This window comes from Arachis duranensis, chromosome 8 (assembly GCF_000817695.3).
Source record: "Arachis duranensis cultivar V14167 chromosome 8, aradu.V14167.gnm2.J7QH, whole genome shotgun sequence".
NCBI classification, from domain to species: Eukaryota; Viridiplantae; Streptophyta; class Magnoliopsida; order Fabales; family Fabaceae; genus Arachis; species Arachis duranensis.
The window spans coordinates 5,716,306-5,787,399 of record NC_029779.3 but is presented as its reverse complement, the minus strand read 5'-3'; the positions used below and the strand labels follow the sequence as shown (position 1 = coordinate 5,787,399).

The 71,094-nt window shown below is 33.9% G+C and overlaps 8 protein-coding genes across 10 annotated transcripts; 3 read left to right on the top strand and 5 right to left on the bottom strand.

The window, feature by feature from the left end:
* Positions 1 to 1,405: 1,405 nt before the first annotated feature.
* On the bottom strand, positions 1,406 to 2,297 carry LOC107460348 (uncharacterized). The gene has a single exon (XM_021128354.2). It carries the CDS (start codon positions 1,932 to 1,934, stop codon positions 1,554 to 1,556), a length of 381 nt encoding a protein of 126 aa, XP_020984013.1. The 5' UTR covers positions 1,935 to 2,297; the 3' UTR covers positions 1,406 to 1,553.
* Positions 2,298 to 11,802: 9,505 nt separating this feature from the next.
* Positions 11,803 to 13,241, top strand: LOC110274450 (F-box protein At4g09920-like). Its single transcript, XM_052253212.1, has 2 exons — positions 11,803 to 12,874; positions 12,966 to 13,241. The coding sequence occupies exons 1-2, from the start codon at positions 11,822 to 11,824 to the stop codon at positions 13,239 to 13,241; spliced, it is 1,329 nt and encodes a 442-aa protein (XP_052109172.1). The 5' UTR covers positions 11,803 to 11,821.
* Positions 13,242 to 26,730: 13,489 nt separating this feature from the next.
* Positions 26,731 to 28,819, top strand: LOC107460434 (ubiquitin-NEDD8-like protein RUB2). Its single transcript, XM_016078800.3, has 3 exons — positions 26,731 to 26,946; positions 27,733 to 27,992; positions 28,478 to 28,819. Exons 1-3 carry the CDS (start codon positions 26,854 to 26,856, stop codon positions 28,587 to 28,589), a joined length of 465 nt encoding a protein of 154 aa, XP_015934286.1. The 5' UTR covers positions 26,731 to 26,853; the 3' UTR covers positions 28,590 to 28,819.
* A 2,450-nt stretch (positions 28,820 to 31,269) lies between these two features.
* On the bottom strand, positions 31,270 to 35,872 carry LOC107460410 (mitogen-activated protein kinase kinase kinase 5). Of its 3 annotated transcripts, none has more exons than XM_016078777.3 (12): positions 35,347 to 35,872; positions 34,743 to 34,882; positions 34,153 to 34,657; positions 33,981 to 34,068; positions 33,751 to 33,813; positions 33,476 to 33,639; positions 33,141 to 33,216; positions 32,926 to 32,985; positions 32,707 to 32,832; positions 32,395 to 32,616; positions 32,221 to 32,321; positions 31,270 to 32,108 (listed from the first exon to the last, which is right to left on the bottom strand). In XM_016078777.3, the coding sequence occupies exons 1-12, from the start codon at positions 35,739 to 35,741 to the stop codon at positions 31,946 to 31,948; spliced, it is 2,103 nt and encodes a 700-aa protein (XP_015934263.1). In that variant the 5' UTR covers positions 35,742 to 35,872; the 3' UTR covers positions 31,270 to 31,945. The 3 variants fall into 3 exon arrangements, with proteins under 3 accessions (XP_015934263.1, XP_015934265.1, XP_015934264.1); XM_016078779.3 differs by having other exon boundaries at positions 31,270 to 32,037; XM_016078778.3 differs by having other exon boundaries at positions 34,743 to 34,876.
* Positions 35,873 to 53,330: 17,458 nt separating this feature from the next.
* On the bottom strand, positions 53,331 to 56,996 carry LOC107460430 (nucleobase-ascorbate transporter 3). Its single transcript, XM_016078796.3, has 14 exons — positions 56,617 to 56,996; positions 56,400 to 56,497; positions 56,143 to 56,319; positions 55,918 to 56,018; positions 55,756 to 55,831; positions 55,610 to 55,669; positions 55,331 to 55,515; positions 54,791 to 54,887; positions 54,618 to 54,704; positions 54,451 to 54,509; positions 54,274 to 54,365; positions 54,111 to 54,188; positions 53,860 to 54,020; positions 53,331 to 53,756 (listed from the first exon to the last, which is right to left on the bottom strand). Exons 1-14 carry the CDS (start codon positions 56,768 to 56,770, stop codon positions 53,538 to 53,540), a joined length of 1,644 nt encoding a protein of 547 aa, XP_015934282.1. The 5' UTR covers positions 56,771 to 56,996; the 3' UTR covers positions 53,331 to 53,537.
* A 1,666-nt stretch (positions 56,997 to 58,662) lies between these two features.
* LOC107460419 (serpin-ZX) lies at positions 58,663 to 60,547 on the bottom strand. Its single transcript, XM_016078785.3, has 2 exons — positions 60,082 to 60,547; positions 58,663 to 59,626 (listed from the first exon to the last, which is right to left on the bottom strand). The coding sequence occupies exons 1-2, from the start codon at positions 60,469 to 60,471 to the stop codon at positions 58,847 to 58,849; spliced, it is 1,170 nt and encodes a 389-aa protein (XP_015934271.1). The 5' UTR covers positions 60,472 to 60,547; the 3' UTR covers positions 58,663 to 58,846.
* Positions 60,548 to 67,347: 6,800 nt separating this feature from the next.
* On the top strand, positions 67,348 to 68,037 carry LOC107460350 (uncharacterized mitochondrial protein AtMg00810-like). Its single transcript, XM_016078707.1, has 2 exons — positions 67,348 to 67,734; positions 67,819 to 68,037. Exons 1-2 carry the CDS (start codon positions 67,348 to 67,350, stop codon positions 68,035 to 68,037), a joined length of 606 nt encoding a protein of 201 aa, XP_015934193.1.
* Positions 68,038 to 68,953: 916 nt separating this feature from the next.
* On the bottom strand, positions 68,954 to 69,388 carry LOC107460351 (secreted RxLR effector protein 161-like). The gene has a single exon (XM_016078708.1). The coding sequence runs from the start codon at positions 69,386 to 69,388 to the stop codon at positions 68,954 to 68,956; it is 435 nt and encodes a 144-aa protein (XP_015934194.1).
* Between the last annotated feature and the right edge of the window lie 1,706 nt (positions 69,389 to 71,094).

Sequence of the window (71,094 nt, the reverse complement as noted above, 5' to 3'; positions counted from 1 at the left end):
AGTCTTCACTGATCACTTTTTTTAATCTAACTCTCAGAAATATGGATTGGTGAATTTGACAACTTTCAACGCTCTGGTTAATGGTCAAACGATCCAGAGGTTTTGTTCAAAACTGGGCTGAAAGGCCCACGCCAAATCATTAGGCCCACCATACAAATTTCCAACAGACGATAGGAAAAGGAGAAAATGATCCATGAGAATCGAATAAAACTATAAAATTAGTATAGGAATTCATTTTTAATTAGTTAATATTAATTAACTTTTTTAATTTAAGAAATTCTTATTTTTTAGAGAATTTAGTGTTTATGGTTTATAATTTAGAATCCTAAAAAAAAAAAAATTTGATTCCTTAGTCCTTACTCCCTAGTATTACTGAATGGAAAGCAACGCGAGCAGTTTTCAATTGTGATGGTGACAAGTGAAGAGCAGAAGAATAGAATGACTTCATGAGCAAGCAGCATAGCACTCCCTTCCGTTGAAGCAGTGATTTCCGGACATTCTGAATAACTGTGGCTATGTTGCTGACTGCTCATGAATTGTTAAACGTAACACACATACATGCAGAGTGAATGAGACAAGCTAAGGAGAGGTAAGAGTAATCTGCATCCATTCATTCATCCTGTGCTTGTGATTTGTGAATGTTCAAACTTCAAACTCAAAAGTCTCAAACCCTTCTTCCAGGTCACACACTCACCTATAGGACAGGACAACCATCATGACGTCATATTATTAGACAAATCACAAGTGAAGGACAAGGACTACTGCTGTCTACCAAACACAACACAACACAGTTGCTGTTCTTCTTTCTTAGCTTAGGTGGTCCTCTCCTGCCCTACCTTCATTTGTTTCACACATAAGACTTGTGGCCCCCTAACACTAACACTACCATTCCACAACATACAACATTTTTGGCTCTTCTTACTTAAAGCGGGAAAAACAAAAACAAACTTGAATTTCATTCAATCATTATTCCATTCAAAATGTAGTGAAAGTGTAGTACAAGAGAACTTATTGCTGAATAATTAACAAACATACTTGATGCAATAATCATGATTGTTGCAGATGATTAGTAAATCATTGGTTAAATTAAATCAATCAAATAGCATGTTACAAGTAACTAATCATCACAAATAAAATAAGAAAAAGCTCTTTAAGAGTTTTCATCAGACTATTACAACTGGCTTCGAAACCAATGATATATGATATTCTAGTGACATTGCAATTATGGAACTACATAGAGGGATCAATCATCATAAGAACATGTGCCAAACTTCAATAGTCCAACCTAATCTGAAAACTGAAAACGAATACAATGATAGAATCGCCCAGATACTGTATGCACGAGTAATCTAGCCTTATATATTACAGAGATTAATAATTAAGATTTGATAACTTAAACCTGACCAGAATAATTGGTACAATATAAGAAGGAAAAGAAGAGAAAAGAGAAAGACAACGAACTAAAACTAAATAACACAACAAACAAGACACTAAACTGAACCATAGCAGGAATTTGGACATTTTAACAATCTAAAAGAGATTATAGAAATCAATCAATGAGTATTAGGAGGTGATGATGATGATGAGTTGTGAGAAGATTGCTCTGGTTGCTTGGTTTCTTGAGGAGCATGAATTGGTGTTTCAGGAACCGATGAAGTGGTGGATTCGCTGGTCCTTGTTGGCAGTGATAGATTGATTCTGCCATCAATGCAAGTTGAGCACTTTCTCTCTGCCCAGCTTTCAATATCATATTGGCCATACCCCATGATTCTTCTTCCAGAACACAGCCTTCCAATCATAACTGCTATCACTCCCAACACAATCACCACAACTAGAACACCAACCACAGGACCTACCGAATCATGTTCTGACATTCCATCATCATAGGATTGCTGTGGAGGAGGTTGTTGTTGATACATTGGCATTGACGACATTTTTGACCTTCTTGTGGAGATTCAGTAACTCTTTTTTCTCTTGCTGTCTCAAAATGTGAAAGTTTAAGAAAATATAATGTTTGGAAAGTGGAAACAAAGATGAATAATAAGAGAGAGATTACTTTTTTTTAAGATTCTAAGATGATGAAATTCTGTTTGCAAAGGATGAGCAGAGAAGAGTTATAATGCAGATGAAGAGAGGCCTCATGCTCATTCTTGCTTCTGTTCTTTTGGAAAGAGAAACACATGTTCTGCTATTCTTCATTATTTTAATTATTTTCTGTTCTCCCTGTCCCTGGTGCCTGGCTATGGTGTGAGGGAATTCAAATGGCAGGATATGAAAATTCTCATTGAACAAAAATGCTTTCCACAGATATTAAGTGTGAGAGAGATCATATAATAGAGTATAGTATTATTTAATAAGCTAAGACAATATTTGAAAGAGAACCAAGAGTGTAGTGTATATGTTAGTATTATTCGAGTTGGGGAACCCCGAGGGACAGTTAAAGGACGAAAGGAAAGGCGAAAGAAAACAGAAAAGGTGGGAATCTTTTGGAGAGTAAAGTGCATAGCCTTTTTCTCGAAAAGCCCTTTTCAAAAACAACATCAACGAGCTTTTTCAGGAGTCTAGGTACTGCATGAAGCCACGAGTGAACAACCTTAACAATAAGGTAGAAACTAGAAAACTCCTTTTCTTTTTTATTAGCTTTTAATTCCAACAAGTGTCAAGTGTGAATCCTGAATTTGAACACCTTATTCCAGAATATTTTGATATGGCAATGATGTAGTCCACATCCAAAACCATTCCCTTGTGAGTACTGGTAATTATTAGTCTCATTTATTTTCTGCTCATTATTCAGTCATTACTCATTAGTGAACATTCATAAAAATCCACAACCAAGCATCTATATACAGCTTTTCAGGCCTTGTCTAGTTTATTACTTCTACTATTATAATTAACAAGAAAAACGATTTTTAACTTGAAAGTATTGCAGCAATGTCTGTGCAACAATGATTAGTGAAGAATGCAGAGATATCTATAGAACAGTAACAATATAGGGGTCATTAGAAATTTGCTATGGACAAAATAAGTTGTTTTAGTGACACCAATTCTTCTTTAAACAAGTTGAAGGCAAAGCTTGCAAGTGAGGCTGATTTTTTTTATATGATTTAGCAATGTGAGTTATGCCCGGATATGATGATTAGGGGTGTATTATACTGTTATGACAGTGTTAGTTTTAGGAATCTTTGGGAAAAGAAATCGGACCGTCTAATTTCATGATGAGAGAGAAAGGAGCACAAATCGGACAGTCCGATTTGTGTGAGGCAGAATTTTGCTATGCATGAAATCGGACCCACCGATTTCAGGATGACCAAATTTTTAAAACCAAAAGTGCTGTAATCGGACTCACCAATTTCTGGTGGCAAATTTTATTTGAATCCGGGAGGGCAGCAATCGGACCCACCGATTTGTGATGCCAAAAAAATAATTGAAATAATAGGATGCGGTTGGTCCGTCCGATTTGATTATAACTGCATATATAAACCCAGAAATAAATCACAGAAACCCCATCCTTCCCTGCTCATGTTCTTCGTATGCTCTCATTCTTCTTCTTCATTCTTGCAGGATAGATTTTTGTGAGATTGAAAGTAGTTAAGTACGTATAGTGTTATGGATAATAGAGTTGTGTTAAAAATTTATTGTTACGGGTAGATTTTATTACAAACATATGAGGGAGTTCAATTTGTGTGTGAAAATCCATTAGATATTGTTATTCCGTTCACATTGTCATTTGAAGAATTGAAAGATGTGATTTGTGAGAAGATAGATTCTCAAATATCTAGGAGAGTATCGTGTATTTTGTATAGGTATCCTTTATCTATGTTTAGTGGGTTCGTTCAATTTCAAACCAAATACGTGACGGATGAAGCGAGAATGCATGAGATGTTCTCAATGTATATGAAAAAATCGCCACCGAATGTCGTGCATCAAGTTGTATATTGAGTTCGAGCAATCTGAAGCGGACCGTAATATTGAATTGGAAGATTATAATAGTGAAAGCAAGGAGGAGTTTGAAAGTAACTATGATATCATTGGTCCAGGTGAAGACGAAGATGAAGCTGACGGTGCCATGAACGCAGATGTGGCGGCAGTTGCAAATGCACTAGCAAACCCACATCCGTTTCAGGAGCCTTCTTTCATGAGGTCGTTGGATTTGGAGGCTATGCATCCACCGGAATTTCCCCAATATATAAATGCAGGTACGTAAAGAAAGATAGCTTTGTGATATTCTGAATTAGGAAAAGAGTAAGGTTAGATTAGTAGTATATGTGATATGTGGATATTAATTTGTGACCATTGAATTTGATTACTTTATTAGTTAATAGTTTTTTATTATAAATTATATTTAGTTGTTCCTTACGTAGATAGAATAGCGGAAAAAATGACTATTATGATCATATATGGTAATGAATGATTTATTACTGATTACATAATAAAGGATTTATTACTTATGATGTATGCAGTGCTTCTTGTTGTGGCGGATGGTGAGTTCACGGCGGGAATAGAATTCAGTTCAAGGGAGACAGTAATCAAGGCAATGAAAGATTATACCATCCGTAGAGGTGTAGACTATCGGGTATATGAGTCGGAACCGGCGATATTCTATGCCAAGTGTACACAATATGGAAATGGTTGTGATTGGGTGATCAGGGTTACCAAAATGCAGAAGAAGTACTGTTGGGAGATAAGGAGGTACAATGGAAGTCACACTTGTACCAGGTCTACTATTTCTCAAGACCATTCGAAGCTGGATTTCAAGATAGTTGCAGAAGCAATTAAGCCGTTAGTAGAGGTTGACCCGTCTATAAAGGTGAAATCAGTCATTCCTGAAGTCCAGTCAAAATTTAACTACACCATCAGTTATCGCAAGGCTTGGTTAGCAAAGCAGCAGGCGGTGGAATCAATTTTTGGAGGTTGGGAAGCATCATATGAAGCTTTGCGCACATGGTTTGAGGCCATGTGTCACAAGGAGCCATCAGCAGTGGTTCACTTTGAAACAATGCCTGCTTACCAGGGGGATGATTTGGTTCCTGATATACGTGACTACATAGAGTCTTCTGGAGTTATTATCCTGTTAAAAGCGGATGGTGTATACCGATTCGCACTCCGACGTGGAGGATCAGCTTTAAGGTTGTATAACCTTTACCTTTTCCACTTGTGGCCGTACCTATCAAAACACAACAAATATTGGATGCTATTAATCAAATGGCACTTCAATAAATAATACAAATAGAAGTTCATCATGAAGTTACTAAAAGAAATTCATAATCAAACCCTAAATCATTACCAACAGTTTATTTTACCTGCACTAGGTGCCGGATCCTCATCAACAGCATCGTCATCATCCTCATCCTCACCCTCATCCTCATCCTCACCCTCATCTGCATCCTCTGGATGGTCTACTAGGTAGTTATCAGTCTCATTATCAGCTGTCCTATTACTCTCATGAATCAGACGCATCGGAATACGTCTAGAGTTTCCACTCTGTATAATCTCTCCCGCCCCTTCAGCACTTCTGCTCGAGTCAACAGACATTCTGGTACCAGAATTATCAGAGGAAGTGCGAACCCGAGGTCTCGAATCTAATGACCTCCTAACTGGAGTAATACCACCCAGATGTGCTTGATGGTCTGTGAGAATGTCAACATAATTACCTGAATGTGAGTGGTGCGGCTCCGGTGCCATGAAACCAAGCAGCTGACTGAATGAAGCTCGCTCTCCTGGCTCAAACTGTGGACCACCCCAATACTATTGATGTACTGGGACTGACGCTGAAAAATAATCAGACGGATGTGTATCAGGAACATATGGTGCAAAATACTCAACCCCCTATTCTGGCAGTCCCGGTGGCGGTCGTGGTGGAGGTGCCAGTGCTGGTGGAGGTGCCTGACGATCGAATTTTCTATCGGTAAAGAAATTCACAAGAATATAATCGCATTGTAAGTATAGTTTCTAAACCAACAGAAAATTCTTTCGTACAAAAGTTTTGGTTATCACTTAAGCAAACCCAATAAAATTTATAACCGAAGTATTTAAACCTCGGGTCGTCTTCTCAAGAAATTGCAGGGAAGTGTTCTTATTATTGGTTATGGGTTTTTCCAAGAATTTTTAGAGTGAGGAATGATAAAATAATTAACTATAAATTAAAGCGATAAAAATTAACAAGAGCCTCTATGTAATTAAAATAGAAAGCCTTGACCCAGAGAAGATTAATCTGAAGTTCTATCCTTGTTGGATTTCCCAAGATTAATTAGTAATAGGTTGTTGTTCCAATTGGTTATCCTTCATTGAATAAAGGAAAGTCAAGTTGAGAGCCAACTTCTATTCACAAGAAAATAATCCTTTCCCTTGAGAAGGGTTAGTGTTAGTAACTAGAAAACTGGCCAACAACTTACAATTACCAATAACTCTTGAGTATTCCAACTCAAGGGTCTCAAACATTAATCAACTCTGAAGTCACGTTGGGATCTACTTGGTTAACATAAATGCCATTTTCATAAATCATAAAAGAAGTAAAAAGAGAACATGGTAATTGAAATTAATGGAAGTAATTAAACAAATAATAAAATTAAATGGAAAAATACTCTTTACATCAATAAATTTAAAGGAACATTGAACCTGTAATGAAGAAGAAATAATCCTAAATCCTAAAACTAAAAGAAATCCTAATTCCTAAAACCTAAGAGAGAGGAGAGAACCTCTCTCTAAAAACTACATATAAATTATGAAAAGTGAATTATGAGTCATCCTCCCTTCATTTCTCCACTTTGCAGCCTTTAATCTATATTTTCTGGGCTTGAAACTGGGTTGGAAATAGCCCAGAAATCGCTAGGAGCGAAATTTGCCACGCTGATTTTCGTCACTGCGACGCGTCTGCGTCGCCTAGCTGTACGGCAACTATGGCAAATTATATATCAAATCGAGGCCCCGGACATTAGTTTTCCAACGCAATTGGAACCGCATCATTTGGATATCTATAGCTCAAGTTATGACTGTTTGAGTGCGAAGAGGTCAGGCTAGACAGCTTAGCAATTTCTTCAATTTCTTGTATTCCTTCCACTTTTGCATGCTTCCTTTCTATCCTCCAAGCCATTCCTGCCCTATAATCCCTGTAATCACTTAACACACATATCTTGGCATCTAATGGTAATAAGAGAGGATTAATATTAGCAAATATAAGGCCAAAGAAGCATATTTTCAATCATAGCACAAAATCAGGAAGGAGAATGTAAAGCCATGCATTTTGTATGCACAAGTGTATGAAAGATTGATAAAATCTACTCAATTGAGCACAAGATAAACCGTAAAATAGCGATTTATCAGTACTGGTGGCGGTTCCAGTCCCGGACCCGGTCCCGGTGGTGGTGGAGGACCTTCTAGATTCTCTTGGAATACAAGGTTCGACAATTGCAAGTGGTCACCAAATGCTTCTCGGTACCAATGCATGTAAATTTCCAATGGATAATGTAAAGGCACCAAGTCATCAGAGAGAACGTGACTATACCGATTGGTCCACTGCATCACCCAAAAAGAGTGGGTATTAGCCCCATCTTGATTCTTAGGCCTAGTTAGAACTTCGCCGTGTGATGCACCTAGATCCCGCTCTTGATTAGGAACACCCTGTCTCAATCCAAATTACCTTCTGACTCTATCAGATGAATGCCACTCGATGAATTCAAAAGATATAAGTGGTACTGTGACACTCCAGATAACCGAATTATGACGGATGTCTAAAGGAATCACGTCTGGGTCAATGTTTTCAATGCCATAAGCCTGCCAAACAAACTGGACACATCAAACCAATCAGATGATTACACAACAATTAATCCACTGGAGAAGCTACATTCGGTACTTGTATTTGACAACATACCTATCTTTCTTGTAGATCATCCAACAACCTTCTGTAGTGCGCAAGCGAATTATATCGGTAGGCATAGTTAACACGGTCCCAGTTACGCCACCTGCCGTCAGACAATCCATTATTAACTTATTCCGTGGAAAATAAAATACAATTTCTAGAAGTTCTTTCAATGCATACTTTAATCAAAATTACCTGTTTGCAATTGGAAACACTCGGAAATTGCCGAGAATCGGCGCTAGAAATGGTAGCCGGATCCAAGCCCAAGTAAGCAACAGTGTCAGCGGACCATCCATCTCCTTGCAGTCGACGCGAGTTGCCCTACACAAATGATCTATATAAGTGTGCCAGGCATGCCGAACCCCGACTAAACTGTATGATGCCACCGAAGTTACGGAGCAAAGGTAAAAATTTCCAATGCATCGCTGCACCCGACTTATCCCCAAACAAAATTGTCCTGAATAACAACATTATGTGACACTTTACATACATCTGAATGTGAACATCATCATTCAAAACTATACGATCTTTCAAACCCCTAAACCACGTTAATTTTATAAAGCTCCCCCTATAGTCCGTCTTTCTCGGTGCAACTTCAAATTGGTGCAAGCACTCGGCCTCCAATGCCTCAAAACTACTCATGGTCAGTCATGTAACCGGAAGACCATTTGTCCACAGACCGAGAATTATCGCCACATCCTCCAAGGTCACGGCACACTCACCAACCGAAAAATGAAATGTGTGAGTCTTAGGCCGCCGTCTCTCAATCAGAACATTAATCATTACTGACTGACATTGGATAACTCCAATCTGGGAAACATAATAAAATCCAGTCTCGCGTAAGTGTGACTCAATAATTTGGTTGTATGGATCCGGCGGCTTTAAATGATCACATATCAACATCCGTGAACCCTACAATATCACATTTCCGTTATAAGTACCAGTATAATATAATTATATTATCAGAAACACAATTATCCTTACATGTCCATTATAACTAATTCTCAGCATAATTGCATTTCAAACAAACACAGTTAATCTGTTATACAAAAATCCTTCAATCATACTCATTACTTTATAACAAAAGTTAATTAACCTTAACTAACTAACCGGACTAGTTTTACGACTGATAAATTATTTATTCATAGAACAAATATTTTTTTCTTTCAACCTCTATTATTATTATTATTATTATTATTATTATTATTATTATTATTATTATTATTATTATTATTATTATCAAAACAACATACTAATTTTTTCATTTTAGGTTTAGTGTTTACTAATTTATTGTCTAAATTTTACTAAATTATGTTAAATTCAACTATTAATGATCATAAATAATTTATTACATTTATATTATTAATCATAATAATTTATTAAACTCAATTACTAACTAGTACTAAAACTAAAACTAATACCAATCACAATATGTATAGATCTCATTATTAACTATCATAAATAATTTATTAAATCTATATTATTAATCATAATAATTTATTAAACTCAATTACTACTGACTAATACTAAAACTAATACGAATCATATGTACATATCTCATTTCTTTCATCTTTCATTCATTCATTCATTCATTCTTTCTTTCTTTCTTTCTTTCTTTCTTTCTATTTTATTTCATTAACCAATAATCATAAAAAAAATCCAAATCAACGGCACCCTATCATACATACATACATATATACATAGTTAATTCATTCTTTAATCTTTATTTCTAACCACCTAACAGTAAAATCATATACACATATATCATTAATCTCTACTTAGTGCCATTATAATATATATTACTATTATTATTATTAAATAAAATTATTAAAAAATAAAAACTTTTATAAATTAAAAACTTACATAAACAGAATGTCTAAAATAATTAACAATATGAAATTCTGGTTAATTTACTTCTTTAATTTTTAGTCTTTTTGATATTATTTTTTAATTTTTACCGAGGCTGGTTATGGTCCAACAATGGTGGATGCTGAGCAGAGTTGTGGGGGATGAAGAGAGAGTATGAGATTGAAAGAGATGTATGTTGAAAAAGAGGAAACACTCATTTTTGCTGAGACCAACATCTCCACCTGCATGCGCGCCACGTGGGAGAAGTGTACTAATCGAACCCACTGATTTGTGAAATCGGACTGTCCGATTTTTGTGCTACCAATCGATTCGTTCGATTTCTTCTGCGTAATCATCACTGATCCGTGATACACCCTAAATCCTCATATCCAAGTTATACACCATCAAAGCCTCCATATCAAAATTAAAAACTCTTCGGGTGATAAGGAAATTATGTAATGTGATTTTTTGAAGTGTGCCCTCTAAATAAAATAAAATAAAATAAAATAAAATTACAATATTTTATGGTTGTGGAACAAAGGAAAGAAAGAAAAATGGTTATATATATTAAAAAAATAAATCAATTTTACATGGAAGAAGTACTGGTAATTATTAGTCTCATTTAATTTTATAATTTTCTTTTATTAATTCAAAATTATATGCTCTTCCAATTTTTTTGATAATTAAAATATTATAAAAAAATAAAGTATTATTTTTATCGTTAATATTTAAGTAAATCTTATTTATATCTCTAATATTGAAATCGTCATATTTATATGTAAATATTCTAAAAAAAAATAACTACATAATAAAAATAATAAAACGTTAAAAAGGATGAAAAATCCTTAATTGCTAAACCAGTAAACCTTCCCCGGCTTCTATCTCTTTTCTGCATCTTCTCCTCTTTTCTTTTGGTTATCGATTCCATGGCCTTGCAGGGCTCCCAAGGCACGTGTAGCAGTAGCGCCGCAGGTGGAAGCAGCAGCCAAGTCCGCCCATCAAAGAAGAACAACATGTTATTGTGGTGAGAGGCCCGTGCTACTTCGTCCACGCACAGAATCCTGGATGCAGGTTTTGAAGCTGTGTTAACTATAAGATAAGTACAAAATATTGTGTTTCTATTGATAGTTATAGTTTGAAGTTATTTGAAGATATTTGTTTATGTGACTGCTTTGTGTTAATTTTTTTTTTTTTGGATTAGACTGGGGGAAGAGTGATATTTTGTGCGGACAGAGTCCGAAGATGACTCAGGAGTTGCAAATTTGAGAAGATGAGTCACGACATTGAAGGGTAAATTGGCAATTGTTCGATCAAGGTTTATAATTGCAGCATCAGCTGCTCTGGTTGGATGGACAACTACATTAATGTTACTGTGTGAAAGGATGACTTTCACAACTAAGGGTGGCAACGGGGCGGGTAGGGGCGGGTTTTTGCTCTACCCGACCCCGCCCCGTTCAACAAAAATTCGCATTGAATCCGCCCCGCTTCTACCTGCAGGTAGTCAAATGTTAAACCCGACCCGCTCCTGCGGGTACCCACCCCGCTCCTACCCGCTCCAATAATTATTAAATCTAAAAAATAAAATAAAATTTAAAAAATTATATAACCATTATTTACATTCATAACATAAATTAAAGTAAAAATTTAAATATGATACAATATTATTAATCATTTCATTAATTATTTTATATATATATGGCCAGGTATTATGTAAATCCGATCCCGATTAATTATAACATTCTTAAAAGATATTATTCAACCATATATAACACAAAAAATTAGTAAAAATTAAAAAGACGAAAACAAAATTATTTTATTTATTCTAATTATATTAAATAATTATGTAATTAATTAATTATAATTAATATGATTAAAAATATTAAATAATTTGATATTTATTTTAATTCAATGAAATTAATAATTAATAAATTAACATATTTAAATAAATTGGAAAAATATTTTAAAAACATATCGCATTAATTATGTTATTAATTGAAAAATTTTGATGTGAATAATATATAGCAGGTAATAGATAGGAATGAGAGAAAACCCGAAAAAGCGGGAACTGGGAAGTAGGAAGTTAGAAGAGAACGCAGAAACAGAGAAACCCTAATCGCCATGGACAGGATCAGCGACCTGCCGGATTGCATACTGTTACACATCCTCTCCTTCCTCCCTACCAAAACCGCCTTTCTCACTACCGTCCTCTCTCGCCGCTGGACTCACCTCTGCCACCACCTCCAACACCTCCACTTCGACCAAAACCAATTTCGAAACCACAATACTTGGTCAGATTCCAGTGCAAAAAAGCGATTTCTCGCCATTGTTAATTGGATTCTCTCCCGCCACAATGCGCCGCCAATTCGAACCTTTCGTCTCACCTGTGACCTAAATCCATCCGATGAATCCACTCTGGAGTGGTTCATTATAAAGGTTTTAGGGCCAAACCTCGAGGAATTGAACCTGCAACTCTCCTCCATCCTTTGCTCCGTTTCCAGAGTCGCTATTCCCAACGGCATTTTCAGCTGCACTTCCCTCGTGACTCTCCGTTTAAACGGCGTCCACGTAAGAATCCCTTCGCCTTCTGCCCCGTCGTGCCGTTATCACTTGCCATCACTCAAGACACTGGAATTGTATAATGTCGAAATCTCTGTTGGTATCTTGGAGGAGATTCTCTCTCACTGCACTGCTCTTGAGACTCTTATTCTTGGCTATGTCCGTCAATCCTCCGTGAAGGTCCAATTGAGTATTTGTTTTCCTTCTTTGAAGAGTTTGCACTTCAAATCTTATTTCGGTGAGACTCTTAGATTGCTTGTTATAGACACACCATCTCTTAAACGTCTTGATATCCAAGTTGAGTTGTGGTTTCACGAGATCCGTGTTCGCAACTTGCACAATGTGGAGGACGCCCGTATCAACATTTCTAAGCAATCCTTTGTGCTTGAGTTTCTTGTGGAGCTTTGCAGGATAAGGATTTTGGAGCTGGGTTTATCAGTGTTTGATTGTTTGCCTGAGGTTCCTCCGCATCGTATTCCAGAGTTTACCTGTTTACATACGCTAGAGCTTACTGTTATGTGGTGTTTGGACACCAGATACATAATGAATATGCTTCAGAAATGTCCCATGCTTAAACTTCTTGCTATTGTTTTTAGCATTAGTCTTCCTATAATGGTATTTCATGTTCTCATGTTCAAGCTATCATTTATGTAAGTTTGTTGTTTTGCTGGCAATTCTTTTAAGTGTATTTGTTGTTTGTTGCTAGGATCCACATCCGTCACGAAAATGGGACCACTCAGTGAAGGTTCCTACTTGTCTTGCATCACATCTGAAAGTGTTAAAATCAAGAGATATGTTGAATCCAGAGATGATAGAGATTTTTTCGCCTATGTTCTTCAACATGGACTTGTTTTGGAGTCACTTGATCTTCAGGTGGATCATACGAGATCTAAAAGATTTCCAGAAGAATTATCCCTTTTGCCAAGGAGCTCCAAGGCGTGCCAAATTAACTTTTGCTGGATATCCTACTAATTATGGCTGATTTTTTCATATCTGAAACAAGTTAGTTGTACTAGTTTGAGTAGATTCCCCTGAGTGATAAAGTAAACTTAAATTTTGATGATTTTTTCTTTTTATATTTCAACACATATGTCTCTTCAGATATTTATCATATATATACTTGTATATTACATATATTATATATTAAAAATATATATATTTATATATCTATTATATATATCGGGACGGAAAGGAGCGGATTTAACCTAAACCCGACCCCGTCCCGCCCCGCCCAAAAATCCGCCCCGTTAAAATCCGTCCCGGTACGGGTGCGGGTAATTACCCGCCCCGAACGGGTAGGGGTAGGGTGGGTATCCACGGGTTCGGATAGTGTTGCCACTCCTATTCACAACTAATGGAAGGTTTTTATTACAATGAAACTGGGAGAGTTTATGGTAGAAGAATGTGGTTGTATGAATCTTTTGTTAATCATTGTTTGGATTCAGCTTGGTTTATTTTAGTTTCTTATATGATCTGATTGTGACAGAAATGCAATGTTAAATGCAATTTGTGCCTTCAATTTACATCTTTGCAATACTATAATTTCACAATTATTTTGACCTGTAGATAAATGACAATGTTTCTGTAACAGAAGATAAATAATACTTTTTTCATTAAGCATAATGTTGCAACAATTCAAAAACAATCACAATAGAAAATAAACTAATAATATGCATAATATTGTATCCGATTAGGATTGTGGTATTAAAGGTCTTAACCAAATATACTAATATGCAGAATATTGTATCTGAAATAGTAGCTTCAAAAAAAGTACTTAAATCAAGAAACATAATTTGTGATTCAAAACAAAAGACAAAAGGCATCCCAATCTAGAGCATACTATAGGTGAACTAGTAGTTTGACACCATTTTTTTCAGTGTCTTCACAGGATTTTTGTAGCACCCTAAGCATAGTTGCAACTAGTGCAGTAGTGGTGTTGGATGGGGTCAGCCTGATCTTTTTTGAAGCAGTTTGTATAAGTTTTTTCATACAACCAAAGAAAAGGGAAGAACCAGAATGACAATAAAAAAGAAACAAAAAACAGAAAAGTAAAAAACAGATATAGTGCAGGAGTAGAAATTAGAACTATTATTAGAAGAAAAATAAAGGTCACCTAACATTTACATAAACTATTTAAGTATTTATAGCCTAAGAAAAACAGCTAATAGTCAGCCAGAGACTTTTAGAAATTAATTATAGAAAACAAACTATTTAATACTTAAGCCTTGAATTTCTTGGTCTGTGTTGCTATTTAACTCAACTAACAATGTTTGTGACTTGAATTATAGATATCTTTTTTCACAGTTTGTGACTGCTGTGTACCCACAGGAGACTTTCTCTTTGGATATGCAGTTAGCCTTTTATTTATTCCCCACCTTCTTGCTGTTGCCTTGTTGAAACTCTTTACTTTATTTATTCTTATATTTTTTAAAATCAATGTTTGTATTATTTTTTTATATTTTTTTATAAAATATAAAGATATTTTTTATCTTTACTTATCTCTTATTAATCATTTTTAATAGAATTAAAAAATATATTAATGACAGATTATAAAATTATTAATTTTAGAATTGAAAAGATAAGATTAAATTTAAACTCAAAATAAAATTAGATAGGATATTGAAAATAGATACTCATAAAACATCAAATTGTTAATGATGAAATTATAAAGATAAGATAAATAATAAAATAATAATTTAAAAAGTAAAAAGTAAATTTTAAAATTAAATAATATATAAAATACTAATAAAATTAAAGAAGAGGTATTAAAAATAAAAAATATATTTTATTGTTAAAAATCAATTAATACTCCAAACATTTTAGATCATCAAAAATAGATCCATAAAATTATGTACTTATTATTCTACAATAGATAGTATTTTAAATATTGATATCAAGAATGTTGACGTGGTGTATTATAGTGCCATACTTATCTCTCTCTTCTCAATTTATTTTAAGAAAGTATATTTTTTATAATTATCTATGAAAATCAGCATTTAATGCATAATTACCATTAATTATTAATATTTTTAATCATTTTAATTATATTAATTATCAATTATTTATTATTTTAATTATCAATGATTATAATATAATTTTTAATCAAATATAATCAATGACAAATTGATATTGTTATCAATAATAAAAATTAGACCTAAATAACTTTGTTAAAATACTCTATAATGCACGGGTGTATTAATTAGTAAAAATTAATATCGATATCAATAATTACTTTTTATAATTAATTTTGTGCTACTAAAGGTTATATATAGTGTTTCTTTTATGGTTTATAAGTCTAAGTTTGGGAGCCAAATTATTGTTTAATTTTTTATTTGTTATTTTTCTTTGACTATTTCATAGAATAAGAATGTATTTTACTATTCTTTATTTTTTATCGAAGTTGATCTTTTTAAAGTATAAATTATAATTTTTTATGATATTTTTTATGTAGTCATTCTATTATTATTCTTTTGATAATTTAATAATTGTTCTTACTCAAGTTTATTATTTTCGTCTATCGAACAATTGCTTCCAAGGAGATTTATAGGCTAAGTTTAAATTTCATTCACTCCATGTTTTCTATGTATGTCCAAAAGTCTTTGAAGTAAAGCATACAATGAGATTGAAATTTTCTCAATTTATATTCAATTTTACTAGAATTGTATCAAGTTTGGAGATGCAACTTCAAAAAGTCATACTGTGTTTAAATTTTTTTCTTTAAACTTTTTTGTAATAAAAATAATTTTATAACATATTGTGATTTTTTTCAAAAATTACTGGCCTTTTGGTGCATCAGCAATGCCATTGATGAGAATAAATGTCAAAGTAGTTTTTTGATGTGGCTATTCTATACCTTGTCGCATTACATGGATAGCAGATGATAAAGCTTATTTAACAAGAGGATGATCTACATTTGCATGGATTTTAAATGTTCGAGTTGATGATATTGTTTCAATTGGGTGTCGTTACAAAAATGACTCTAATCTATATGTGTGTCTAGGGACTAGAATAGCTTATGTAACACCCCGATATCCTAAACCTTACCTCTAGCCGTAAAGCGAGGGATAACAAGACGTCACGACAATTCTAAAGCTCATACATTAATAAATATAGAAGGAAATAGTAATACTAGGAGCCTGATGAAGGAATAAAGTTCAAAATCGCATAAGCGGAATTACAAAGCGTGAAGCATTCACACACGATAACTAAAAGCGTAGAGGCACAAGATACAACATGAGACGTAGAGTACTAGCCGTAGCCCACGGAGTTCAGGCCGACTAGTCATATACAGACATAACAGAATTTTGAGTTAAAATAGCTTATACAACTTATCTCTCAAAGTAAGCCTTTAAGGTAACAGAGTATAATAACAGAAGTAAGAGAACTACAGCATAATAACCAAAATACAAGATAATAAAAGATCCTCCGCTCTGTCACCATCCGCAAGCTCACCGTGGTGGGTTGCGACCTGCATCTGAAAAATAACAATAACATATGGTATGAGAACCGGAAGTTCTCAGTATGGTAACAGTGCCCAATAATATATAAGATATAAGGTTTCGGGACGCCAAAGACAATCCTAGAATTCACATCACAGATATTCAAGCTTAACAAAAATAAACAACTTAAACCATAAGCCATAAATAGGGTCATCTAAATTTAGGGGATTTCTAACTAATACTAATCACACCACTGTATCCTACAGCCTTTGCCAACCTAACATCCGTGTGATCCCATCGCTACCGCCTCCCTATCCTCCTTAATGCCAGTAAAATACATTTAATGCAAACAAGTAAGGCACAATTTATATTCATGTATAACAGGTAGGCCAACTAGCACTTAGTCATATTATTCAAATAGGCCTAACTCAAGTAATCAAAACAAACAAGCAGATAAAAGATGCATATGATGAATTTCTATCCTATTTGGCTCGTGATATCACTTGTCGGTTCAAAATGCTAACCCGACACATCTCCGGAGATGTTGTCTTTCTACTATGACCAGGGATATAGTGTCCTGCTCATTCTTACTTTATCTTGCGTCCCGCGAGTTATAGTACCTGGCACACTCTTTTGAGTTATAGTGCCCGAGTTCTCTCTGGTAGTAGAAAGGTTATATGAGCGGGAGACTATCACAACCCTCACATCTCAACGTAGGCAGGAGACTGCCTCGACCCCTACGCTGGCACCGCTACCTCAAACAAGTGAGAGACTGCCATAGCTCTTACTCGAGACGCATAGTGACTTGCCAAACATACAATTCAGTAATACATCACAACTCATAGCACAATTCCATTTATACTCATTCCATTAACCATAATCCTTCATCAATATATCAAGTTCATCATCAACCCAGCTCCCCATTAGTTAACAAGACGAAAACATCCAACAGACATACCAAACCTAAGTCGCCGTCTTCTAAAACCCGTATATAAATCTATTAATCTCAAACATAAACCCATCTATACTAGTTTTAGGGTATAATTACAATCCACAAGTCTTAAGGAGAAGTTAAAGAAGTTTAAAAAGCTAGAGAACCCTTAAAAGTGAAGAAAAATATATTTTCAGAAAAACAAGGGTTGTGCGTACGCACACTTTAATTTTTGACCATCATGCGTACGCATCCATGAGTCGCGTACGCCGCGGAGCTGGACAGAAACTATCACCCGCGTATGGTGCTTGAAGCCGCGTATCCTTGCATTTTGGCCCATCTCGGGTACGCATGCATAGGCCGCGTATGCAAGAGTGGCTGGCAGAGACGCAAGCCTGCGTCTGGGGTGCCCGCGTATGCATGCCATCCCAAATTTGTAAAATTTTGTAAAGTTGTAGAAATCAGTTTTAAACACCAAACTTTAAACGTTCATAACTTCCTCTACGAAAATCCATTTTCATCAAACTTTATATCAATTTAAAGCTCTTTAAACCATCTTTAATTTAAAATAATTTTTAACCAATTTAAAAAACTGAGGCTCAAGTTATGATCCATCAAAGTTCACCAAAAAAATATTTTTACCAAAGGAGACAATTTTCAAATTTTTCAAAACTTCCAAACCCAACCAACTCAAACATACTAAAAACAACCCCAAAATCATAGTAGACACTCCCAAACATTTATCAATCACCTAACTATCAAACCCGCTTAATACTCACCTCCTTCAACTTCAATTCCTCCCAAATTCACACAAAAAATTCTTGAATTATTTATTCTCAACATGAACTAAAACAACCAATAATCCATATCATCATCAACAATCATCTTCAACATCAATATCCAACATTATAACTCATCAAGGTATCATACCCATCAATAATCATCATCTACTAATATACATATACATATCATCATATTCAAACTCATACAACCTCCATCTAAACCACAATCAAACATAGCATTTATATACAATTAATCACACAACCACATTACTCAAACCTATCTTAAAGGTCACTAGCCTACGTTTCACGAAATATTATATACTACATAAAGAAAATCATAACCATACCTTGACCGACTATCCTTCACGCACAAAACCATTTCACCACAAGCTTTTAACCCTTCACTCAACACCAAACAACACCAAGAACACTCTATACCATGAAAAACAACAAGAATCAAAGTTAGGGTTTATGACATTCAACTAAACACAAGGGTTTAGTGATATCTTACCTTATTCAACGAGTTTTGTGGTAAAACTCACTATTCACTCAAGCTAGATTACACCTAAATAATAAGAACACAGAAACTAAACAACCCACAAGCCATTTTCGAAAATGACATAGGGCAGAAAAATTGGGAAGAAAAGAGTGAGTTTCTTACCATTTTGCTTAGATAGAAACAAAGAGCTCGACAAAACCTTCGTGTGGCTGCAAACGGCTTGTCAATTGGAGCTCCGTAGCTCAAGATATGGCCAAAAGAAGGAGGAGATGAATAGTGCTCTTCTTCTTCCTCACTTCTCTTCAAAATCAGCGCCCCTCTCTTTGTGTGTGTGCTATAAAATGAGTTGAAAGCTCATTAAAATGTGCTTTTATATATTGGGCTTTGGTTCAATTTGGATCCGGTCCAACCGCGTAACGTTTTTGATTCGTGTAGTCCGACTTTGGGTCAAAACCTTTAGAATAAGTGTCCGATTTGCTATTTCAAATACTTTTCTAAGATTTTCTACCATTTTATTCTCTCTCACGTAGTACTAGACAGACTTAAGCCAGTACTGCTAGCTAATCTATCGGTACGCGTTTTTACGTAAAAATTTTCAAAAGAGAATATTTTTCCACTCAGAAAAATCCACTGAATCCGAATCTCATATTTATATTTGAAAAAAAATATTTTTATATTTTTGAACCTATTCTGGGTAATTAAATTATTCTATTCTACTTAAGCGATTTTTTGTGAAAATTTCGATTCTTACCGCTTAAATATTATTTAAATAATTTAGTTCAATTTTAAAAAAATTAAATTATTGTCTCAATGTATATATTACTATTATTATTTTTGTATATGTTATTTTTAAATTTATTTTTATTCTTATTTGCTCTCAGTATAACTAAAGAAAAAACAAAATAGTTAAGTTACAAAAATCTGTCAATAATAAATAATATCTTTGATACGATAATTATTTTAATTAATTATGTAAAATTATTATAAATAAATAATAAATTAATTAATGGTTGGGTTAAAAATTTTTTAACAATAGTATTTATTGAAACTTTTAGATGTCCAATAATATATTTAATTGGGTTAAAGTTTTATTAATGTATAATTAATAGGATCACGATTAATATCATATATAGAGAAGTCTTTTGATAAATTGAGATGATCAAATATTATTTAATTAATTAGTATCTTTTTATTGTTAATTATATTTTTTATATTCTTTTTAGTTGGATACAAATTTGTATATAAATAATATTTAAAATTTATTTGATACAGAAACAGAAATACAACCTATAGATATGTAACTATTAATGTTAAAGATAAAAAAATATGTATGTATATATATTTTTTCATAGAAATTAAAACATTGATTATTGCATGTTATGTCTTTTTCTTTAATTAATCCAATTATTTTATGAGTTTCTTTGTATGTACTATTGTTTAGTATTCGCACTAATAAAAAAAGTTGAATTTAATTTAAAATTAAATATATTAAAAATATTGTAAATATAAATAAAATATTAAATATTTTTTTATGTATTGTACAAATACATACACTAATTTAGTAATTTATACTAATATTAAATATTAAAAAAGAAATAATACTCATTTTTTAAATGTTATTCTTCATTCTAAATTTAATATTATATTATTTTAATTTTTTAATTAATTATATCTCTTATTTTTAAGAAAACATGGTTATTTTTAGTCAATTTAAATTTATATTTATTATAATATCGTAAAACTTGTATCCACTTTCAATATACTAATTTTTTTTTAAAATTCTAAAAATTACTTTTTAATAGAAAGTTGCTTTTCATTTTCTCTCTCATGTACCATCATCACATTTACTGTGTTTGTTTAGATGAAAAATAGATAGATTCAACATAAACGAAAAAAATAGGAGGATAATATAAAGTTTCACCTGTTTCGTTTTAGAAGAAAATGTCAAAGAAAATATACAAGAGTATCGAAAAATAAAAGGAACCACCAAAAAATTTTCTCCCCAACTTAAACGAAAAAATAGAAGAAAAAATCATTTCACTCCATAATTCCAAATTCTACCCTTCTCTTTTTTTCCAAGAATCTTCTTCAACCTATGATTCAACCGTTTATGTTATCCACTTTCAATGTAGCGACTCTCAGTTTTAAAAATATAAATATAAATAAGTTATAATTTATTTCATAAATTAAAATTTTTTATTTTTAGAAATTAAATTTATTCTTTCTTCTAATATAAGTATAATCTATTATTATAATTCCCTTTCATAAAGTGCATTTATACAATAGCGGATTGCTTTCTTAAGCCATATATATATATACCGTAAGAAAAAAAAGAGAGAGAATAGTGTAACGAAGAAAAAAGAAAGAACATAAATCCCTTCGAACTTCTGGTTTTGATTTTTTGCAATTCGTAACTCTAATAAAAAATCTAATCCGGTAAAAATATTTGTATCTTCCTCCTCTACACGTTGGCACCACTTTTGATCGGTGAAAATTGACAGTGGCGTAACTCCTTTATCTCTTGGGTTTGGCCAACGGGAGTTTTAGGAGGCACAGACGATTCTGGACGTTTTCTTCTTCGATAGCTCGGTCAGAAAGCTTCTCTGGAACTTTGAATATTTTGATTCCGTACGAATGTATGGTTTTGGTTTCTCGTAGTTAATGTTTAATGTCACGTGAAAACTTAGGCTAGAAGACCTTAAGATAGGAATGAACTGAATGTATAATTGATGGATTGTGTATATGGAATAAAATGTGTGGTTTAGCTGTTGTTAATAGTTTGCTGTTAAAGTTGGTTAGTTTTGGAAAAAGATTTAGCATTGGTATTTGTTTGATTTTGAAATAGTTTGTTACTGTAAATGATTTGAATGATTGAGAGATGTTTGGTTTGGTAGTTGGGACCCTTTAAGGGTGATAGAAATTCGAGTTTTAGAGGAGATACTACAAAAATTTCTATAAGAATTTGAGTTTTGATTTGAAGTATTATTTTAAAAAAGAAAGGGATTATTATGTGGCTTGTGTATTTGAGACTATTTGTTGACCCTCTGTCACAAGATGTGACCGGGCACTTTAAGTCTCCGGATTCCCCCATAGGCATGCATATATATATGAATATTGAATATTATATTTGAGTTTGGAGTTTAACTCCATAGAATACTATATTATTGAGCTTGGAGTGTAACTCCATGGAATATTATTGAGTTTGGAGTGTGACTCCATGGAATATTATATTTGAGCTTGGAGTTTGACTCCATGGAATATTATTGAGTTTGGGGATGCGTGCACAGAGGGACTGTTCAATGGTTAACTACCAGGACTTGTCGGGTTGGCTGTATAACCGACAGATGAGACTCATCAGCCATAGGATAGGCATGCATCATATACATTTGTTTGCTTTGCTTGAGTGTGTGTTGTTTTAGTTTGCTTAATTGCTAAATTCTGCTTACCTGCTACTTGTTCTACTTGCTATAAATGCTTCTCTATCAGTGTTTCCTTACTTGAATTGTATGTGTATGTTTTCTGAGAAATTCTTCTTGGCGGAGGTATGAAGAGGGTTATCCTACGGGTGATTCAGAGGATTAGAAATGACAGAAAGTAGAATGTTAGGTTAAATTTAGATTTACAACTTGAATACTTTATATAACTTACCTAATTCTGGTTTAGTTGAATCCTTAAGATGAAGTCTGAGTGTCGAAGTTCTAGGAATGCCTCTGACTTTTCCGAGACCTTTTATATTAACTATGCGGACGCCTTTACCATACTGAGAACTTCCGGTTCTCATCCCATACTATGTTGTTGTTTTTCATATGCAGATCGAGAGACATCTCGTTGAGCGTCGGGTATCCTCCTTACAAGCAAAGAACTACTTTTTTAGACTGTCATATTTTGATTTTGGGCTATGTATACATGTTTATAGAATCTCCACATATACATTTTGTGTTTTGTCCCTCCTAGAGGTCGACTTGGAGATACAGGGGTTTATTTTGTAGTTTGAGTTTTATTTTGGGTTGTATATATATATAATCATATACTCTGGCCGGCCTTAGCTTCGCAGGTTGAGACTGGAGCTTGCTATCTAAGTTTTGGAACTCTGATATGTATATATGTTTTCAGTTTCCTTTTTATTTTTTTTCCTGTCCGTTTTACAAATAACCATGCGAGTGTGACACGATTTTCTGTTTATCATTTTTGTTTAGCTTATCCTTCAAGACTCCTAGATATGATTTCATCCAATTATATCTATGTACATATCCTTTTCTTTTAGAGGTCGTAATACCTTGCCACCTTTGCTTTACGACTTAAGCGTAAGGCTCTGTGTGGTAGGGTGTTACATTCAATACTATCAATTACAGCGTCTTGCATCTACTAGTGAAATTAGGTAAATTTTCTATGTTGCTCTTATTTCACATTTCACTCTATAGATTTATGGATCTGTATTTTTGTGATTTAGTTTGAAGTATATGGGTAGAGATTATATTTTAGTTTGATGTATTAGTTTGTCAATTTTTATGTCTGTAAACTGTTTGATAAAATGCTCCAATAAAAAAATGCAAAGTTACTGATTCATAAATTAATCAGAGTTGGAAGAATTGATACGTGTATAGATTATAGATAAGTTTTTGATGTTGCTCTTATCTCATATTTCACACTATATATTGATGGATTCGTGTTTGTGATTTAATTTTGAAGTATATGGACAGAAATTTTATTTTGGTTTGATTTATTAGTTTGTTAACTTTCATGTATGTGAACTATTTGATAAAATGCTCCAATAAAAAAATATACAAATTTACTGATTCATAAGTTAATCAGAGTTGGGAGAATTGACATGTGTATACATTATACATAATTTTTTTTATGTTGCTCTTATTTCACATTCCATTCTATATATTCATGGATCTGTGTGTTTATGATTCAATTTTGAATTATTTTGAATTATTTAATTTATTAATTTGTTAACTTTAATATCTGTAAACCGTTTGAGGTTGTACTCCAATCGAAAATATAACATATATAGTAAACTTGGTTTAGGTAAACTAATTGACTTTACACAGGACAGACGCAAATTATTATTATTAGGGATCTAAGTTATTAAACAATAAAAATTAACAACTAACCTTTCACGATAAAGTAAACTTGGTCCACGATACTTGTTCACAAACTTGCTCCATAATCTACACTTTTATAACTATTCAACTATTTTATTTATTTGTACAGAAAATTCATAAGTAATTCTCGTATAGATTATGGGATAGATGATTAAAATATTTTTTTATATAAAAAGACGGATAGCTAAAAATCGTTAAGCAATTTTAAATATTTGATTAAATTAATTTATGATAAAACATATAAAAAAATTAATTACTATTTTTAGGCCTCAAATTTACTCTGAAAATAACGTGTGGACTGAGTTAGAGAATTTAGGTGTGATGTTAGAATTATGTATGAGGTGTTACCATTTTTTATGTAGAGAAGATACAGTTACGAGAGAATTTTTTGGTGTTCCAGTTGACGTATGTCTTGCCACGTTATATGAATTGACAAAAGAAGCAGGTGCACTCTAAGAACAATAGTCCTAGTAATGTGGCTAATATTTTGAGACTGACACAAATATAACTTTAGGATCAAGAAAAGTACTAATATCTTTATATTTTGTGGGTAACATATCTATGACTTAATTAAGGCTTATAATGATAATACTTCAAGCCTTTGTATTTTGTGGCTTTTATAATTATAACTATTGTTAACTATGCTATTAGTAATGAGTTAGTCAAAGAAGTCTATGCTATTAGTAATGACTTGATCAAAGAAGTTTCAGTATTAACTTTGTTAGTTTCATATATAAATTTTGTTTTTAGCTGATCTTAGTGTGTTATCATGTAAGACTTCTTTGATGCATATTTGTAAATATAATATATGACATAATATATTAATCAAATGATATAATGTCATCAGTTAGCCTCTTTAAAACTATATACATGTAACTATTAATTTAGATATTTCTTCTTCTTAAAATTATCTCCAATTTATATGTTGGAATGAGTAATAGACAAAAATAAAATTTATATCTAAATAGATCACTCTATTATTATTATTATTATTATCTATAAAATTTATATTCCTAACTTATATATTATAAATATAATTAAATTTTATTATTATTATTTAATGAGATTATAAAATATTTACATAATTATATACATAATAACATTCCTATATAATATAAAGGATAAAATTATCATTATATAACATAACTCATTTTTCTCTTCAACTTTTTTTTTTTCAAACAAACAATATAAATTATCTTTCAATATCTTTTCATCTTATTTTTTTTCATCTAAACACACCAATAAAAATTAAATTTCACTTTAATTTCTTTTTTTTTTTCATTCAATTTTCCTCCTTCCTATTTCTTTCCGCCCTAAACAAAGCGTTACTAATCCCTTTCAACTTTTGATGCGTCACTATTCTTACTATTCTTTCTAATCTCTTTGGTCTTTTTCTCTGTCAACCTTTCTCTGCCTATTCTTTCCAATTTTTATCTTTTTATGATAAAGTATCCGAACTTATTCTTTTTATTTACGGTGGGCTCTTTTAAATCTGTTGTTCTCTTTATTTCAACTTTCTTTTTTCTTCGAACATTAATTTTATTCTTGAACAAAAGAAAAAATATCATTATAATAATTAATAATCAAATTAATTATTTATTATTTTATATATATTTCTAATATATTTAAAATAATAAAATAATACAAAATATTTTAATACACATCTAAAATTTATTTGAATTTATAAGATTCTCAAAAATATCCAATCTACAACAATTTTAAAAGTTTAAATTTTTAAAACAAACTTATTCTATATTTATGAAATAGTAAAAATAAAAATATTAAAAAATAAAAAAATATTTTTTTAAAAAACTAAAATTTACATCCTTTTTTAAAATATATTTAAAAAAAGATATTTTTTACGTAATAATTTTTTTTTATATAATTATATCCAAATATAATTGATAAATAAAAATATCTTTTTATATGAGATATTTAAATATAAAATTATTTTTATTTTTTTATAAGATCTTTTAAAAAAGATAACTAAAAAAAATATTTTCTTAGAAGCTCGCCTATACAAGCCCTTTGTGTTTATATTTTTCTTAACACAAATATTTTTTAACACATATAAAATAATAAGATAACATACAAACTATTTTTGATACATATTCAAAATTCAAACTTATATTTCTTTAATATAAATTATTTTTTAACACATCCAAAATTATAAAATTATTCACTAAATAAATTTCTAACACATCCAAAAGTAATTGTATTTATTATTTTTTAAAATAATTATTAACCACACTTAGAATTGAAAAAATTGATTTTAATAATTTTTAAATATTTATTAATAATAATTAATTAATGAAAAAGTATAGGGTACCAACATATTATCTGCCAACTTCTGCCAACTCTTATTTATATTTGTATTTTATGGAAGTGTGTTTGTAGATGTGTCTAATAATTAATATATTTTAAATACATATATAAAGAGACACATTCATAAAATATATCTATAAAGATACTTCTATTAAACACAGTTATAAAAAAGATATTTTTATTAGACACATCCACAAACACACTCCCATAAAACACAATTATAAATAAGAATTGGCAGAAGTTGATAGATATGCCGTTGGTAGCGTAGCGGAACGAAAGATAAATTTTGATGGATATCTTATCTCACCGGAAAAAAAAAAAAAATCTCAATATCATCAGTCATCCCCCATGACCCTATATATATTGAATTTTGCTTTAAACGCAGACACATAGCTTACAATTTACAACCTCCGCACACACATTACCATTGGTACATTATTCCCTTCTCTTCTCTGTCTACACAAACTCGCTCACTCTAATAAGTAGAAAGAAGAAGAAGAAGGAAAGAAGATGCAGATCTTTGTGAAGACTCTTACTGGAAAGACCATCACTCTTGAGGTTGAGAGCAGCGACACCATCGACAACGTCAAGGCCAAGATCCAGGTTTTCTTTTTTTTTTAACGTACTTAATTCGAGTAGGGTTTTACTTTGATTCTTTTCTCTTTGGTTGATATATATTGCATGACTCTTGTTGGTAAATTTTCAAGGGTTTATGATCTTTTGTGTTCTTGTAGCGTTAAAAGTTGAAACTACTTGAATTGTAAAGGTTCATACTTTGAATATGTATTGTGTGGAATGAAAAAATGGAAGGGATTGGAGTTACCCTTTGGGAAAAGGATCGTTTGCTCCTGAAAAAGATTCATCCTTTATGTGATAGGGGTAGTGGTGTCAACATCGTTTCTTGCATTGGTTTACCTATGATGTTTTGGGTATAGAGTCTTTCCTTTTAAGGGAGTTACTTTGTAGGCTTTTTGGAGACATTAGGTCATTGGTTGGATAAGTTGAAAAGCTGTGAAAGCCAAAGTGGTGTAACTCATCTTAGTGAAGGATTGTTATGGAAAACTGCTATGCCCAAGTTATTTTCTTGCTTTGGTAACTAACCTTATGAAATGAAGTGCAAACACATCTTATATGCGTTTATAGGATCAACCCTTATGAGCAGCAAATAAGATCTTCAAAGCAGGTTTATCTGCTGGTATTGAGAGTTTGACATGATTCTCTTGTTGAATCTTTCTGTGTAGTTTTGTATAACATGATGCTTATTGTGATGTTTGAATTTTGCCCTGGCTTGGAGGGTTGGTTATTGTTGTTTTGTGATGCCTGTGAAGTTTGGGCTTTGTGTGAAAATGATAGTTTCACTTATAAGATGCATGGAATATGTGTTTGTAGGATAAGGAGGGTATCCCACCTGACCAGCAGAGGCTGATCTTTGCGGGCAAGCAACTGGAAGATGGGCGCACTCTTGCGGATTACAACATACAAAAGGAGTCGACACTTCACTTGGTTTTGAGGCTCAGGGGAGGAACCATGATCAAAGTGAAGACTCTAACCGGAAAAGAAATTGAAATTGACATTGAACCAACTGATACGATTGATCGAATCAAGGAACGTGTTGAAGAGAAAGAGGGCATTCCTCCTGTGCAGCAAAGGTTTTCTCTTTTTCCTTTTCTGTGTGTCATTTAGTTCATAATGGTAAAGATGAAGGAACATGATGTTTTTAGAGGAATATCAAACCACCCCGGCCCCGGCGGGAGCTTCTCTCTTATATACATATGCAGAGAGATTGAGAGCTCTGCTATTCTGATTCCCTCTACCCCGCCTTTGAAAATCTCTTGTGCCCCATGCTCTTATTTTTCTTGTGAATCAAAATAAGCCATACACAATTAATTGAATGGACAAACTACTTACCTCTTGAATCTTCGTAATTTAATTGCTTTTTATATTTTATTTGTGTCACTAATGCTTGATATTCAAGTGCATCACTGATGTATAATTCTCATGCCTTTAAATTGAAGTACATATCCTGTTTTGGATGATACTTCTTTTCTATTTAGTAATTACTTTGTGATTATATATTTATGTTTTGAGTTGTGTTTGGAAACTTGAATCTTACCATTGTTGGAACTGTACGCAGGCTGATATATGCTGGTAAGCAGCTCGCAGATGACAAAACGGCAAAAGAGTACAACATCGAAGGCGGATCGGTGCTTCACTTGGTGCTTGCATTGAGAGGTGGTGGTAACTAGTACTTTTTAAAAGTCGCATACACTATGATGCATGGGATTACACGATGGAAGGAGCAATACTGGGAGTTTGCAACTGGGCTCAAAAGAGTTATTTAATAAAGTGTCATGTGTCTTTAGTGTTTCATTCATGTATGTTTCATTTGTAATTAGATGTTGAAACTACACATTCAAGTTTTTTTTTGGTTAACTAAGTACAATTAATTTTTTTATAAATTTTTTCTTATTTCTTATTAGTCATTTTTAATCGAAAAAATGTGTAAAAAATAGTGCATATATATGCCAACAATTCATTATGAAGTAAACTTAGGTCTTATAGTTTGGAAAAAAGATTGAATTTAAATTTTTAAAATGAAAAGGATAAAATTACCAATAAATTCTTATTTCTCTTATGGAACTTCAATCTAACAATTTAGTTGGGGGCTTTTAGTTAATATAGCTAGAGTTGATTTTGTTTTTTTGACGTCTGTTTCAAAATTAATCGTATTATCCTTGTTATTAATATACTCATTTATTTTTTTCACTCTTAAATTTAGGTAGACACTAGGTATCAAAGATATTTTTCGGGAAATAATATAACACATAAGTCATATTAGGGAGAGAAATAACTTTAAAAGATACAAACAATAAATAAATTTTTTTTTACATAACAAAAATAAAATTAAATACATAAGTCATATCTAAATACAACATTTCGTTTGTTATTTATAAAGAAATCTTTTACTATTCAGTCATTACTCATTAGCGAACATTCATAAAAATCCACAACTAAGCATCTATATACAGCTTTTCAGGCCTTGTCTAGTTTATTACTTCTACTATTATAATTAAAAAGAAAAACGATTTTTAACTTGAAAGTATTGCAGCAGTGTATGTGCAACAATGATAGTGAAGAATGCAGAGATATCTATAGAACAGTAACAATATAGGGGTCATTAGAAATTTGCTATGGACAAAATAAGTCGTTTTAGTGACACCAATTTTTCTTTAAACAAGTCGAAGGCAAAGCTTGCAAGTGACAAGGAAATTATGTAATGTGATTTTATGACATAACAAAATGTGCCCTTTAAACAAAATAAAACGACAATATAAGTGTATCCTTTAAACAAAATAAAATGACAATATTTTATGGTTGTGGAAACAAAGGAAAGAAAGAAAAATGGTTATACATTAAAAAAAAATCAATCAATTTTACATGAAAAGTTCTGGTAATTATTACTCTAATTTAATTTTATAATTTTCTTTTATTAATCCAAAATTATATATATATATATTTTATCAGTAAAGACTCACAAAGATCCCACGGGAGGGACGTGAGAACAAGTTTAAAGGCAAATCAATAAATCAACATCATAGAAAGAATATAAGCTAAAACAGCAACAATGGCATAATGAAATTTAAAGTCCTCTATCATTACATGTTCCCCTCTCTTTGTGCATGCTTCCTCCTCTCAATCCTTTTCTGAAGCCAATGATTTTTGTAAGTTATAACGTGGCCAATCAATTCTAAAATTATATGCTCTTCTAATTTTTTTGATAATTAAAATATTATAAAAAATAAAATATCGTTTTTGTCTTTAATATTTAAGATAAATCTTATTTATATTTCTAACGTTTAAATCGTTGTTAGGAAATTAACTAAAAAAGTAGTCAACTAAAATAAATTAGTTGAAAAACAGGAATGTGCTATAAAAAAAAAAGAAAAAATAACTCATTGTTGTCCTAATTTTTTAAATTTTAAAATTAAACAAAAAAAAAGATTAACTTGAGTTAATTTATATTATAATTAGTTCCTTAAATTTTTTTAAAAATATTTTTAATATTATTTTATCATCAATTATACTAACAAATTAGGACAGACTTACAGGTGGAGGTTAGCGTCCAATGTGGCAAACCACCCCCTACTTACTGTTAGTGTTCTAAAAAAAAATAACTACATAAAAAAATAATATTAAGTATGTAAATTTTTTTATTAACTAAATTTAATTAAATTAGTCTAACTCTAACATAACAAAAATCTGTTATAACTATTTTATTGTTTTTTTTTTTTTGGTGACTAACTATTTTATTGTTTAATTTTGTTAAACTTAGTGCATAAAAAATTTTTAATGATTACTCTACATAAAATAATAAATAGTTAAAAAGGATAGAAAATCCTAAATCCTAAACCTTCCCCGGCTTCTATCTCTTCTCTGCATCTTCTCCATGGCCTCGCAAGGCTCCCAAGGCACGCGTAGCAGGTCGAAACAGCAGCCAGGCCCGTGACGCCCGTCGAAGGAGAACAACATGTTATTGTGGTGAGAGGCCCGTGCTTTGCTACTTCGTTCACTGCAGAGAATCCTGTATACAGGTTCTGGGGCTGTGTTAATTATGTGGTAAGTACAAAATATTGTGTTTCTGTTGATAGTTATAGTTTGAAGTTATTTGAAGATATTTGTTTATGTGACTGCTTTGTGTTATTTTTATGGATTAGATTTGGTAAATTGGCAACGGTTCAACTGAGGTCTATAATTGTAGTATCATTTACTCTGGTTGAATGGACAGCTGCATTAATTTTAGTGTGTGAAAAGATGACTTTCACAACTAAGTGTGCCCTTTAAACAAAATAAAATGACAATATAACTAAGTGTACCCTTCAAACAAAATAAAATGACAATATTTTATGGTTGTGGAAACAAAGGAAAGAAAGAAAAATGGCTATATATATTAAAAAAATAAATCAATTTTACATGGAAGAAGTTCGTCGACTAACCTAGTCTTGATATATACAGACATAATAACTACGAGTACAAATCAATATGAATGTGTTATTTCTTCTATTTCAATATTTGGGTATACTAGATCATCACAATCTCATATAACTTATCATGAATAGATTTTTGTCATTGATTAAGTAGAGAATCTAATCAATGGTGAACCAAGTTCTTAATCCATTGCAAAAATCTATACATGATAAATCATACAAAATTTTTCGCACAGATCAGATCAGATGATCTGATACTATCCTTGGCTGTTATGTTTCTAGGCAAGAACAGAAATGATCCTCATCAAATAGTGTTGTGATCAAATCATGTGATGTGTCTCGGCGATCGTTCAGTGAAGATCACAAGGTACAAGGTATATCAATATTACTACATCACCTATGATACAATAGTTAGTTAGTTTAGTTAGACTTGATAAATGTGGTTAAATGCAGCTTGGGATGGATGCCACAATATTCGATTTAACCACATTTACATCTCTTAAATCCAACCAAATCAAAGAACTACTAGAGTGTGATATGGCATATTGATGCATCTCGTGATCTTCAGTGCAAAATCAGAAGAAATTCATGCCCCAGCCTCTTCACCGCGGTATCCTTCAAATGTGTCTGATGATTTTGATAACCTTGAATGGTGCAAGAGACATGAAATTGAGTGTAGGTTTCAGGGGAGGTTGCCGAGCGTTAACTTCTGTCAGGGAGTGAGGAGAGTCAGCAGAAGATGTACTATGATTACATTCATCACTATCATATTTTTTATCACTGTCAGAAAGCAAACAACAAATTAAAGGAACCCAAGCTAAGCTAAGACAATTAATCAGCTAGAGGTAGCCATGTGATACTAACTATAACAGTAACAGCAAAAGGAAGTTACCCGATTATATTATGAATCTTGTTAATAATCCTGGAGCCAATGGAGTGTCTGGGACTAGATTTTGAATTGTGTTTTGGGCTATTGCGTCTGCGTGTATTCTCCTACAGAGCATTAAAAAAGATCATATCAGCATGTTCAAGTCATGATTAAGATTCTAGGATAACTAGCACTTACTTTTGGTCCCGGGTCTCCTTTAGGATGATAGAGTTGTTGGGGATGAATTAGGACATCTTGATCATGCAAATTTTGTACAAAGGCGTGTGTAAGGAGGGTTGCTGCTGTTGGTCGATCCGCAGGGTTCCTTCTGAAACACTGCTTAAGGAAATCCTGTCCCTCTGAGGATAGAGTTTCTGGTATAGGTGGGGATCTGTGTAGTACCTTGAACATTGCTTGAGGCTAATGCACAAAAATAGTGCAATAAACAAGTTTAATAAAACTACATGGGAAGATTAGAACAGAAAGTTCAATTATAAATGAGGCGCTCACCCCTTCAAATTCGCTCCAAGGAGGTCTGCCAGTCAGCATTTCAATGATGGTGCACCCTAAGCTCCATATGTCGATGGCCATGGCAATGTCAGGATTTGATTCTTTCTTTATGGCAGCCATCATAAGCTTCACTCAACAAATTAGAGGAAAAAGAACATGTCATTACTCATAATCAATTTAGAAATCTGTAATCCATAGTGATCATGATTCATAAATTACCTCTGGAGCCATCCAGTAGGGACTTCCCTTCAATGAAAGTTCATATGATTTCTCTGTCAGCTGTAAAAACAAAAAATACATTTGCTGGCTTTAATGATAATTCTTTAGTAATAACAACTAGAGACCAGTTATAACACCAGGTGAGAAAATTAACAGAATATTTATATATCTATATGAAATAAACTAAAATAGAACAACAGAACTTCGAAACTCACAATTTTTGACACCCCAAAATCTGCAAGCTTGACAATGCCCGAGGCATCAACCAGCAAGTTTGCACCTTTGATATCCCTAGAGCCAAAAACAACAATGTCAATTAGACCCCACTTTTCTGGTTTAGTAAAGGCCATTAGACCTTATTAGCAAGAAATGGAACCCCAAAAAACAAAAGTTGTAGGCAGAACGAATGTTAGTTATGCACTCATGATTTTTTCATTTGTTTTGAGCATACGATGTAAGCTTGTTTCAGCTTGCTCATCAGATTAGATTATTATATATCATATGCTGAGAGATAAACCAATTACATTCGTTCCTTTCATCAAACTGTTACCTGTGGATAGTCTTTGTATTATGTAAGTATGCCAATCCAGAGAGAATATGCCGAGTGAAATTGCGAACAACAGACTCAGTCATAGCTCCACAGTTTTCATGTATAAATTTATGAATTGACCCAGGATGAACATACTCCATATATATGTACAAGTGATCACCAACCTAACAACAAAGATATTTTAGATATTCAATCTTCTTGACAATCATAAAAAGCCTTAAACTTTTACTTAGATTCTATAAGTCTAGTGGGAACAAGAAGCATAATTAACTCACTATTTCACTGCCATAATACTGCACAATGTTAGGGTGGTGTAGCTGACGGAGAATTCTGATTTCCTGAAATAAGGAATTGTTCAGAATAACAGGCTAATCATTGTCCAGAAAGATCAAAATAATATTCCATTAGTTATCCAAAGAAATTTACAAACTATTCTTGAACAGACATCAGCTCCTGTGGTCCCATTTAGATCAACATTAAAAATTAAAAGACTTGAGTGTAGAACCTGCTCTAGTTGCTTTAAGGAATCAGCAGACTTAGGATCATCATGAATCAGATCCACCTCTTTCATTGCACACGATGCTCCCGTTTCTCTGTTAGATAAACATGAATGCACATGAGTTATGATAGAGAAGGCATACTTTGAAGTCAATAAACAAAAAAAATGAAGTGCATACAGGTTGGTAGCATGATAAACACTTCCAAATGATCCACGGCCAATGAGTTTCCCTTTCTGCCATTGACCCTTCTTCATGGAGGGTGAAATTTCAGAAGTTTGATGCATGATAGTTGATTGAGCCGGTGATGGAGATGGAGATTTAGGCGGAAGGGGTAATGGATGTGCATTACTTTCAGGCCGCTCTTTGGAGCAAAGATTATAAGGCTGAGATCCCTCTCGAATGTTATTAGGAGTGTGGAAAGGACTGCGGCTGCGAAGGGAAGAAAGGTCTGGACTGTGAAGTGTTTTTGCCGGTGACACTTTGAAAGTTTCATTGAAATCTTGAAACAAATGTAGGGAAGGATCATAGAAATCTAAGTTGCTGGATCTACGCGGACTTGTAACAGGACTGGATAGTACGCTTGTTGGGGCACTCTTGGCAGCATAATGCAGTTTCAACTCAGAAATAGTCTCAGAGTAACTCTCATGAGAGTGTTCTTGGGGATCTTTGTATGCAATATTGCCTGCAGATATGACAAGCTAATAAGGTTCACAACCAAAAAAATATAACATTCAGTTTCAATACATGAACAATAATGGAGAAATCACCAGATAGCACCGTTGTAGATGGTATATTGACCGTTAAATCATATCTTGCACTCTGGATCGTCGGATCAAAAGATGCTCTGCGCAAATTGCTTGGAGATCTTACATTTTTAGCTGCATCATGATCCGCACTCTTTCTGGTACTTTATACACAAACATAACACCAAAAGGAATCAAATTATAATTCATTAGGAGCTGATTTCATTAAACTATATTAAAAAGAAAAAAAAAACATACTACGTCAAAACCAAAATTAGCCATTAAAAACAAGTAAGGGTATATAATACATATTGAAATACAAAATACACGTTAAAATGAGTTAATTTGGTGGTTGATTTGGTGTGCACATCGCATTTTTGGAAAAAAAAAAACGCATAGAAAATAAATGGAAGAAGAAACATAGCAGCCCTGTCTATAACCAAAGACTACTGAGATTTTATGACAAGGTATATAAAGTTATAAACTAAAGCATATAAACCCTATTATATGATATAAAGTATGAAGTTTTGACCAAGTCCAATATAATAATCAAACACAAATCCAAGTGAAGATAATAAACTAGAAACTGAGAGGCACGGCAACATTAATAATGATGCTTAGGGCTTACCGCGGAGTGGCAAAGAAAGGATGACCGGAATTGGGACTAGTTGACTCGGGACGGCGGGTCAACGGGGAGTCAGGACGTGGCAGGGGGAGAGGCATGGAAGGCGAGTCGAAGGACTTGAAAGAAGGGAGAGGAGAAGCCGGCAAGGAATAGGTGTCGGTGGCAGCGTCATGGTCGCGGAGTCTCCTCTGCCTCGTAAGCCTCCGCTGCTGAATCGACTGCCCCTTGCTGTCAGCGGCAGCTGAAGAGACAGTTGAACAAGAAAAATAAAAAGTAGAAGAAGATGGCTTGTTATAGTTAGAAGAATCCATATGAGAAGGAGAAGGAGAAGAAGAAGGGACTATGACGGTGGCGGTGGCTGTGGTTGTGGTTGCTGAAGTCGTCGTCGTCGTCGTCATGTGAGGAGTGCCACTTTTTGGCTATGACGACAGAGGCATAGGAAGAGGAATAAGTTACAAGTTCCGTCAACCGTGGGAAGCAACTCCGCTACTTCTCAAAATAATACTGTGCCTTGTGTTTTGTGTTGGACTTGAATTAATTTCAATATACGCATTCTATCAAGGTTTAAGTGGTCAACACCTTTGACTTTTGGTTAAATTAAACGGGTAAACTTTGAAGACAGATTAAGCGTTCACAATGGGATATACTCACTATCACAAACTTATTACGTCCAATTGGAAAAAATAGCCTGAAGTCAAATTACCTTTTATTTTTAATATGATAAAAAATTCACCAAAATTTAAATACCTTGTCGTTGAAAATTACTCTCTATAATTATCATTTAATGTTTTGATTAGTCCTACTGCTAATGTTTAACACCCTTTGAAAAAAAATATATTGCCACTAATAGGAATATTTGTTATGGTTAGCTAATGACATGCATGTAGAGAGTGACATGTGAAAGAAAGAACCAACTACCAAGTCTTACGAAGAAGGGGTAAACGGAGAAGAACTTAATAAATAATAAAGTTGCAACAAGCAGGGTTAAGAAAGGATGTAGAGACGAAACAATAGAGTGAAAATGAACTAATTAAATAAATAATGTAATTATCTTATTATCATCTGTTCATTATTCAAATTTTTAGTATTGTTATTTAAAAGCAATATAAATTGTAAAACTCAAATGGAAACTTAATTAAGTATAAGTATAAATAATAATAGTATATTGACCTTAGTTTACTTTTATCAAACTTTTAACTAAATTCTTATGATTTGAAAATTTATAACTAAATTTATATAACTAAAAGAATATTTTTAATTAAGCCTCTGTCGATGGTTATTGTTAAAATAAAAATACTATGAAATATTCAAAACTCACGCTACAATAATGAATATTTTTAAAATATTTTGCTTATATTTACTGATATTTTAATATTTAGAATAAAAATTATTTTCAGTCACTAACTATTTATTTATTGGACATTTTGCCTCCTAATAATTATAAAAAGATAAATTAGTTCCTACCGAATTTTGTTTTTGTTTAATTCAGTCCTTGTAACAAATTAGTAGGTCACACACTAATATGTTAAGTAACGTGTTTACAGGGTTATCTTTTTCGTAATAGGAACAAACCGTTCCTCTCCTTCCAAAATTTTCTCTTCCTCTGTCTAAGCTCCTCGCTAAGCTCAAGACCCGCGAGAAGAAGTTCAAATTCGTCGCCGACCACGTCAACTCCCTCCACCACCACCGCAATCCCTTCGTCTTCCCTTTCACGTGATCATAGCGCGATGTCTCCATAAAAGTCCAAAATATGCACCACCAATACCTCGGATTTTCGAGTTCTGATGATGATATTATTGATTACGATGATGATTGTGTTGAGGATGAAGAGGAGTGTGAGTGTGATGATGATAATTTTGATGATGATTCCGAGGAAGAGGTGAGGCAGATTGGAGGTGTTGGCATTAAGGTTTTGGAGCTAAGGGAGGCAAAGGTAAAGGGGGAGGAAAAGAGAAGGGAGAGAAAGTTTCGGAGGGAGAGAGGAGGCGGCGTCAGAGAAGGAGCGAGAGAAGCGGAGAAGGGATCATGCTGGATAGTTGAAAAGCTCAGGGGGCGATTTATCCGCATTACGAAGGAGACATCCACGTAAACACGTTACTTGACATGTTAGCATGTGACCTACTGCCAACCGATTAGGAGGATTGGATTGAACAAATATGAAGGTGGGTAGAGATCGATTTATATTTTTATAATTGTTAAGGATAGGGGTGCACTAGACCCGGTTCGGCCCGAAAACCCAAACCAAGCCCGACCACTTCGGGGCTAATTTGGTCCGACTTCGTTATGGCTTGGTCAGACCCGAGGTTTCAATAAATGGCCCCAATTATTTATTAAATCAGGCTCGGGTCAAGGCTCGGGTCACTCCGGCCCGGCCCATTGGACTTGTGTAGTAAAAAAAAAGAAGCAAAAATATGCATTCTATTTCGTGACTTCATGTTCAATGTTCACAACTTTACTCTTCAGCCTTCATAGTTCACATGATTCATGTTCAGGGGTTAGGGCACAAAACACACACACACACACACACACTCTCTCTCTCTCTCAACTCTTCCCAGAGGCACAGCGCCGCAGCCCCCCAACGGCCAACAGAGAGCTCCTCCTTTACACCTTCATGCTATTTGATCTTTTTAGGTCACTCTCTCCTTCACCACCAATCTTCTTTAGTTTTTTCAATGTTTTTTTTTCACCTTTTTCCTCTTTCTCCACCATGTTTGATCAACCACCACGCCAGCAACTCATCGTTAATCACTGTGTGCACCAGCAACTCGCCATCAACTACCTCTCAGAGACTCAGACTTTTCACCAACGTAATGTTCATCGCAAGATAGCAGGACATGTAATTTGTTTTTGTTTAAAATCTTTGATTTTCAATTTTTTCTTGCAACTAATGGCCTACTGAGTGCTAAATATTTCACCTGTTTTGTTTAGTTTGTTATTTTTTGGAAAAAACTAATAAAATTATTGATATTGTTTTTGCCATAATTGATTTAATTTAAAAAAAAAAGCTAATAAAATTGATTTTTTTTTTGTTTAATTTTCTAGTTTGTATTTTGAATACTTTAATGATAAGAGTTACAGGCTAGACAAAAGTAGAAAAAAGTTATTGATTAGAAATAGCAATCAACAAATTAGAGGAATTGTGATATATTGTAAATCTCTATTTAGGAAGTAGGAATAGTAATTTCATTTTTATAATAAGCACCGTCAATAACTATAATTGACCCCTTCAACTTTAAATTTGATGTTATTTAAAAATCAAATATCAATAATTAAAAAGTTATATATGTGCATTTTATGTTATTGTGCCATAGTTGTTAGTGAGCTCTTTGAAATGCTCTTTAACTCCAATTGTCCTTGTCTTCATATTAAGACTAACTGACTAAGCTATTGGAGTAATAAAAATAAACCTTTCTTATTACTTTTGTTTTTTTTTTTTTTTTGGTACAATTCAAAAATTAAACTATGCTTATTCAAGAGGAATAACACACATGTATATAAAAGGAATAGAAGACAATCATGCCATTGAAAGTATTAAAAACAAATAAGAGGAGAAGAAACTTAACCACCTTATAGATCTTTATCATTGTTGTTGTTATTTTTCTTCTATTCTTTTCCTTCCACACCAAACTTAAAATAATTGCTTGTCCTCAAGCAATAAATAAAATTGTAGTGATGGAGTTTATGATTAATCATCAATGTCTTTAAGAAGAGATGTGAGTAATGCATGTGTTTAAGCAAGCGAAATTAAAGATAACAATAAAGGCACAAGAAAGAAACAGGGACAATGTGATTGCATGAATAAGTGGGTTGTGCATGGTACTTTGCATGAAAGATAAGTGGTATCATCAAACTTCACGTGACACTTTCATTTGAAAATGATGCAAGTACCCCATGAAGATTTAGAAATTAAATTTGTTGTATGGCAACACCAAACTTATTCTATGCAATCTCATGCCAAATTATTTGAAAGTAAACTAAGCAAAGAAAGAAAGTGTTACCTACTGATAGCGAGAATCGTGTTGGTTAGAAATTTCTCTTATAGAAAGAAGAATTTCGTCGTAAGCATAGCTCCAAACCAACAAACAACTCTCGCATCAAATTAAATTAGGTTGTCACAAGTACAAACCCCAAATGAAAATTAACCGAAGTATTTAAACTCCGAGTCGTCTCACGAGGATGGCAATGAAGTGGTCAATTATTGGCTACGAAGATGTAAAGGGTTTGGTTGATAAAAGGAGCGAGAATTTAGATGGCAGGAAAAATAAATCAAGCAAGCAATTAAAGAAAGCAAAATAAAGGAAAGCAATTAATAAGAGAGACATTCATGGCAAGAATTGAGATAATAGGCCTTCCATCCTAGTCACTAATAACAATAATTAACAAGAATTTATCTTATTTCGTCATCTCCAACATTGGAAGAAGGTGTAAGTTATCTTCCATGAGAGAAAGTCAAACAAGACTAGCTAATCTCAATCCAAATATCCCAATCAACTCGCTAATTGAATTAGCAAGAGATTAGAGTCAATGGAAATAATATTAACTAACAACTCTGGATCACCAATCTAAATTGGGTTTTCATGACTCAAGATTGCCCAATTACTCTTTCTAAGCCAAGAATGCTCAAAGTCTACTCTAAAGCCCAACCAAGCATTTTGTCAAACACTTGGTGGATACAAATGGAAAGCATAGTAAATGTCTAAGAATAATAAATCTACCAACTACCAATTGCAAGAGAAGTAAATTCACAACTCAATTCATCAATAAAAAGAAACATCAACATTAAATTGCATTGAAGAAAAGATCCAAATCAATCAAGAGTTCAACATCACAAAAGAGACATAAAGGAGAAATTAACATGAAAACTAAGGAAATCAAGTAGTAGGAACAAAAAAATCATAAAAGGAACAAGAAGAAAACATGTAATTGAACCTAGATCTAAGATGGAATTGTCCTAGAAACCCTAATTCTAGAGAGAAGAGGGAGTTTCTCTCTTTGGAAACTAAACTACATGATGCTATACTACAAACAATTGCTCTCCCTTTGCTTAGGCTTCAATTCTGCATGAAATACACTCAGAAACAGGTTAGAATTGGGGCCGGACTGCTCAGAAATCGCCCCCAACGCTTTGCCTTCAAGTGAGTCACATGCGAGTATCGGCGCGTACGCACCATGTGCGCGTGCGCGTCAATTGGCTATTTCTTCATCTGCGCGGACGCGTCATGTACGCGTGGGCGACTCTATGCGAAATCATTTTTGTGCGTGCGTGCCTTGTACACGTGTGCGCCCATCCATGCATTTCCAATTCTTGTTTCCTCATGCATTCTCCACTTTGCATGCTTTTCTCCTCATTTCTTCCATCCAATACTTGCCTTATGAACCTGAAATCACTCAACAAATACATCAAGGCATCGAATGGAATTAAAATGAGTTAAAATCACCAATTTAAGGGCCTAAAAGACATATTTTTACACTTAAGCACAATTCAAGGGAGAATTATAAAACCATGCTATTTTATTGAATAAATGTGAAAAAAGGTGAATAAATCCCCCAAAATAAGTATAAGATAAACCACGAAATCGGGGTTTATCAAATCTCCCCACACTTAAACTAAGCATGTCCTCGTGCTAAAATCAAGAAAGAAGCAAAAGGGTATCAACATTTATTCAATACAAACTAACTAAAATCAACCTATCTATATGCAATATATCCATATGAATGCATTCACTTGGTCAAAACAAGTCAATTTCCAAGAATACATATACAAGCACAAGGGCTAAGGCAATAGCGATTAAATCAACCCACAATTGAATTGAATCATTGAAAGATTTTACAAACTTGTAAGAAAAGATGATCATGGGTGGAGACATGTAATTGAGCGATCGAACCCGCACCGGATGTGTATCTGCTCTAGGCACTCAAGTGTATGGGGTTGATTCACTCAATTCCCCCCTAATCACGCTTTCCAAGATTTGTTTTTCATCTAACAATCAATAATTACTTTATGCATGCATACAAATATCATGAGGGCTTTTCTATAGGTTGTAATGGGGCTAGGGTCAAGGTAGAATGCATATGGTCAAGTGAACTAGAATTTGGATCTTTGATAAGTTTAAACTTTCCACCTAACCTATATAGCAACCTATACAATTCAAAGCTAACCTAACTACCCATTCTTCACTTTTTCACACACTAATGCATTCCCTTTTTTTATCATCACACATATGCATTGGTTATTGAGCTTTGCTTTGGGCATTTTGTCCCCTTTTTATTGCTTTTCTTTTTCTTTCTTTTTTTATATATTTTTTATATATATGTATATTTTTTTCTTTATTTTGTATTATTTATTTATTTATTTATTTTGCAATAAAGTATATACAAAAGTATCAATGCATATGGTTTTACATGCAATGAGTATGTACCCAATTTTCAAAATTTTGACAAAAATACAAAAATACACTTTCATCCCAACCAATGTTTCCAACTCTTCCAAACTTGAGTGATAAGCACTTTCACTAGCCTAAGCTAATCAAAGATCCAAACAAGGGACATTTATTATTTTTCGCTTTAGGCTTGTAATGTGCTAAGATTAAGAACAAGTGGGTTTAGCGTAGGTTCAAAGTTGGTTAACAATGGAAGATAGAAGGTAGGCTATATGGGTAAGTGAGCAATTTGAAACAATGACCTCAATCATATAAGTGCATGTATACATAAAATAATGGACATATAGAATCAGACAAATCAAAGATCACAATCATAGAGAGAGAATAATGCACACAAGAATGAAAATAAGTGGTTATATGATGTAACCACACAATTAGGCTCAAATCTCACATGCTTGTGTTCTTAGCTCAAAAACATGATCCACAATTGTATAATTCAAGCAAGTTCTAAAAATTTTTTTTTTCAATCAATTGGGGTGCCCTATAGGTAAAATTCTTGAAAATTTTCATTATTTTGACTAAGCTTAATATATACATATGCAATGCAAAAAAATGCAACTAAAAATCCTAAAATGAAATGCAAAAGTGTTGGGATTAGAAACTTGTTACCCAAAAACGCCGAGTGGTCGAATGACCTCCCCACACTTAAAAATTTGCAATGTCCTCGGTGCACTCAAAGATGAGCATGGGGGTACGGCGACCATCCTAGTTGCCACCTCCAGCTGGTGGGTCAACCGGTTGCTGCATGTCCTTTTCCTGCTTCCATTGTTGCTTATGATCACTTATCCTGGAAATAGAAAACAGGAGATAGTAAGACAAGTAAATGCACAAGCAAGGAAGCATGGATTGTTGGAATGAGGTAATTCACTGGAATTGAGTGAGTGAGTTAATGTGACATTGATGAAAAATAGGCGTGTGGGTCCTAACTTGCATGCGGTTTAAAACTCACACCCTAGTATTTAAAAGCCATGTCACAATTATACAAAAGAAGTATGCACTTCACTCATTCTAGTGTGCTTGAAGTACTTCAAAAGACTTGTAGGTTAAATCAACCAAACAAGTAATAAAGAAGCATAAAAGCATTCAAGCAAACAATCAAGCAATTGTGAAATTGGGTAGTGAATGGACATTGATTGATGTGCAAGTAATTTAGTGAACAAAATGGTATATGAAACTTATACAATAATCAATGACACATATTGAAGTTGTTGCGACATCTAAGTGTCATAGAGGTGAAACACATGGGTGCTATGGAACTTAGGAAAAAGAAGATAGAAGTGGAAATCCATCACATAGCAAGCATGGTCCACAAAGCTTTACAAAGCTAAAAAATATGTCACTAAGTAAGCTTTCGATCCAATTTCACAATTCTGCAATCTCAAAGCATGAAATAAGTGATGTGAATAAGGGTAAATCACAGACAAGCATCCCCTAAAAAAATGCAATGATAATATACAATTGCCTAGCAATGGATGATGAATGCATGGTGGCCAAAACATGCAATTCAAAAGAGTTAAGAAGCTTAAAGACAATGTAGCATTCACTTGGTGTTCACAATCATGAAGCATTAAGAACCCAAAATCAAGTGACAAAATATAACCTCAACAATTGAATCCAACAATGACAATCAAAGAGAATTATGCTAAAATAGCATCAGTTAATACTAAGCAGCAATAAACGGCAAACAAAATTAATAATCCAACACTTATAATGAAAAATAGAAAATGAAATGAAAAATTAAACTAATTAAACAAGTAACTAACTAACTAAAAGAAATGGTTATGGATGGTGCTTGGTAGTATTGGATGATGATTGAAGGGTGGAAAGAGAAGAGAAGAAGGAAGAAAATAGAAAGAGGAGAAGAAAAGAAGGTGGGTGAAACAGGGCAATCCACACGTGATGAAATGGTAGCGACGCATACGCGTGATGAGTTATTTTAAGCGGGCGACGCGTACGCGTAAGGGGCGCATGCGCGTGCCTTGGGCACAAAGTTGGCACACTTCAGGAACAACTCTCGGGTGAATGTATGGAGGGGTGAAACTTCTGGATCCATGCGTACGCGTCATGTATGCGTGCGCGTGAATGGTCGAAAATGCTTGGGGCATGCATATGCGTGAGTGACGCGTACGCGTAGGTTGGTGCTCTGTTTTTCAAAATTTTTCTATGTTTTTGCACCAAACCAAGCATTCCAAACCTCCAAACAACTACCAAAGTATCATAAAACCTTATTTAACATACTAGACTCCCAATTAAACTCAACTAATCAAACAGAACATGAAATTAAACAAATTATTAGCAATATTTACAAAAAGGAAAAAGGAAAGACGTTACCATGGTGGGGTGTCTCCCACCTAACACTTTTGTTTATTTTCCTTAAGTTGGACTTATGGGGAGCTATCGCTATCCATCAAGGTGGCTTGTGCTTGAATCCATCATTGAACATCCACCAATGCTTGGACTTTCATTGTGGTTCATCATTCAAAGTTAATAACTCCAAGCTTTGATGGAGTTCTTCACAAACCATGGGCTTCCAAAGTTGATCCTCCTCTTGTAATTCGGGATCCCACACTTTGTTTTCACACCCATCTTTGAGTTGATCACGGTAAGTTCCTCCGGGTGGCAAGAGAGATGAATTCTCATGGAAGCACCAAACTACCCTCCTAGACCCATCCAGTTGAGCACTAGTCCAACCCTTTCTCCTTGAAGCTTCAACCATAATGAGCCTAGACTTACAACGCCAACCACTAAACATCCTTCTCTTACGCTTAATTCCGCAAAGTGCCCTAAGTTGGTCATCCGTCTCAAGCAAACCAAATTCAAGTGGGATAATAGAGCTAAGAGTTAGAAGTTTTACCCACTCAAATGAAAGATTGGATGACAACCTAGGTGGAGGAGTTCCCAATGATCTTGACAAGGCGCGCTCTACTCCCATCCATCCTCTCCTAGATGCTTCCACCACTTGGCAAGATTCTTCAAGCTTTACTTCTTGCCAAACTTTCTCAAGTTCTCATTCTTCTTCACCAATACCTTCAATCTCTTCCCCATCACTCAAATCATAGATAGGGGGTTTAGTGAAATCTACTTTATCATCAATTCCAAGTCCAATGGGGAAGGATTCTTCAAACTCAAAAGGATCATATGTTGATGCGGAATCATCATAAATAGGAGGGCCTATTTCTTGGGACACTTCTTCCAATTTTTCAATCACATTGTGCCTTGGAGGTTGTGCACTCTCCTCCTCAACATCAACTTCAAACTCCATGGAAGAAGGCTCTTCAATTTTTGATTCCTCTATGTACTCAACATATCCTAAGGTTCAAACCACTACTTACCTCTGGTTCAATAATATCCTCCTCCTCCTCTTCTTGTTGCACTTCTTGCTTTAACTCCTCTTCTTCACCTTGGAGCTTCAAGTTCACTCCCTCACTAAGCTCTTTGGTTGCCTCTCCACATTCAACAATGGGAGTGCCTTGATTGCACAAGCTTATGCAAGATGAGTAGATGTTGCTAACGGCTTTTACCATGATAGCCATTTTTGCTCTTAACTCCACAAACTTCTTTTCATCTTCCTCTTGTTGCCTTAAGATATGAGATTCAAGATCTCTCAATTCCTGCATGGAGGTTTCATCGGAAGGTGATGGTGAAAGAGAGGGTTCATTGTTTAGGAGAAAGGTTGTAATTGGAAGGTGGTTCATATTGGTAAAATTCTTGAGGTGTTGTGTATGGATTTTATGGTTCATGGGAGTATTAGTGTTGGGATGGTGGTGGCTCTAGAGATGGTTCATATGGTGGTTGGTATGATAGATATGGGTTAGGATCATATGGAGGTGGTTGGTGGTATAAGGCTTGTGAGTATGGTGGAAGGCTATATTGGGGAGGGGGTTCATATGCATATGATGATTGTGGTTGACAACCACAGTGAGGGTCATCACACACATTAGATTGGTATGCATTAGGATTTGGATTATACCCATAAGAGTTCAGAGAGTAGTCATGTTGAGGTGGCGCTTGAACAGCTTGGATGGAATAAAATGCCTTTTGTTCCTTGCGCATATCCGTGAGGAGAGTAGTCATGTCCCCAAGCACTCTTGTCAAACTCGATTCGGAAGGAGGTTGTTGCCAAGAAGGTTGTCCATAAGCCTGGGGCTCCTCCCTCCTTTAATTTCCAAATCCTTGATGTATATCCTCATTGAAGCTTCCATTTCCTACAACAAAGTTTGAACCAAACTCATAGCAAAAATGATGAGAATTCATAGTGATAAGAGAAAAAAAAACAAAAACTAACAAGAAGTAAAGAAAACCAAATCCTAAAACTAGCAAAAACTAACAAAGAAACCACAAATCAAGCTATTCACAATATATACAATAACCAATAACATAGCACCATTCCAATCCCCAGCAACAGTGATGATTGGATTTTTGACGGTTTAGAATTTCACAAATGAATAACAATAACCCTTTCATACAAAAGATTGTTTGTCACAAGTAACAAACCCCTAATTTTATAAACCGAAGTATTCAAACCTCGGGTCGTTCTCCCTAGGAATTACAATAAAGTGTCTTGTTATTGGTTTGAGTTGTTTTGGGGTTTTGGATAAGAGGCACTAAAGATAATTGGCAAGAAAGTAAACTAACAACCATAAAAGGCTCTTGGCAAGGTATGAAAATTAGAAGTCCTATCCTAGTTATCCTTCTCAATTGTGATGAGAATTGTTCATTGCTACCACTTAGTTAACCCTTACTAAATAAAGGAAAGTCAAGTGGATGAATTGACTTGAGCCACAAGTCCTAACCAACTCCCAAGGAAAGACTAGCTTTAGTGCACTCCAAACCAATTAGCAATCTCTCCAATAACCAATCAACAAAGGAATTTAGATAACTCAAGTGTCACTAATTACTCTACCTAGGCCAAGAGGAACAAAATCTATACTATATCTAGAAGAGGCATTTCAACAAACACATAAAAGGCAATAAAAGTAAACAACATAAATTGCAAGAATTAAAGAGAGATCTAACTACAAAGGCAAGAGATCAACAATAGAAAAGCAAAGAAGAAAAATTATTATGAATTACCTCTTATTGAATTGAAAGAAAATGGAAGGCACAATAGTAGATCTATAACAAAGTATAAGAACAACATAAAGGAAATTACAACAAAAGAATAGAAGAAGATGAATGTAACAACAAAGAATTGAAAGGTAGAAGTAGAAGAAAGCAAAGATGAAAACCTAGATCTAAGAACTAATCCTAATCCTAATCCTAATTCTATCCCAACTACCCATTCCTCACTTTTCCACATACTCATGCAATTCCTTTTTCTTTCACAACACTTATGCATTGATCTTTATTGAGCTTCACTTTGGGGCATTTTGTCCCCTTTTTATTATTTTTCTTCTTTTTCTTATTTTTTTTCTTTTTCTATATTTTCTTCTTTTCCATATTTATTTTTTTCTTTTTTTTTCTTTTGTTTTTTTCTCATTCTTTTCTTTCTATATACAAGAACCTCAATGCATAAGGTTTTACATTTGATCAATACATGAGTATGTACCCAATTTCCAATATTTCCAATAATAGTACAAAATACACCCTTTTATTCACCCAATGTCCCAAGATTCCCACACTTGAATGATACTCACATAAACTAGTCTAAGCTAATCAAAGATCCAAATAATGACTTTTATTGTTTTCCGCTTTAAGGCTTGTAATGTGCTAAATTAAGAACAAGTGGGTTAATCGTAGGCTCAACTTGGCTAACAAAGGAATATAAAAGGGTTGGCTATTTGGATAAATGAGCTAATGAAATGATGGCCTCAATCATATAAATGCATGTATACACAAAATAATGGACATAAAGAATCAAAACAAATCAAAGATTACATTCATAGAAAGAGAATAATGCACACAAGAAGGAAAATAAGTGGTTATAAGATGTAACCACACCATTAGGCTCAAAACTCACTTGCTTGTGTTCTTAACTCAAAAACATGATCCACAAGATATATATTTCAAGCAAGTTTTATGAAAAATTTTTACTCAAATCAATTGGTGCCCTATAGATAGAAATCTTGAACATTTTCATTATTTTGACTAGGCTTATTGTGTATACATATGCAAAAATTAAGAAAATGCAAGTAAAAATCCTAAAATCCTAGAATGAAATGCAAAAGTGTTGAGATTAGAAATTTGTCACCCAAAATCGCTGACCGGTCGGACGACCTCCCCACACTTAAAAGTTTGCACCGTCCTCGGTGCACTCAAAGATGAGCAAGGGGGTACGACGACTCTCCGGATTGCTACGTGTTCTTAGTCTTGCTTCCATTATTGCTTGTGGTGCATTGTTCATGGAAAACAAAAATATAACACCATAAGGTAGGGTAATACAAAAGCAAGGAAGCATAATTGTTGGAATGAGGTAAATCACTAGAATTGAGTGAGTGAATTAGTGTGACATTAAGAAATATTAGGTGTGTGAATTCTAAATTGCGCGGTTTAGAACACACATTAGCCTAAAAGTTATGTCACAAAAGAAGCATGCACTTCACTTATCCTAGTGTGCTTGAGATGCTTTAAGTGAACTTGTAAGGTAAAACAAGCATTAGAGAAGCATGAAATCATTCAAGTCAAACACATATGGATGCATATGATCATGAAATACCATGCGTTAAGGTAAATGTCTTATAGAAATTTGATAGTGAGAATAGCGTTAGTTAGAAATTTCTCTTATAGAAAGAAGAATTTCGTTGTAAGCATAGCTCCAAACTAACAAACAACTCTCGCATCAAATTAAATTTGGTTGTCACAAGTACAAACCCCAAATAAAAATTAACCGAAGTATTTAAACTCCGGGTCATCTCACGAGGATGGCAATGAAGTGGCTAATTATTGGCTACGAAGATGTAAGAGGTTTGGTTGATAAAAGGAGCGAGAATTTAAATAGCAAGAAAAATAAATCAAGCAAGCAATTAAAGAAAGCAAAATAAAGAAAAGCAATTAATAAAGAGAGACATTCATGGCAAGAATTAAGATAATAGGCCTTCCATCCTAGTCACTAATAACAATAATTAATAAGAATTTATATTATTTCGTCATCTCCAACATTGGAAGAAGGTGTAAGTTATCTTCCATGAGAGAAAGTCAAACAAGACTAGCTAATCTCAATCCAAATGTCCCAATCAACTCGCTAATTGAATTAGCAAGAGATTAGAGTCAATGGAAATAATATTAACTAACAACTCTAGATCACCAATCTAAATTGGGTTTTCATGACTCAAGATTGCCCAATTACTCTTTCTAAGCCAAGAATGCTCAAAGTCTACTCTAAAGCCCAACCAAGCATTTTGTCAAACACTTGGTGGATACAAATGGAAAGCATAGTAAATGTCTAAGAACAATAAATCTATCAACTACCAATTGCAAGAGAAGTAAATTCACAACTCAATTCATCAATAAAAAGAAACATCAACATTAAATTGCATTGAAGAAAAGATCCAAATCCATCAAGAGTTCAACATCACAAAAGAGACATAAAGGAAAAATTAACATGAGAACTAAGGAAATCAAGTAGTAGGAACAAAAAAATCATAAAAGGAACAAGAAGAAAACATGTAATTGAATCTAGATCTAAGATGGAATTGTCCTAGAAATCCTAATTCTAGAGAGAAGAGGGAGCTTCTCTCTCTCTAGAAACTAAACTACATGATGCTATACTACAAACAATTACTCCCCCTTGCTTGGGCTTCAATTCTGCATGAAATACACTCAGAAACAGGTTGGAATTGGGGCTGAGCTGCTCAGAAATCGCCCCCAGCGTTTTGCCTTCAAGTGAGTCACGTGCGAGTATCGGCGCGTACGCGCCATGTGCGCGTGCGCGTCGATTGGCTATTTCTTCATCCGCGTGGACGCGTCATGTACGCGTGCGCGTCTCTATGCGAAATCACTTTTGCGCGTGCGCGCCTTGTACGCATTTCCAATTCTTATTTCCTCGTGCATTCTCCACTTTGCATGCTTTTTTCCTCATTTCTTCCATCCAATACTTGCCTTATGAACCTAAAATTACTCAACAAACACATCAAGGCATCGAATGGAATTAAAGTGAGTTAAAATCACTAGTTTAAGGGCCTAAAAAGCATATTTTTACACTTAAGCATAATTCAAGGGAGAATTACAAAATCATACTATTTTATTGAATAAATGTGGAAAAAGGTGAATAAATCCCCCAAAATAAGCATAAGATAAACCACAAAATTGGGGTTTATCACCTACGGTTGGGTTGCCTCCCAACAAGTGCTCTTTTAATGTCATTATCTTGACATGTGGTTCTTAAATTTCTTCCTCTTCTTCCAGTTGGTTAAAAGAAATGACTTCAAGGGAAATAGGAGAAAGTTAATGTCCCCTGTTTTGATCTTTTCCTAGCAAGCTCTCTTTTGTTATTGGCTTGACTCACTTTGCTTGTTGGGTTAGGAATGGGATTGCTTGTTGTTGACCTTTTCTTCTTCGTGGATATTGTTCTCCGTTTCTTGGTCACAATCCTCTTTTTAGTGCTTTTTTTGATTGTCTTCACTTCTTTGATTTCAAGCTTTGGGTGTTGTGTGATGATTGGGGTGTCTCCTTCATCAAGAACCTCTTGGATTAATGATCTAATAAACTCACCCTCTATGCAACTTTCTGCTTCATAGGAATGTGGACTTCCTTTTTTGTTTTCCTCCCTTCCTTCTGCAAGATTTTGCATTGATTATTTTAGGAGTGAATTTGCATGTTGCTTTGTCACTTCAAGTAGCCTCTGTAGATATGGAATCCTAAACCTATATGCCTCCACAACCTCCTTCTTTAATGGAATTTCACTTGATACAGGGGCCTCTTTTTCTTGTTCTTTCAATTTCTCCTTTGCACCTACCATGTGGTCTTCATCCTCCTTGCTAAGCACCATTGCACTCTTTAAGCTGATGGCATTGTATTCTTTCTTTGGCCTAGGAAAGTCATTGGTTGGTTCTTCAGCAAAAGATTGTGCTATTTTTTCATGTGCTCTTCTTGGTCCCCTATTAAGATTTTCTACTTCTCTCCATATGCTTCTAGTATTTCTTGGCTTTTGGCAAGAATTTGTGTGGTTTGAGATCTAAGAAAGAGTTTGTAATATTGACTCTATGGTGGTAAGCCTAATTTTTTGGTGGGATTGTGTGATGTATGGTTGTGCTTGGTAAGGGAGCTCGACGATGGTGATGGAGCTCGACGCCGACAGAGTAGCTCCCACCTTAGACACGACGCGATGACAGCGGCCACACTGGTATAGGAGATTCAAATCGGCGGCCTGAACTGAAACGACGCCGTTGAGGGCAAAGGAGGGGCCGGGATCGCCGAGAAAATGGTCGTAGTGGGAGATGAGGAAGACGAGGCTGACGCCAATGGAGGAAAGGTTGAGGTTGGTGATGGAGAGGGAGAAGAAGGTGGACAAGAAGGCGATGGCGGAGATGGTAGGGTAGTGGAAAGGGAGAGAAGAATAATTGGGGTTTGGGGGGAGGGGGAGTTCGAAGAGAGTAGGAGGAAAGGGATGGGAGGGAAGAGAGTGAAGAGATATCGGGGGTGGAGTTGAGGGGTTTTATTTTGTTTTATTTTTTAATATTATTTTTAGTAATTGTTAAAGGTAATTTAGTCAAAAAAATTAAAATTGAGGTAAAAAATGACGATTTTATAAATTTTGTAACGTTAAGAATGATTTTAATAAGACAAAAAAGTCGGGGACGATTTTGATTTTGACGTCAGACCTTAGGAACGAAAAAAATACTTAACCCACATAATTATTATTATTATAAAACTTTAAATTATTATTGTTAGACTCTAAATTATTATTATGTGAATGTTGCAATATTATGGAATAATTATTTTCTAAAATTTAAAGGTTTAAAAGATGTAGAATCCAAACTTTGGTGATGTCGTGATAAAGTTGATCAGGACCCGGGCTTCATCCAGTTTATATTCGCTTTAGTGTGGCCCAAAAATAACATGATTTCATCAGATTTAGAGTTAGATAAGAGTCGTATAAATAAATTCGGTCATTATTTAGAGTCGGATTTAGGTTAAAGTGAATTTAAACTCCATGTGCACTTCTAGTTAGAAGACGTAATTTCTATCATGTAAATGATTAGAGATAAAAAAAGTCTTTACTCTAATATTTATTTTATAAAATTATAGAAACCCGCCAAATAAGAACGGACTGAAGTTTAGAGGAGGGGGTAAAAAAATACAAGAATAATACGCAAATTCAATACACATTCACATACATATTAATTTATTGAATAGCCCTTATTAATTTTTATTAGATCAAAATCATTTAAATATTTTCAACACTCAACATAAATATATCTTAAATTCAACAAAAATATGAAGCTTATACCTATTCGACTATTCCTTTCACAAAATTAAAAATTAAAAGTAACAAATACTTCCTAAGTAAGAAGTAAAATAGAAACTTATTATAGTCATGCTTTTATATACTTGTAGATAAATTTAAATTATCAAACATCAAAATTTAAATAACTTAATGCATTTAAATTATGATTTGTTTTAAATATGAATGTCATGGGAATGTAAATTCTTTTTTATTTTTTTTGTACATAACAAAATAAAAGTATGCATTTTCTGTTATAGTCCTGCAAACATTGACAGACCCAGAAAATTTTAAGAGCGAGGGCAAAAATATATATCTTAAAATAAATTTTGTTAAACATTGTTAATTATATTAAAAATATAATAGAGATATAAAATTTAAAAAGAGTTAGTGAAAACAGACATGTTTTAAGTTTAAATTTTAGAAATAAAAAAATATTTTTTATAAATTATATATAATAAATAGTATTTTAAAAATAAAAGTGTTTACTAACTCTTTTTAAATTTTATATCTCTATTATATTTTTAATATAATTAATAATATTTAATAAAATTTATTTTAAAATATATATTTTTGTTCTTACTCCTAAAATTTGCTGATTCCATCACCGCCACCGAGTAGTTAAACTTTTGTATTCCCCTTCTTACGTGTCTTACGATGCTTCTCTTAGTTTTTAAACAAATAAAATCAGTGCAAGTCAAGATAGGGAAGGCTTCTTGTAAGAGCATGAGTCACAATTTCACAGTCAAATAAAACGTAGGTAGTTGTGTGACCGAATATACTTCATCTAAAATTTTAAAGTAATTAACTAATTATAAACAAACGGTGCATTTTATTATTTTGTCTTTATACTTTTTTCTATTTTAAGTCTTATTCCTTATTTCCTTATAATTTTTTTTTAATTTTAAGAATTGAAATTATTATACTAATAACCACTCTAGATATACTCATCCTAATTTTGTTATATTTTCAGTAATTTCTCTAGGGAGGCCCCAAAATTAAAAGAAAAATTCTATACTCTAATTAAACCCTAAACCCATAGGAAGAGAATATGGCAATATGCCATTCTACTCTGAACAACTTGAGCACGTGTTGGATTGAATCCGCACGTTGGACATGACATACAAAATCTTAATACAGATATGATAATGTGTTGATTAGAATAATAAAGCACTTACCATAACTGTTATTATTAATTAATATCTACCTATAATTACACTCGAAATTAAAAGTGATTCAATCTTACAATGTCTACTGCGAATTAAAACCCGGTTTGGAAAACCATATCCACATTTCACAAGACCCTATTGATAAGTTTACTTAGAATTGGAAACACTGAACTTTTTCTATTTATTTAAATAAAAAACCAGCTTTTAGAGAAATCTGGTGGGCATATACTCGTTTATCCTAAGAGGAAGACCGTAAAACTCATCATTTCTAACATCTCCCTTTCTGTTCTGGAAAGGAACCCACCATGGCATTCCTCTGTCATTAGCTGCATGCTTTGCCTCAAGTGTGTTATCAAGAATAGTCCCAACAATTATTGCAACAGTTGCAGCAGAAGAGAATATGGTGTTCAAAATGTCATTAAACTGTCATACAATATAATGAGCAACATTAATAAAGTAACATCTTAAATATAATAATATTGATCTTAACTCTTAACGCATGATTGGCACATTTATTATTACTTACCCATCCAGCGTTTGTTCTAACTGGGCCATGTCCATCTGGGGCAGTGTTCATGATGAAATATTGAGGTACTGAAATCCCAAGAAACAAGGATACCCCCAAAACATAGATATTTCTCATGGAATTGTTGTTGGCAAATTGTATAAATGAGATCCCAACAGCAGCTGAAGGGAAAAAAAAAAGTGATGAATGGAGTGTACTAACTAGTTATAACATTTGTTATACTTTACACAGCAGCAGAATAATCCACTTACCCACAATACCAAATAGAACACAATATATAGCAGCAAAGATTGGTAAGGGAATTGATGCAAAAAATGCTCCAAACTTCCCTAAGGAGACATAAGAAAAATAAAAATAATTAGATAAAGTGTGTATAACCAAAAAGGAACATTTAAGGTGAAGCATGCATAATACCAAATATTGAGAAGAAGATCATGAAACCACAAGATATCTGCACTACCCTTCTGCTTCCTATATGAGTTAGACCAAGTAGTCCAACATTTTCACTGAAAATATCAATCGGGTGATCACAGAATCAGTAGCAAACTTTAGCAAAAGAACCAGAATTCATTAGAACATAATAATTCTTACACTGATGCAGTAGTACCAACAGCAGCACCAAAAATGCCTTCAAGCAGCATGCCTATACCCTGTTCTTAAGAGGTTGAAAATCATAGTTCAAAGTCCTGTATTAATATTATGAATGGCACGATACTGATTTCGTTGTTAGAAGACGAAGAAGATGAGGAAAACTTCACCTGAAGCCCAATACTTCGGCTGAGCACATGGGCTGGAGGTGGTGTTGCACCAGAGATTCTGGCTGCTGCAAAGAAAGTCCCAGTTGACTGCATCAAAAGATTCCAAATTTCATCAAATATAAGAATCTCCATTGATTAGTTGAAATTATTACTAAAAAGAACAGTTGGCAGACCTCTGCAGATGTGACAAGTGCAGCTCCCATCATCCCAAAGACATGACTGGCTCTGAATATTGGAGTACCCCACTGAAATGGGTATGGAATTTTAATCCTAGAATAGAAATAATGTTATATATCCAAAATAATAAGGCTATAAAGTTGTCATTTAGAGCTTCTAGCATCCAAATTTCAAAGGTAGACAAAACAAAATAACGAGAACAAGAAATAAAAGACAGAGATACAATTTTTTGTGTTTTTGTATTTTATTTGGTGATAAATTAGAATAAATTTTAAATTTTAATTTATTTTTATTTTTTTATTCAAAAAATTTGAGACAAAAAATATAATAATAAAAAATATAATTATAAAAATTAACAAGAATAATAAAAATAAAAAATAAGTTGCGTCCTTTCTATTAAAATGAATACAAAATACACTAGTGCAGTGTATCTAGACACAATATCTTTGTCCATGTCTCATCTGTCAAATATGATTTTGTGTCTTTGTGTTTCTGTCTTAATGTCATGTTTCTGTAAACAAATGCAACCAACATACCATGGTGCAGAAGACATGAGGTATGAGCGATCCGTGCGACAACTGGTTTGTGTCCGTTCTTTGGAATTGTTGTATGCACCGGCCACGGTAAGGATGGCGGCAAATCCCCAGATGATAGCAATGCAGATAAGTAAAGCAAACTTCTCAAGAACATGATTCATGGAGGGATGAATACGCTTCAAATACTGAAGTCAAGAGCCAAGAAAATATCCTATTATTTTACATTTCATAGATAGAAAAGTGCATAGAATAGGATAGCTAACTCAAATTGCTTCAAACCTGTTGGGTTATGACAAGTAGTATCAGCATAAGTAGTCCAATCTGCACACAATTTGCAAGCTGTAGGGAAGAACAAAAGTAGAAGTGATAGTTAACAAACTCATCTCCTTAGCCAACAAATACAATAACTAATTCATTCTATTTACCTGTGGAAAGCCTCTCATGAAAAGACCAAGACCCACCAGGCATACCACAGGTACAATGACTATAGGACTAAACAATCTGATCCAAATTGAAGAGTCAAAAAAGGATTAGTTCATTAACTAGTAATTTTAGGAAGAAAAAGGGAAAATTTCAGATAAACTTGCCTTGTTAAACTTCCCCATGACTTGCTATACCCAAGGAAGATGTTGATGAAGGAAGAAACAATAAGAGACCCTTGTATTGTTCTCATTGTGTAGATAAACCTCTGCAAGTTCCGGTATTGTTTTTCATTACTCATATTAGAGAAAGCAATTAACATTAATTAATAATAAGACATAATATTAACCATAACAATTGTAAGGAAAACAGGAGAAAACGATGTTATTAACCTCGTGTTCCGATGGAAATACTCTGTCGGTGTAATCATTAATGATGGAGAGCACAGGAAGAACAAAAGCAAATGATGCATTCATCACTGTAGGAAGCCTTGATCCGAACCATGTTTGTAGTAGCGTGTTCACACCGGACATAAACAGCAATGACTGAATCACGCGTGCTTTATCACCCTGCAACACAACACAATCCTGAGATTGATTAACACCAAGCTTAGCTTGGTATAATATGCTATGGAGTGGAGTGGACTTACATGATTACCCCCCATTTGAGGCACTAGTGTAGTTGCGATCAGAACCGTTGTTCCAAGCATAACAATGTAGTGTTGAAAACCAAGTAAAAGTGCTTGTGCTGATGAATTTAATTCAATCACATCACATATAAGGACTTGTTGACACAAACACATATCATACATAGCCTAATACTAAGATTCATTTGGGAGGAAGAGAAAATGAAAAGAGAATACTAACGCCATGAAGGATTGGAGTGGATGCAGTAGTGAAGCTGCAAGAGTTGTTCAGCTGGAGTCCAAGTGGGGCCCCTTGAAAGTGCAAGATTAGGCGGTGGTGGTGCTGGCGCCGGTGCCGGTGCCACGGGTGGTGGGTGGTTCGCTGTCTCTCCCATATTCACCCACACATACACAGTCTAGTATCTCAAACTACTCTTGTTTTTTGCTCGTTTCAAAAGGAATCAGAGAAAGAGAAACAAGTACTACTAGTCTTACTATACATATTGTATTAAGATACAAAGATGCACTGTATCTTACTATTTTATATTTCTATTTGATAGTGTTTTCCAGTTAGAGTATGTATGCTATCGAAAAGGGTTGCTGTTTTCTGGAAAAATATAAAAAAGAAGAGTCGGGAGAAGCATAAACAAGAGAAAGCTGAGCTGAGATTAGAAAAAGTCTGGATACTCTAATAAAAATTTTATAATTATTATTATGTAAAGATATTTTATTTTAATTATTGAATAATAAATTTTAAGATTTACTTTTCATATATTATAAAAATATTATTTTTATTTAAAATATAACAAAACAAATAAATTATATTTTTTAAATTAAGATCATCGTAAAAAAATATTTTTTTCATATTTATTGAAATAGTCGTCTTAAAAAAATAGTTATGGTATTGCACACTGCATTTATTTTGTATATGATATGGTAGTAGTACTTTATATTTATGACTTATGAGATCAGATCAGAGAACGTTATGGCATGGAGCTGAATGGGTTGAATAGTTTGGTTAGACTTGAGACATACAAGTATAAATAATATCTCCCTTATGCCTTTATTAGTAAATCTTCCAACCAAACTAATGGAGCCAAGTAATTCTTCCAGCAATATGATTAGAGTTTAATTAATATTTAATTTTGGCTGGAAACACAGACGTACAAAAGAAACAAAGAAAAGGATAATACTCAAATGATGAAAAATTGAAAACTCAATTACATTGAATCATGTCATGGCAATGCAGAATTGGTACAACTTGATCCATTATCCTGACGGAGCTGTCCCATCATGTCTCAAGGGGAGTCAAATCCTTAAATCTATCATTCTATCTACTAGACTATAGCTGAGCCAAGATGCAGTGGCTTTATCGGTAATTTAAGGTAGAACCGTAGAAGACGGATACCCTTTTCACATCTAAAATCTCGCGCCACCATGTGGCCACTGCACTGCCCAGTTTTATTTTAATCAACAATCAACACTAGTTTATTAGTGTGGCTGTGAATATCGCTAATGAATCTTAATTCTTACGAGGAAAAGATGCAACTTCCTGAAGGCCAACCCCATCACCACCGACCATGACCGCCCAGGCCCCCCTAATCTGTGCTATTATCTCATCTCAATTAACATCAACCAACGCGCTAGTACGGAAAAAACAAAAAACAAAAAAAATCACCGCAGCGCTTCCGAAATCACATTCATTCAATTTTATTTTTTCTGTAAAATATTTTCTCGCATGTATTTTTTCTTCAGCTCCATTTAAAGGATATTTTTTGGTGACTCAATTTAAAGGATATATGATGCAATACTATATTTGCCGACATATTCAAAAACAAAAATAGTATTCGTACACTAAAATCTATATGTGTGATTTAATTTATTTTCAACGTATATTTATATTTTATATTTTAACATGTATTTTATATTGATGGCTGACTTTAGTACTGGTTTTAGTGTACATTTAACATAGTCCATTGAAAAAATATATGTCTGATGCAACTGTTAGTCAAATTCGGCTTTTTAAATTAAAAAATGGTTAGAATCAATATAGAGCAAGATGAATCGTGTCAAAATATATTTAGACATTCAGTGATTATGGTTTATGAGTAAAATGGTATTTACATTAGTGTCATTTAGATGAGGTAAATCTCTTGAATTTGTTAATGCTTTTGCCCAGATTCTGTGCTTCTTGCTTGCATGCCAGCTAGTTGTAACTTACCTATGTATATTATTCTTTTAAACACACTTTAACGGTACTGAAGTATTAGAGGTCAGACATAAAACCTGAAACAATTACACCACCCGTTTGTATATCTGATTACTAATTTACATACAAGATTCACATGTCAAACGGTCACAAATTTGTGGATCATAATAGAAACAGGACAGCAGAACAAGGGCGAAACACCCTCTAATCACTAGTAGGTAGTAATATGTTTGTCTCACACTCTCACGTGTGACTACTAACATCAGTTAGCAAGAGGATTGAGCACCTGCCCAATATAGAGGACAGTCCCAGTCAGATCTTCTCTGATGAGGAACAAGAATGGGTGATCAGCTACAAAGTCTATCTTGGTTGGAAATTGGATACTCCTCAATTTTATGGTCACGGCACTGGCTGCTGCAGCTTCAGTTCCTTCCTCATTTACTTCAATAAATGACTTATGATATATGCTGGACACATACAGATTTTGACTCACAGAAGAATCCACCATTTCAGTCAAATCTCCACCTTCGAAAGGCAACACCACTCCTAGCTCCTTCAATACAATCGAAGTTTCTAACCCAAAAGAAATCTTGAATTTTGGGATCCTGAAGTCACCTACTTCCACTTTTTGACGAGGAAGCTTGCGTTCCAAGAAACTGCGTTCAGAACTCACCTTCTCAACCAAAGCCGACAACCCATCTGTTGCATCAGGAAGGAGCAAGTACATGGAGAACTGGCGCTTATCTTCTCCCTGCTTGTAAGGAAGGCCAAGCACTTTGAAACCATCGAAAGCACTAATTAACTGTTTCTTCTTGCTGACCATGAAGGGGGCTTTAACCGAGCTTCCATCAAGAAGGTGAAAGTTGTGGTCCTTCGTCATTTGTGCATCAAACTTCTCAGTCCATGCACCTTTGAAGTATATTGCATTTGCAAAGATGAGCCTGGTTGAGCCGTCAACTGACCCGGCCGGAAGGACCTCCTTAATGAGGCCATTTGTCTCCTTTTCAGCCCAAGAATTAACTTCCTTGCTCACTTCAACAGCCTTTAAAACCACAATCAAATTTGAGATCAATTCATCAAATGCCAACAGAGCATGATAAACCTTGAGCCAAATTCGCTCGCTAATCCTAATTCACTTGTTTATGATAAAGAGTCATCGTTTACATAGAGAATGATCAAATATGTTTATACTAGACAACAATTGATCGCTAGAAACCAACCCTCTTGCTGCTCAAAAAGCAAGATCTAAACCTTGAGTCAATTCCTAATGTCCTATGTTCAAAAGCTATAAATTTCAGAATAACAGTACAAAATAGTGAGTTAGATATTACTGATTAACTTAGTCAGTTATGTATATCATATTATTCGGGCGGATAAATATCTGTTCTAAATTAGGTCATGAACTCATTTGGGAAAAAATACGCAAGTCTGTGAAGCTAAAATGCTAAATTGAAGCAGTAATTATTACAGTGAAGTATGAAAGCTGTAGATTTGAACCTTTGTCTGGAAATCGACAGAAGCCAAAACAGCCTTATAATCGTTGTTGACGAGTTGTTTGAAGGAAGGGTTGAGAGAAAGGGAGTGATCAACCCAGACACCATCGGCGAAAGAGAGGCGAGGGCCGCCGGCGGGAGTGGCGTCGGCGAGGACCACGGAGACGAGCTGAGAGGCAAAGGAGTTGAGATTGTCGGTGGATTTAGATCGGAGAAAGGAGAGAATCTGATTGCGTGTGGGACCCTTGGAACCAGCAGCAATGATGCTGAGCACGACGTGGAGCGATAAGGGCGAAAACACTATGTTGTTGTTGCCGGAGTGCTTGGATAGTAAGTGGTTGGCGATGCTGAACGCCACGTCGTTTTGGTTTGTGATGGATTCGCGAAGGTCCATTGTTGTGGTGTTGTGTTGTTGTCGGAGTCTGTAAGAGTGAAATATGGGAAGAAGAAAAAGAAGAATGATACTTCAGTCTTCAGTGATGACTTTGACATTTTATAACTACCTACCTCTACGTGTATCTCTGTCTACATACGTGGCCTTTGGACTTTGTGTTGTTGTGCAATGCTTTTTTTTTTTTGGACTTGGCGTTGGGCCAGAGAAGTGGTTGTGCAATGCTTAGGAATAAAGCGATCCAATTTTGTTATTGGACTACATTTTAACGATTTTCTGGGTTGGGCCGTAATGGGCCTTTGTCTAATAATATAGGCCGTAAATGTACAGTGTTAAATAAATAAATGGATTAACAAAAACCTACTGCATTCTTGCTAGCACTTATTGGGGGATACATCATAGACCAGAGAGTCGAGTCTTTCTTGACCAAAACCAAAAAAGTGTCTTTTCTTTAGGATCCAGGTCCTTTTTCATAGTATTTTTCAGGTTCCCAAATTAAAGGCTAATTCAACACAAGTTGAACTTCTATTTAATAGTTTGTTGTCTATTAACGAATTTGTTGTATACATAAAACAAGATTCAAATTTTAAATATTTACTTAATCAAACAAATAAACTAACTATACGATTAAACCAAGTTGGTTATACATGAGCGAGTCTAAGTTGAAGACTTGGGCTTCTCTTTGCATGCATTGAATTGCTGCTAACTTAAGTAGTGTTCATTTCTCTTAACATTGGGGAAATTTCAAATTTGCAAACTGCAATCAACAATTGAAAAAGATAACATTAATCTTGAATATTAATGGGCTTCAGAACTTTGGTGCTTGTAAAATGTCACTTTAAAACACTCAAAATAAGTAATTACAGCAGCTATAACATCTGATATATAATAATAATAGCTGCAACGCAATGTGAGTGAGATTGCTACAAATGACGGCTATTTTTTTTTATATTATTGATTAGGAAAAGTAAGAGGAGTTGATAGAATATTTGTATAATATGTACGATGGAGGTTTATGGAATATTAGAAATATAATAATTAGTGTTATCTTTTTTCATTAGCTGAAATTTTTGGGATGAGTGGTATCATGACATGGTATTAGAGTGCTAGATTTGAAAGGTTAAGAGTTCGATTTTTGGTGAACCCCAAAATCAATTTAATCTTTTGGGAAGACGTTTATTATCCCTAGTACTGGGATGATTATTCTAGATAGTATGGAGGATATTCATTTCGTAACTCAATAGCCCATTATACATATTGTATAAATAGTCCATTCTCTCTAGCGGAATCTATAAAAATATATGTAATACATTGTTATGGGAAGATTAGGTTTTTTTTTATATGGTGTTTTATTTAAATTGGACGGTTTGATTTGTTTGAAGAAAAAAATAAACTACAAATCGGAGTGTTCGATTTGTTTGAAGAAAAAAATAAACTACAAATCGAAGGGCCCGATTTATATTTTTTATTTTTTTTTATTTTTTAAAATAAAAATCGGATTGTCCAATTTTAACATTAAATCTTTTTTATTTTCGAAATCACAAATCGGACCGTCCAATTTGTGATTGTTTGTTTAAAAAAGAAAATAATACAAATAAATCGGTACCTCCGATTTGTATATCCCATACTAGTGTGAAACGCACTTCTCCTTACAGCTTCTTGTTATAAACCTCTCTCTCTCATGAAAAATAATAAGCAACAAAGGACCAAGTTGCATTGGGAACAGGTATTGTTACAAGGAATAGCTTAATTTGATGGCTAATTAAATTGGGTTAGTCTAATAATTAATTCATTAGTCCATTTAAATAAGTGTGGGAGTTCAAATTCTACTTTATACTATAATAATTTATTGACCAACGATAAATTTTTAAATAGAGCTCAATACCGCATTGGTTAGTCTTTAGCTTATGGGGCTAAAGAATACCGTACAAAATTAAAAAAAAAAAGGTTAATTTGACTGGCTTTGATGCGAAACCAGTTTGATGAGAAAGATCCCCAAGCTTTTCAATTGCTTCTATCTTGTTTAGCCTCAACACTAGTTGGGGTTACTTTCATTGATTGGATCAGCATCCACAGAGCATGGACTTGGAGTTTTGTTGAGAACCTGCCCAATAAACAGGATTTTAATTTGTACATGTTGGTGCGTGTCATTAGATTCCTTAGCTTATTAAGAGATAGAGAGCAGAGATGCTCTTAACAAACTTAAGTAAATATAATTATGCAAACTGAGGATATTTGTGTTTGTCTATATATATATATATATATTACGCCGCCGGAGATAACGTAACTCATCATGCAAGTAGCTAGTCCAAATTCATTTCATATTGCGACAAGTTTTGTTGCCTCTAGTTGAGTAAGTTAAATGATTATTGGTATTACATGCAAAGTTACATTTCCCCCTATGCATATATTATTATTAATCTTTTACGTGTAAGGCTTTTGTCACCACGTACGATGAAAAGGATGCTAGCGGCGGTTGAAGAACTTTTAAGCAGGCCTTGTGAAAGTGATTCCATAGGAAAATGGTTTCGGTGTAGATGTCATGCAATAATCCAAATTTTAACTAGGGGTGGAATCCGAATTTTCTGTAGACAGATCTTCATTTTAATGAAAATTAAAGAATAAAGAATATGAAAGAAGCTACTACTGTTTATAACCGCGACTATGATTGACATGTCGATTCTAACAAACCCACATATTTTACTCTTCTCGCGTGGTGATAAATAATTAAATATAATTCAACAGTGTAAGACAAAACTGACCTCACCTCTTCTCTAAAAACACTGCCAGAGGTTTCTAAAGCGCCTTTTATTTATTTTTCTAAAATCGCACATTATCTTTTTTTTTTTTTTAACTAATTCCTCAATCAGTTACTTCCTCTTTGTTAAGGTAAAATTAAGATTGAGGTAATGTCCAAAATAGTCTCTGAAATTCTCAACTCATTTTAGATTAGTCCCTTACTTTTTAAAATGACCAAATAAGTTTTTCACTTTTAAAATCGTAAATCTCCGTTAGTCCAAAAATTACTAGACGTTTTAACGGTGCTGAGGTATACAGTTAAGTGCCAAGTTGGCACTTAACTACACGCTGATGTGGATAGACAATGAATTCAACTTAAGTTAGTGTTCCAAATTTGATTAAAATGTCCAAATTGATCCAATTTTCACTTATAAAATCCTAACCCCCAAATCTTCATCTTTGTTTTTCGTCTCCACTTATCTCTTCCTTGTTGTTGTTGTTGTTCTAACCATAACAAATTATACATCAGAATCATAAGCAACAAAACACAAAAAGAAAGAAGAAAGCAAATTAAATAAAAATAAAAATATTAAAACAATTTTCTAATTTCTATTTTTGTGGAATTCGAATTATTCTAAACTTTTAAGTTTCTTTTCACACATACACCAGCTTTGTAAGCAAGAAACAACCTCAAAATAAGAAAAATCGAACCTTGAAAATAAACTAATAATTAATAAAACCAAATCAAATGCACCCTTATTCCAATCAACGCAATAATGGATCCAAAAGTAGCATCACCCTTTGGTTGACCCTAACCACCATCTTACTCTACATTTCATATCCTTCCAACCTTCTCCTCTTCAACAACAATGACCAACAAGATTGTCCCCCATCATCACCACCACCACCACCACCAGACTCAATGACACCGCAACATAACAAATCCTTCTAATTAGTACTGACAACAAGACATCCATAACCACATCAACTGAAGAAGAAGAAACTTCCAATGAGAATAAAAAGAAACAACAACAACACAAACCTTCCAATGACAAAAAAAATGAAGACAAAGAAGAAGCGATTACATCGTCAGAAAAAGAAGTGAAAAATAACTATCCCGTGGTGGTTCGGTTAATTCCGGAACAAATGGCACAAACAACCGAAACAGAATTGAAGCACATTGTTTTCGAGATTATCGCATCATCGAACTTGTGGGAACAAAGAAAAGAATCAAGGTATGGTGGAGACCAAAGAAACTAGAGGTGTTGTTTGGTTGGATCAGAAAGTAACAACAACAAAAAACGAAAGGTTACCGGAGATTGAATATTCTTTAGATTAGTGCCAAGATCAACAACATCAATAAGAATGAGAGGAGTGAAGATGAAGAACAAAGATGAACATTTGGGGATTAGGATTTTATAAGTGAAAAATGGATCAATTTGGGCATTTTAATCAAATTTGGAACACCAATTTGAGTTGAATTCATTGTCTCGTCCACATCAGCGTGTAGTTAAGTGCCAACTGTACACTTCAGCGCCGTTAAAATATCTAATAACTTTTGGACTAACGGAGATTTACGATTCTAAGAGTGAGGGACTTATTTGGTTATTTTAAAAAGTGATGGACTAATCTGAAGCGAGTTGGAAATTTCAGGAACCATTTTAGGCATTACCTCAATTAAGATTAATTAATATCGATTATAATTATTTAGTATATCTATATATTTATTATAAAATATTATGTTTTATTACTTTGATTTTTTTTAGCATTTATATATAACTTTGTATATTATATTATTTTTTAACTTTTCTGTTATTTTTGAAAGCTCTCAAGACATTTAATTATTACTTGTCCTACTCGTCCATTACATCCTAATCAACTCAAGTATCAATCTCATGCAACCTTCTTTAAGAATGTACTTGTTTCTGTTGGTATTGCTGCTACTAAATCTACCAGTTCTGTTTTTCTCAATCCGTCTATTATCTTTTTATCTAATATTACGTCTTTTCTTAAGCATCTTCTTTTCTTTTTTGGTAATACTTTTGCTGCTTTTTTCGCTCTTCCAGATAATTCTAGATGGTATTTTGGTTATAGTTGCTTTCATCACATGTCTCTTTTGCGTCATCTTTTTTCGTCTTTGTTTACCACTACAAATACACCTTCTATCAACACTGCTAATAGTTTTCTCTTGCATGCGACACATAAGAGTTTTCACAGTCAAATCTTAATCTCCATGATACTTATTTTATTCCAAAATTTATTTTATTCCAAAATGAAACTTTAATCTTATTTCTGTTGGTCAACTTGTTGATCTCGATTTTGATGTCAATTTTTTCATTTCTGGTTGTCACGTGTAGGATTGTTGAATGGGACAAATCATCGGAGTTGGACATAAGATCAGAAAGTTGTTTGAACTCAAGAATCTTCATATTCTTCCTACGTCAAATCTTTGTACTATTTCTTTTCCATCTACCCTTCACTTGTGGCATCACCGTCTTACTTACAACTCCTAAGGAAAAAATTGCGTCCACTTGTGTCTAAGGGTGTTCTAGGTCAGATTAATAATGATTCTTTTGATTGTATTTTTTGTCAAACTGCAAAATAACCAGCTTTATCTTTTCATAATAATTTATCTCTTACTTGTTCTCCTTTTGATCTTATCTACTCTAACGTCTGGGTCCCCACTCCTACCGCTTCTATGGGAGGAACTTGATACTTTATAGTTTTCATTAATGATTATTCATGCTTTACTTAGGTTTATTTGATGATTAATTGCCATGAGCTGCCTCAGATTTATATTAATTTTGTCATTATGATTAAAACTTAGTTTTTCAAGGTCATTATATTTTTTCAGACGTGATATGCTATGAAATACCGTGACTCCAAACTTTAAATGTTCTTGCTGACCAGGTTATTTTGTCTGATTTTCTTGTCCTAATACGTCTCAACAAAATGGACGACTGAATGCAAACATCGTCACATTCTTGACTCTGTTTGTGCAATACTTATTTCTTCTTCGTGTCCTGAGCGTCCTTGGGGTGAAGTTATTTTCACTGCTGTCTATGTTATCAATAGACTTCCTTCTTCTGTCGTTGGTAACATTACTCCATTTGAGCGTCTTTATTATACCTTTCCAGATTACAGTTCTCTTTGAGTCTTTAGTTATGTCTGTTATGTTCTTCTTCAACCTCATGAACCTAGTAAACTTGGACTTTAGGTTTGCATGTGTTATTTTCTTAGTTATGGCACTGAACACAAGGGCTATCATTGTTAGGATCCTCTCTCTAGACGTATTTGTATGTCTCATCATGTTGTATTTTAGGAGCATCACATGTTTTCTAGGTTTTTCTCATTTGAGTCCATTCCTCCTACTCAGTCACCATTTTCACTAACCGAATGTTGATATTTTTTCTAATAATGATTCTACAGATTCTATCTCAAGTCAACCTTTCGAGGCTCCTACTCTTCCACCTTCTCCATCTCCCAATGATTCCAAACCGGATGATCATCCTACTTCTGCTGTCATGCCTTCTTCCTTCAATCGTTCTTTTAGGGTAAGAAATCCACATCCTCATCTTTTTTATTATGATTATTTTTCTACTATTTTTCATCACTATGAACCTAAATTTTTTCGAGAAGCCCCCACAAATCCAAATTGACAACAAGCAATGCAAGAAAAATTTAAGGATTTGAAAAGACACACACTTGGAACTTGATTAATCCTCCTTCTCATCACAAAATTGTTGGTAGTAGATGGGTATACAAGATTAAGACTCGCTCTGATGGTTCTATTGACTATTATAAGGCACGATTGGTTGCTCAAGGATGTACGCAAGAGTATGGTATTGATTATAAAGAGACTTTTGCTCTTGTTGCTCATCTCACATCTGTTCGCACTCTCTTTGTCGTTGCTGTGGTTATAAAAAGGTCTCTCGATCAGATGAATGTGAATAATGTATTTCTTAAGGGGGATTCATTCGTAAAGTACTTTATGGTCTTAAGCAAGCTTCTCGTGAATGATTTGAAAAGTTCATCACCACTATATGCAATCTTGGTTTCACTTGCAGGACTCATGAGAATGCTCTCCTTATTCATAAAAGTTAACATGGAGTTGTTCTTCTACTTTTGTATGTTGATGACATGATTATTACTGGAGACAATGTTGATGGTATCTTTGATCTTAAGGCATCCTTTCACCACACTTTTGAGATGAAAGATCTTGATTTTTTCAGTTATTTTCTTGGTCTTGATGTCATTTTCTCAGATGATGACATCTATCTCTCTCAAGTTAAGTATGCTTCTGATCTTCTTGCTCGAGCCAGAATTACAGATAGTCACACTGAATCTACTCCTCTTGAGCCTAATGTTCGGTTTACTCCTATGGATGACACTATTTTAGTTAATCATACTCTTTATCAACAGTTAGTTGGAGGTCTTGTCTACTTGACTGTCACACGACCAGACGTCGCCTATCTAGTTCATGTTCTTAGCCAGTTCTTGTCAGCTCCTCATACTACTCATTATGCTGTAGTTCTTCGCATTCTTTGTTACATCAAATATACTATGTTTCATGGTCTTCACTTTTCTTCCCACTCATCCTTAATCCTTTAGGCATACTCCGATGCTGATTGGGCTGGTGATCCCACTGATTGTCATTCTATTACTAGTTATTGTTTGTTTCTTGGTGACTCTCTCATTTTCTGGCAAGCTAAAAAACAAACGTTCACTGCTCGATTAAGCACTGAAACTGAATACGATGCTCTTGCTAACATCAATGCTGAGGTTGTCTCGATTCGTTGGCTTCTCGAATACTTGGGTGTCCCTCGATAATCCCAACTAATGTTTATTGTGATAGTTGTAGTGCTATTCAAAATTCTCATAATGATGTTTTTTTATGAATGCACCAAATACATTAAGATTGATTGTCATTTTGTTCGGCAACATCTGCTTATTGATGTTGTTCGTCTCGTAGCTGTTGGGACTCTAGATCAAACTATTGATATCTTCACGAAGGTTTATCATCCTACTCGTTTTCGGACTCTAGTGTCCAAACTCAAGATAGTATCTTTAGCTCTCACTTGAGTTTGAGGGATATGTTAGAATATAGTTAGAATTAATTAGTATCAATTATAATTATTTAGCATATCTGTATTCTATTATAGGATATTATGTTTTATTGTTTTAATTCTTCTAACATTTGTTACCATGGTACAAAGAGTTTAGAAAAGAAACGAATAATTATTTAAAAAAGTATTATTTTTATTATTCATATTTCTCATATGTGATTACAAGGTTCTTACCAATATATAGACCAACAGTACGCTAAGGGTACACTCGTTATGGAATAATATCCTAATAAATTATATTGATTTTTTTTCTAATCCTTTTTGATATTTTTCTGATTTTGTTCCCTAATTATGATATTCTAATACTCTCCCTTAAGGTGAGTAGTGGGATCACCAATACTCAGCTTGGTTAGAACTTTAGCAAGGGCTTGTCTTGAAACTGCTTTAGTAAGAATATCAGCCAACTGATCTTCTGATCTCACAAATGGAAGCTCAATAATGCCATTTCAATTTTTTCTTTGATAAAGTGTCGATCCACCTCAACATGTTTTGTTCTATCATGTTGTATGGGATTCTCTGAAATGCTGATTATGGCTTTGTTGTCACATTTCAACTGGCTTGGCAATCTCAGTCATCAATTTTCCTATCCACAATACTTCAGTGATGCCTTTAACGATCCCTCAAAATTTTGCCTCTGCGCTTGAAAGAGCTACAATTTTCTGCTTCTTACTTTTCCAAGTTACCAGGTTGCCTCCAATAAGTGTAAAGTAACCAGCTGTTGATCTTCTATCATTTAGGTTGCTTGTCCAATCTGCATCGGTGTATGCCTCAACCTTCAAATGGCCATTTCTTTTGAAAATGATTCCACTTCCTGGAGCTCTCTTCAAATATCGAACTATCCTCATGGCAGCTTCGATATGATCTTCTTGTGGCTTATGCATAAACTGACTTACTATTCCCACAGCATAAGCTATGTCAGGCCGAGTATGTGATAAGTAAATTAGTTTTCCAACCAGTCGCTGGTACCTTTCCTTATCTGCTAGGGTGGCACCTTCTACTATCTTCAACTTGTGATTAACTTGCATGGGCGTATCTATTGGTTTGCAATCCACCATTCCTGTTTCTGCTAGAAGGCCCAAGATGTACTTTCTTTGGGAGATAAAGATTTCTTTGCTAGATCATAGAACCTCTATTCCTAAGAAATATTTTAGTCTTCCCAAATCTTTCATTTCGAAGTCTGTAAATATTTTCTTTTCAATTTTTCAATTTCTTCAACTTCACTTTCCGTTATGATCATATCATCCACATAGATTATTAGGCAAGTGATTAAATCTCCCCTTTTTTCAAAAAAAGGGTATGATCAGTTACTTTGCTTGTGCCCATACCTTTTCATGGTATCTGTAAATCTTCCAAACCAGGCATGTGGAGATCGTTTAAGCCCACAAAGAGCCTTCTTTAACCGATATTTCATGTTTTTTAAATCCTATTGAAAAACCTGGAGGAGCTTCCATGTACACTTCTTCTTTCAACTCTCCATGCAAGAAAGCATTCTTGACGTCAAATTAATGGAGTGGCCAATCTTCATTTGCTGCTATTGAAAACAACACCCTGATAGTATTAATCGTTGCAACTGGAAAAAAATTTTAGTGTAGTCGATACCATAGGTCTGTATATAACCTTTGGCCACCAACCTTGCCTTGTACCGTTCAATAGTGCCATCTACCTTGTGTTTAATGGTGAAAATCCATTTGCACCGACTGGCTTTCTTCCTGTCGGTAGGATACTGATGAACCTATATTTGACAATATATTTTGGTTTGATTTGAGTGGATTTCATCACATAAACACACATTTATCCATGTAAATAGCATGCTTTTGTATTTTCTCTCCAAATTGTGTCTAATTGTGAAAACATGCTATTTTGAGCTTAAATTAGTAATTTTAATCCCACTTTTATGCCACTTGATGCCATGACATGTTTGTTGAGTGATTTTAGGTCCTAGAGGCAAGTTTGGCAAGGCAAAAGTGGAAGGAAGGATGTACAAAGGGAGAAAATATAAAGAAAATAAAGGAGAAGCACACATTGGAGTGTGCGTACGCACAAGAGCCACAAAACCATGTGTGCGTACGGACGACATCCTGTGCGTACACACAAAAGAAAAATCAGCATGTGTGCGTACGCACACACCTGTGCTTACGCACAGGTCCCAGCGTGTGACTAATTTAATAGAAATCGTTGGGGGAAATTTCTGGGCCTCAAGAGCCCAAATTTTGGACCTTCTGAAGTTGATTCTTCCTATATTAGACAAGGCCTCACTCGATGTGAAAAGAGGGGAGAAATTAGGGTTAGTTTAGCATCATGTAGGTTGTTTTCTAGAGAGAGAAGCTCCCCATTCTCTCTAGAACCTAGGGTTTTTAGTTTAATTTCCTTGTAATTTCTATGTTTAATTTTTGTTTTCATCTAGTTTCTTCTACCTTTCTTTACTTTATTGTCTTAATCTCTTTAGTTTATCATGTTAATTTCTCATTTTGTTGCCTTTTTGCTTATGAACACTCTTGTTACTTTAATTTACATTTAATGCAATTTTATCTTTCATGCCTCTTTTATTGCTTTATTAAGTTGCTATCTTTATTTTTCTTGCTTGGTAGTTGTAGCATTTATTATTTCTTGTCATTTACCATGCTTTCTTTTCATACCCACCAAGTGTTTGATAAAATGCTTGGTTGGGTTATTACATAGCTTTTTCTCACTCTTGGTTGAGAAATTGAGTGGTTTGGGTGAACTTGAGTGGTGGATGTCCATTCCACATTGTGTGAGGGTT

What these genes read in the sequence shown, in the direction of transcription:
- LOC107460434 (XM_016078800.3), top strand. Translation starts at nt 26,854, where the DNA reads ATGCAGATCTTTGTGAAGACTCTTACTGGAAAGACCATCACTCTTGAG. An exon ending in ACGTCAAGGCCAAGATCCAG is followed by an intron (nt 26,947 to 27,732) that starts GTTTTCTTTTTT and finishes ATGTGTTTGTAG; the next exon opens with GATAAGGAGGGTATCCCACC. An exon ending in ATTCCTCCTGTGCAGCAAAG is followed by an intron (nt 27,993 to 28,477) that starts GTTTTCTCTTTT and finishes AACTGTACGCAG; the next exon opens with GCTGATATATGCTGGTAAGC.
- LOC107460410 (XM_016078777.3), bottom strand. Translation starts at nt 35,741, where the DNA reads ATGACGACGACGACGACGACTTCAGCAACCACAACCACAGCCACCGCC. An exon ending in CCTTTCTTTGCCACTCCGCG is followed by an intron (nt 34,883 to 35,346) that starts GTAAGCCCTAAG and finishes TTGTGTATAAAG; the next exon opens with TACCAGAAAGAGTGCGGATC. An exon ending in CTTGGAGCGAATTTGAAGGG is followed by an intron (nt 32,617 to 32,706) that starts GTGAGCGCCTCA and finishes TTTGTGCATTAG; the next exon opens with CCTCAAGCAATGTTCAAGGT.
- LOC110274450 (XM_052253212.1), top strand. Translation starts at nt 11,822, where the DNA reads ATGGACAGGATCAGCGACCTGCCGGATTGCATACTGTTACACATCCTC. An exon ending in GCATTAGTCTTCCTATAATG is followed by an intron (nt 12,875 to 12,965) that starts GTATTTCATGTT and finishes GTTTGTTGCTAG; the next exon opens with GATCCACATCCGTCACGAAA.
- LOC107460419 (XM_016078785.3), bottom strand. Translation starts at nt 60,471, where the DNA reads ATGGACCTTCGCGAATCCATCACAAACCAAAACGACGTGGCGTTCAGC. An exon ending in CTGTCGATTTCCAGACAAAG is followed by an intron (nt 59,627 to 60,081) that starts GTTCAAATCTAC and finishes GTGGTTTTAAAG; the next exon opens with GCTGTTGAAGTGAGCAAGGA.
- LOC107460348 (XM_021128354.2), bottom strand. Translation starts at nt 1,934, where the DNA reads ATGTCGTCAATGCCAATGTATCAACAACAACCTCCTCCACAGCAATCC.
- LOC107460430 (XM_016078796.3), bottom strand. Translation starts at nt 56,770, where the DNA reads ATGGGAGAGACAGCGAACCACCCACCACCCGTGGCACCGGCACCGGCG. An exon ending in TATTTCCATCGGAACACGAG is followed by an intron (nt 56,019 to 56,142) that starts GTTAATAACATC and finishes CGGAACTTGCAG; the next exon opens with AGGTTTATCTACACAATGAG. An exon ending in TTAGAACAAACGCTGGATGG is followed by an intron (nt 53,757 to 53,859) that starts GTAAGTAATAAT and finishes ATTGTATGACAG; the next exon opens with TTTAATGACATTTTGAACAC.
- LOC107460350 (XM_016078707.1), top strand. Translation starts at nt 67,348, where the DNA reads ATGATTATTACTGGAGACAATGTTGATGGTATCTTTGATCTTAAGGCA. An exon ending in CTCATACTACTCATTATGCT is followed by an intron (nt 67,735 to 67,818) that starts GTAGTTCTTCGC and finishes TTAATCCTTTAG; the next exon opens with GCATACTCCGATGCTGATTG.
- LOC107460351 (XM_016078708.1), bottom strand. Translation starts at nt 69,388, where the DNA reads ATGGTGGATTGCAAACCAATAGATACGCCCATGCAAGTTAATCACAAG.